This window comes from Equus asinus, chromosome 19, assembly GCF_041296235.1.
Source record: "Equus asinus isolate D_3611 breed Donkey chromosome 19, EquAss-T2T_v2, whole genome shotgun sequence".
Taxonomy (NCBI): domain Eukaryota; kingdom Metazoa; phylum Chordata; class Mammalia; order Perissodactyla; family Equidae; genus Equus; species Equus asinus.
This window is the reverse complement of record NC_091808.1, coordinates 15,464,639-15,516,506: the sequence shown is the minus strand read 5'-3', so window position 1 is coordinate 15,516,506 and position 51,868 is coordinate 15,464,639. Positions and strand designations below refer to the sequence as shown.

The 51,868-nt window shown below is 42.6% G+C and overlaps 1 protein-coding gene across 1 annotated transcript; it reads right to left on the bottom strand.

Annotated features, from left to right (window-relative positions):
- Nucleotides 1-2,720: 2,720 nt before the first annotated feature.
- Nucleotides 2,721-51,359, bottom strand: WDFY1 (WD repeat and FYVE domain containing 1). Its single transcript, XM_044751258.2, has 12 exons — nt 51,097-51,359; nt 34,315-34,382; nt 28,938-29,011; nt 22,372-22,426; nt 20,752-20,902; nt 18,782-18,894; nt 16,817-16,943; nt 15,612-15,717; nt 10,232-10,333; nt 8,012-8,142; nt 6,881-6,989; nt 2,721-6,071 (listed from the first exon to the last, which is right to left on the bottom strand). The coding sequence occupies exons 1-12, from the start codon at nt 51,231-51,233 to the stop codon at nt 6,012-6,014; spliced, it is 1,233 nt and encodes a 410-aa protein (XP_044607193.1). The 5' UTR covers nt 51,234-51,359; the 3' UTR covers nt 2,721-6,011.
- Between the last annotated feature and the right edge of the window lie 509 nt (nt 51,360-51,868).

Genomic DNA, 51,868 nt, shown 5'->3' with positions numbered 1-51,868 from the left:
CTAGGGTGTGGGAAAATATGCCATACTGCCCTTGCTAATGGAGTAAAAAAATGTCTATTAAATTATCTTTATCCAGAATGTCAAATTCAGCATCTAAAATTTCTTCAAATACGAAAGAGCCAGATGGGGTACAAGAGAAAGGAGCACGGGCTTTGAGATGTCAGAAGGACCAGAGCGTCAATCTTCCGTTTTCCACTTGGGTTTGACAGGGAAGTTCTCTCTCAGGCTCTATTTCTATAATACAAATGACGAGACTCAAGTCAAGAATGTGTTACTCAACTTTCATGAGCCCCTCTACACGTCACTATGAATAAGCTTCCTAAAGGATGGTTTGTCCATGTAGCGAAAAGATTTAGAGAGAGAGCTAAGTATAGTCAAGGAGCCTCAGGGACTGAAGAGTGATGGATGGGAAAGGAAATTGTAACTCAAGTATAGTCATGTGCTGCTTTACAACGGGACGTGTTCTGAGAAATGCTTCACTAGCTGATTTCGTTGTTGTGTGAACATCATAGAGTCCACTTATACACAAATCTAGATGGTATAGCCTACTACACACCTAGGCTACATGGTACTAATCTTATGGGACCACTGTCATATATGCGATCTGTAGTTGACCAAAATGTCATTATGTGGCGCATGGCTGCACTTCATCACCCACCTGAGAGTGTTTTCACAAATGGATAGTAAGCTAGGTGAAATCTAGAACTTGCTGGTGTGTTTTCACTTTCCAAGTGAGAAGAAACCAGCCCACTCACCAGCACCCTTGGTGATGAGCACATCAGGTCGTCGTGACGGCATCAAGGTCATCCCAGCCAACCTCTCTTCCTCTGCATCTTGTCTGCTAAGCAGCCTTCCAGTGACGACTTGGGTTCTATCTAGACCGTCCTACAGAAACCCAGATCTGCATGGCAGACAGAATTCTCAGTGTAAATTAATCAAGTGGAGCTTCATAAATTAAGACACTGACATAGGCCTTTTTATTGCCTATTCAAAGGAATAAATTCAAGCATTGGCAATAGTGTGAGGATATTAGCAGTAAGAATAAAAAACTGACACTATGCCCTATTCTTTGACCTAGCAATCCCCACTTCTAAGAATTTATCCTAAGAAAATAACTGGAAAAGTGGGCAAAGATGAACATGTGAGCATGCTGAATTTAGTATTTTTAAATATTTAGTGTTTCAATTAAAATTGTAAATATTCTAAAAATGTATAATCTAACTTCAACATGGGTTTGGTGAAAGAAATGAAGGCTTAGCCACATAATGGAACAATGGAACACTGCTGTCCAGGCTAGGTTATGCTGCAGTTAAAATACACACACACACACACACACACACACACACTCACACACAACCTCAGTGGACTGAAACAACCAAGATTTACTTTTCCCTCATTCAAGTCCACTGCAGGTCCAGGGCAGTTGGCTGGACCAGCACCATCAGCTGGCTCAGCACCATACTTCTCTATCAACTGTATTTCCACGACCACTGTGGAAGAAACTGTCATGGTTGGGCCTCTTACCTGCAATTAGATGCTTCTGTGCACACTTCACTTGCTAAAGCGAGTCATGCAGCCTCACCTAACTGCAAAGTGTTGGATCCTGGCAAGCCCAGCGCACGCTCCGACAGCACCAAGCTAGTGTCTCCTGCAACTATGCCGCAACTAAAAACGCTGATATGAAGCTCTACTTTTAGACATGGGCCAGCCATTCATAATGTATCAAGTGGGAATAAAAGTATGGCCCCATGAAAAACATATTTGTAAGTGTGCGTTATATATGTGCATTTATAAACATACTGGAGAGATATACAGCAAAGGGTGAACAGTGTTTTCTTCTGGGTGATAGGACTAGAGGGTTTTCACGAAAAAATCTTCTTAATACTTTTTGGTATTATCTATTCTCCTTTTTATTATAATGAACACTATTTTGATGATGAGAGGAAATAAAGCTAGATCTCTTTTAAAAGACACACTAAACGGCCATCCTGGTTTCTAAATCAACCTCTTATCGGTTAAGCCGAGGAATCGGTTCTCCTGGGTCTGAACCACTCTGTGTGTACTCACAAGGCTGAGCTGCTGAGGTGGAGAACCAGGGAGAGAGTAACGGTGTCTCCACGTAGCTCGGTGCACTCTGAGAGCTGGTTATCCTGAGCAATCTGACTTCAGGGTTTCACAAACTTTTCAAGAGAGATAATACCTACTTTCTGTACATAAAACGCTCATTATGCACTAGCGCCTTAAGGCAAGTGGTATGGAGAAGGTATGTGCTTTCAAGCCAGACAGACAGGATCTTCTTGGTTTTCTCATCTGTGAAATGGGAAAAATAATGCCTCGCAGAGGTTTTACCAGGACTGAATAAATAGAATGTAGGTAGAGCACGTGGTACAGAGAGGATGCTAAACACATAGGCGCTACTGTTATGCCCTATGTCTAGATCAAACAACAAAATCTAAATTAAGGTGCTGGCCCGGTGGTGCAGCAGTTAAGTTCGCACGTTCCGTTTCGGCGGCCCGGGGTTCGCTGGTTCGGATCCCGGGTGCAGACAGGCACCACTTGGCACGCCATGCTGCGGTAGGCGTCCCACATATAAAGTAGAGGAAGATGGGCACGGATGTTAGCTCAGGGTCAGTCTTCCTCAGCGAAAAGAGGAGGACTGGCAGCAGTTAGTTTAGGGCTAATCTTCCTCAAAAAAAAAAACCCTAAATTAAGCAACACAGTAACAAGCAAGGAACATTTTATTGTATGCATATTCTCAAAAAAAACACAAAAACAGAACCCACAAATAAGAGCAAAGAACAAAGTTTTCTAATTCAGGGTATCATATCTTATAGAAACATAGCTAGTACAAGACAAAATGTACTAATCAACATTGCCCTTTGCTTCCCCAGTCAAAAAAGGTTATAGAGAAAAACACTTTACATTGTATTCTAATATAAATTTGTTGCACAATTAAACTTCAACTTACTCAAAGGAGTTACTGTACAGTAAACTGCCAAAAATAGAGTAGGCATTCAATAATCTGCTCACAATTAACAATTAAGCAATAGATACTTGAATTAATATAGCATGTATTACTTATTTGTTAAACATCACATTTATAATGAGCAGATGGTTTGTCACTAACAGTAACTGGTTTCTTACATTTTAGGAGACACCAGATCCAGTAACGAAAGTAGAAAGTAATTTAATGAAAACTGATTTTAGAAAATATCTCCTTGGGTCTGAGCCACGGCAGGATTTATAACATACTTAGGTCAGTTTCAACAGTTTAAAAATATAGGTGCTAACAAACTGAATTCTTTAGGGGGAGAACAAAGTGATACATTCAGGAGCAACATTTTGTTTATATCCTCTAGGCAGCAGGACAGAACTAGGACATAGTAGCAGAGAGTTACAATGTAATGAATAATGTTTCCACCTAATGCTATAGGGGTGCTTCTACCACTTGCACTAATAAAGGCCCATTTTAAAACATGTTTACAATGAAGAATTGGCATTTCCTTATCACAGACATCCTAGATATAAACATCAGGATCTTCTCTAACATCCTGTACTTCCTAATCCCCATTTGTACAAATTAGCGTGAGTACTTAGGAATGGAAAAACCAGTAAACCATTACTTGAAGAAGGATTTTAAATGACCCGTTTAAGAGTAACACGGTCAAAATAAGGCAATAACTAGAAGTCTAGCTGTACTTTCCTTATGTGCCCAGTCAGTAAAATTGAGAAAATAATTTTTGCCCACCTCTATAAAAAATATTACCCCATTTGCTACCTAGCGTTTGCTAGAGACAAGACTGTCATGTGTTTTAAAAAATAAAAATGAAAATAGGCTCTGGAGGACAGAAAACGATACTGAAACATTCTCCTGTCCTTTTCTGGATACCCCACTCTAATTCTTCCTTATATATTCCTTTCTTCCTTGATTTATGTTAGTTTCATCCCTTAGGTGGCGCTAAAACCACCTTATATTCTCTATGGAACACTGAGTTTTTCACTAAGAATTTTTTAAAACAAAACAAGCTTGAAAGCTACGGCTATTCTTGGCAGCTGTGATTTCTGCTCAGTCTACCACAGACATTATAAAATCACATTTTACAGAAGTTAAAGGAAAACAAAACCACGGTTCAGCACTCTTCGACACAGCAAGGACTAGATTATATTCTGTTTTCCCTTCAGGACTTCAGAAAATCCCCAGGATAGCACCTTTGTACGAGCTGAACCATGAACTGAACTAAAGCTAACATTCAACATTGCCATTTAAAAGTTACCATCACTCGATTTTTCTTCCAGACTGTGTTAGTGACACACATTTTGCAAAGAGCCTAGGAAAAGTTTTTATGGGAAACATCTTTTTCAGATGATATAACACAAAAATTATAAGAGCAACAAAACCCTCAGTCTTATTTCTGAAGGCAAGTCCACTTTTAATGCAGATCATTCCAGAACATGATGTGCCTGACCTCCTCCTCCTTCCTTATTATTTGTGTCTCTTGGCCATTAACACATCTTAGTTTAGTTGCCCGTCCTGAACATTATAGTCCTTCTGACCTGCTGTTAAAAAACAGATTTAGTCCCTTAGCTGAATCATACAGAATGACCACGTTGTCTCGATATGATCCCAGCACAGTGACAAGCTGTGAGCTTTTATCAAAATCCACTAGTAAGACTAACAAAAATACTGTTGCTATCTATTTTTAAATTTATCCTTAAAAAAAGTAGGCCTCTCTCCACTCACTTCCATAGCCCTGAAGTAACAGATACACTTACTATTGGTAAAAACAATCAAATAAATATTTGAACATTAATAGACAGGCTGCCCATCCCCCACCTCTTCTCTATCCTGCCACTAAGCGGCCAAAAGCTTTTCAAACACCATTTGATACAACAGATTTTGCTAGTTGTTAGGAAAGCAATTTACAAGTTAGAATTACTGTGCAGGACCTGGGTGACAATTACTGCTCTGGGTTACCAATTCCCTTCTATGAAATATTAATGATATTAGTTATGACTAAAAGTCAATGTGGTTTAAGAAGCTTTGGAGTTCTTTTCTGAGGTGTATACTAAATTGCCACACTATCACAGGGGCTCATCTTGGAGCTACAAAACGACAAATAGCATATGTCTTTTAGGAGGACGGGGCTGTTCCATGGAACAGACTGATCATTTCCCATCACGATCATGCTGGTAGCTGGGTTTTCCATTCGTCGTTACTAATCGCGATGAGAAAAAGTCAGCTGGCTTGTGTGGCTCCCATGTTAACAGCACCATAAAAATGCTTTGTCCTCAGAAGCACATGTCGGGGAAAGGGAAGAATGTGGACAGCCTTGGTTAATGTAGAAATTCTACCACTCACTTAATAACAGTCCGCCCATGGCATTTTGGCTGGAAGGGAAACAACTGAAGCAGGCCAAACACTACGGGCATTACCTGAAGAGAACAGGTATCTTTAAGAAGTCTGTCAATAATAAGTGTAGAGACTATTCACACACGGCCAGGAAAGAAGGAGAGATCTCTGGGTTCTCAAGTTCCTACTGTGCCCCTCAAGAAAGAGAGAACGAGTCCTCCTTCCCCCTAATTCCTGCTCCAACACCAGAGCCGCAGGAGCCCTCGGAGGGCCAGCCAGTCTGAGAGGAAGTGTGCGTGTACTGGGAACTGCTTCGAGAAAGTTCTAAGCATTAACTTTTTTGTTCGGTATTTTTCCTCTAAGACTCTCATTTGCTAAATTGTTCTTTCAGCACACATCAGCTCTTTGTTCACGAGGAAGCCTCGCTGAAGTAATTCCAGTCCTCAGGGAACCACTACAGATGAACCTTGTCCATCTCGTCCCCAGAGGTAGTTCCACAAATGCCCAAAAACACACCTTTACATGTTTTGTTTTTAAAAAATGTTGATTTGTTTTTTAGTGGCTACTGTCCATCACGTGACAGGGACCGTGGCGCTACAGGGAAGGACTGCATTTGGTGAAGGTCGCGTTGGGAGGGTGCAGACCTCGCCCAGCTCCTGGATCAGTGTGGAGAAAAGCCAGTTGCCAGACTGCAGCCCACGACAGGCGTCATGTCCCATATCTGCAAGAGAAACAAGGCAGCGGGAGAAGGCAGGCCTCACCACGTGGTCTAAAAGCAAGCACGGACCCTGAAAACAAACAGCTGTGACACTTGAAGAGGGGTCAAAATCACGCATTCTCTCATCCCCTTCTTTCACGACAAAATATCGTAGTTATAAAATAACATAGTTCACTAACACGTGAAAAACATATCTCGACACCTGAAAATTACATCATCATAATGTTTTGGTACAAATTTAATTTTATTTTTAATAAAAAGCCCACTGGGAAAAAGCCCATATTTAAATTATGCAATAAAATATGTCATAGTTTCACGACTCAAAAGTGGTACTAAGTATGAAACACTGACTTTCAGTTGCTGTCTTAGTGACCCAGGGATTTAATGGAAACATGTGGTTACTTCTTACAACTAAGAAGCCTTCTGCCCAGGATGAAAGGAACATTACCAAGGGAAGGAATGACCAGAGAAAGGGGGCAGCTAAGGGCCAGGCCGGCTGGGGGGAGAGAAACTCTGGACACTAGCTGAGCACAGACAGCGACAGAGGGTGTCCGGCCCTCCCCAGCTCACTCTGAAGACTGAGGCAGCAAAGGGCAACACCACCAGAAAGAGCTGCCACCAAGGGTGTGGAAACTCACAATCATGGACTATGTTCCTCAGGGTTTTCAACTGACTGTAGGTTGCTTGTAAAAAGGGAAGGCAAGCTTGCCAGTCAGAAACGAGACTGGACTGGAAATGTCTTACGCCCATTCACAGCAAGACGATGGAGCAATCTACACTGAGATGCTCATCGGGACAATGAAGCAGGTTACCTTTACAACGCGATCGGTCCCACAGGTCACCATCAGTCCCCTGGCCACGTCCATGGACATGTGGGAAATGTTATGTTTTCCTTCATGAAAGGTTGCTAGAGAAGTCCGACTGACAAAGAGAAAAGAGACCATTTAAAACCCACCTGTTCCTAGGGCTAAGGGGTAAGTGCTCTTAGCAACATAAAGGAAATGCATAAAATACTAGTGTTAAAATTTGCTCCTAAAATGCGGCTACAGTTTGGAAAACAAACTTTACAATTAACGGATGACAGAAAGCACGATAAGCTGCTAGACTGTTTTATAAAACGTTATATCAAACTCTCAAAATAATTGATTTTTACTTTTTCAGTGGAAAGGCTGACATATTCCTAGACATAAAAACAAAAGCCTTTAATACAGAAGAGGAACTATGGTGCATGAGACCACAGAGCGTGAGCAAAACGCTCACCGGGAGGCGGCAGGCCCCGCAGCCTCTGCCGTCCACGGAGCGGCACTCTCCCACAGCTGGCTCTCACTCCGCCCCAGCCTCCACCACGAGCTCTTTGGCCAATACCGATGGTGCCTCATGAGCTTTCCAACTCGGGGCTCTGCCAAGGTTTGCCCGTCTACTACTTTCAAAGCTGACTCAAAGGGAAGGGGAAAGAATGGTGGTTCTGCCCTAATGGATCCGCTTGAGTCAGGACAGAATGGGGAACAGACAGATTTGTCTCACACAGAAATAGTTATTTAGGAACAGATTGCTAGGTCAAATTTGTGAGGAAGAAAGAACACTGGTCTCTAGATTTTTCCTACTAATTAAATTTCTGCGCACTGTGGGCACTGGATGCTTCCGTGGAGAGCCAGCTCAGCCACTGCATCAGTGTGCATGTGGCCTTGACCCCGCACAGCCCCCTGAGTGGTGTGGGGGCTCAGGAAGGTCCCTTCGACGGCCGGACTGGTCTTAGCAACGTCATTCCTCTCAGTGTTGGGGAGAAATTTGTCTTAAGTCATAAAGTCAGGACAGAATCCTCTCTTTAGAAATTGTTTATGAAATCGGGAAGAGACCAACGAGTGGGTGGAAATACATCTGCGTCACTTCTTAGGCCTTTCCCATTGCAGACGCGCCCAAAGACAAAGAGATGCAACACTCACTCCTCGTCTTTGATGGAGTCGTAACAGGAATCACACACCCGGACCTGGAACTCGAATCCCATGACGGGGTAGCTTGAGCGTTTGCTGCTGCACTTGCCGCAGACGGCCTGCCCGCACTTCCTGCAGTGATGCTTCGGGATGACGGGGAGGAGGAGGAGGGGGGGGAAACTGCGTTAATGCACGTGGATTCCCTTCAGAGGACGGGGAGGGGTGGGGAAGATTCGCCTTCAACTGTAATCACCCCAATTCAACGGATCAACGAACACGCAAAAGGCAGACAATTTCAACACCTGTGAAGGATTTCCAATTATCCTTGCTTTTGGGTCAAATACTGCCTTTCACTCACTCATGTTATCTGTCTAGAGGTCAACAACCAAGATTATTAAAACCAAGTTCAAGTTCACTGAGGAGCCCAAAAGACTAGAGATTTCAGGAAGGAAAAATCTATTTTTATGTCAGAGAAAAGTCTGGAAATGAAGTTTTAAATGTAATATGCCCTCAATAACAAATATTCATAATCATATGTTTTACTATTTCTTTTAATCCTGCAAATTGTGATTCTGGAAATAAGTTTCAAGAACATTCCAAAATAGTCCAATTATTATTACTACTTTTGACATATAGTCGTTCCGCCTTATCTGTGAGGGATACATTCTAAGACCCCCAGGGGATGCCTGAAAGCCCAGATAGTAACAAATCTTATATATACTGTGTTTTTTCCTATACAACATACCTATGATAAAGTTTAATTTACAAATTAGGAACAGTAAGAGATTAACAACAGTAACTTTTCTGTGGCATATCTGAATTGCCAGCATCACTATTCTCATGCTTTGGGGCTGTTATTAGGTAAATAAGGGTGACTTGAACACAAGCACTTTGGTACCAATATCGCGACAGCGGATGTGATAACCCACAGCTACTAAGTGACTAGCGGGAGGGTAGCAGATGCAGTGTGGATCCACTGGACAAAGGGGTGACTCAGGTCCCAGGTGGGATGGTGTAGGAGGGCACAAGATTTCATCACACGACTCAGAACAGCACTCAATTTCAAACTTATGAATGGTTTATTTCTGGAATTTTCCATTTAATATTTTTGGACCAAGGTTAACCAAGTGTAATTGACACTGCAGAAAATGAAACCGCAGATAAGGGGGGGACCTACTGTATTCTTTGACCACTAAAAGTTTCGTGACCTGCACCTTTCCTCTCTCTGCTATAAGTTGTTAACTCATAAGATTAACTTCTTCACGTTTCCTTTAGAAGTAGGGCTGACTTCACCCATCAATGACAACGCACAAGTTACCACCAGGTATGCATTGTGATGACTAGGCTAATGATAGAATTCAGGTGCTATTTCAGAGCGTTAGAACGTTGTGAGGGCTAAACTAATTCCTGCACTGCCTGCCAGCTCACATGAGACCTTGCTGGAGAGCAGCTGGGAGCAAATAAAATCAAAGAAAGTTTAACAGACACAAACTTTAGGCCAATCCTTCACAGAGGTGCAACCACTTATAAAACAAATAAAATCGGCATTGTTTTTTACTTACCTGCACAAATTGATATTCAACCTGAGTGAGTGGCTACCTTCAAGGCTGCTGTAGAAATACGTTTTTTTGTAGAACTTTAGTATTGCACCAATACCTTGTTATAAGAGTCTCTTTGAAATCTACAGGTTATTTGGGGCATGTTTCTTTAATGAAAAAAAGTAAAAAACAGAACTTGAAACATGCTTCATAAAAACGCTCCAGGTACACTTACGTGGAACAATTTATGAAGAATCTAAAATTCTTAGTGCCAGAGTCTTCCAGTGAGGGCTAAATTGTGACTATTTATCTGCCTGTGAAAGCATAAGGCCTATAATCTTATGCCTTAATTCATTCTATAATTTTGTGCTTCGCTGGTTAGAAAAACTGACTTTAACAAGTAACAGTCCTAAACTGAAAGATCTTCTTATCTATTTACAAATAGGCTTTCAGGGTTTTCTGTGCATCCTGGCTTTCCCAAGACAGAGCAAGTAATGGACTAACTAGGTAACAGTCTCGCTGGCCCCAGGAAAGGTCCTACTCACTGATAGTCACACAATGATAGTGATATCAAAAATGTAGGAATTCACAGTATTTACAAGGAAAAGGGTGATTCCACACAAAATGACAGACTAATTACACAAACGTCAAAATACATGATGAACCCAGCGATGATTCAGCGCTGGCCACTCACCTGTCTCAAGCCCAGCGTCTTTGTGTCCCACATCTGCTTTATATTCCAGAAAAAGGGCTGCTCGCATTTCTGACAAGAATCACTTTCTAACCACTGAGGAGCCTGGCAGAGAAGTCAAAGCAACATGAGTGAATCTGCATGTTTGCAATGATTTTTTTTTAGAAATTAACACAACAGTTCCAGACATTGTTGGGGTTAGCGTTTTTAAAAATTCCTCAATATATCATAGCTGTTTCCATACGCAATATTATGTTTGTGTTGTGGGTAATCTTTATAATTTCAGCAATGCTTAAAGGATTGTTCTATTTTTAATCTATAGATAGGAGGGAGGAATTCAATTTTCACTGTGAATTCTTTAAGGGTTGTCTTTATATGTTTCTTTTTTATGCCAAAGTTGTTTGACTTCTACATCCATTTGAGTAAAAACCCATTTCCTGGAGAGTCTGGTGAACGACCACTTGGGCAGGCTTATGGGGTCACAGGGGACTGACGGGAGAGTTCCTCTAGGGGGGCATCATGGCAGACAGATCTGCCCCCTCTCCTTTCCCAGCTCTCACGAGGGGTCCCTCTCTCCTGGGCGTCCTCACAGCTGGCCCGCAGACTCCATTCCAGGAGTGAGCTCTCTGAACTGCAATTCTTTCCATACAGTTCTGCCCTCCCCCTAACCTAAGAGTTATTCATGGGTCTCATCCATCTCTATATACGGACAGCCTGTCACAGAGTAGACTCTCAATGAATTTCTGTTGAAACAGACTACTGAAAGTCTCCAAAGTACTTTCTTGAGAACTTGGAAACTATTTCTCTAAATAAAACATTATACATTGTACTCAGTTACAAGATGAACCTGTTAAAAGCCTATTTAATCTCAGTCATTTATGATCATATACGTGCAATAGAAAATACTAACTTCTATAAAGTAAACCAAAGATTATGAAGTAAAAAATAATCTTTCCTTGATCTTGAAAGTTTACATTCAAGAAAAATATATAAGAGGAACCAATGATGGGAGAATCACAGAAACCGAATTACACTGATCCTTATAAAATAGGCAGTGAAGATGGAGACGTTTATAGAGATTCAAAAGGGGACTTCTGGCGGCTTAAAAAGGATTGCCCCTGGCTCTTTATTTTGTTTCCCATTGCATCAAAACTTCCGGCCTCCCTATTTCTTATTTTAGATCTGTCACAGGAAGGTTTCTACATGCACAGCCATTAGAAAGGTCTTTCTTTCGGCGTGGGAGGGAAGGCGCTCACAAACAGAATGAAGTGGGCTGACATGGAAGGGAGGTTTCTTTAAATAACTGGGGAAATGTTGGCAATGAGAAGGGAGGACGGAAAGAGTGGTGAAGAGATGCATATCTAGGTGAGGAAGATTACCGTCTTGTTGTAGAATTATTTCTTTGTTTCTGTGATCACTGGAAGAGAGAAGGTGGTTTGGGAATGCAGCCAGAGAACAATGTCCCTGAGGGAGGAAGATGGTAATATGGATGACATGGCAAATTGTGCTGTCAACATCATGGGGACGTCTAATTGCAGGGGGAAGGAAAGCCTCCAAGGCTTACGTTTGCGACACACGCCCGTGTAACTCCTGCAATACCATACATATGTGGAACAGTCACGTGGAACAAAGTGCAAAACTGTATTCATGACAGCAATGTTCAAGTACGAGTATACACCTCATGAGGCTGGGAGGACGAAATGAGTTAACATTTGTGAAGTGTTTTTCATAGTGCCTGGCTCACAGCAAGTGGCACGTAAGTCCAGGCAGTAGGCCAAGTGTTTCATATGCCTTGATTTCACTTGATTTTCAACACAACCCTAGGAGATACACAGCTCCACTATCCCCATTTTATAGGCAAAGGACTGTGGCTCAGAGATTGAAGCAACTGTCCACTGTCAGTTAGTGGGTGGAGACGCTGGGGGATCCAGGAGTCCAGCCAAATCCCCACACTTGTCCCCTGTGCTCAATACTGAAAGGAGTCCTATTCATTTCAACAGGTGAGGGTCTCCCAACACAGTCCTGGGGCATGAAAACCAACAGAACTTGCCCTCAGGAAGCATAATTCTGTCTAGGGTTTAGGAAACAATATTACTTTGCTGCGCCGGAAGGTGGAGGGACACAAAGGTAGAAAAATATGCTTAAATAGTTTTCGTGACATAACAAACTAAAAAACAAAATCAGAAATAACTAGGCTTTTTGGAACATATTTTGATATAAGAAATACCATAATTTGTTTCTTTTAATAGCATGAAGTGTTACACTGGAAGCCATCAGGAACCATCCTGTTAGATGCTTATTCTCTAAGCAGAAGGAGTTTTGTTTTGTGCTGACAAGGGCAAAAGAGAACATTAATCAGTATCCTGACTGTTTCACTCTTTTCTACATCTTGCTCCATCTGCCTCATTTGAACCATCCCACCGTACTGTTTCTAACCAATTACCGCACTAATCTACTTTGCGCTAATGGATAAAGCATTTTACATTCTGTGACCTACTCATTTAAAATCAAGTTCTCTTTTCAAGAGGATTCATTCTAATTATTGTTATTTGCTCATTTAGATCTGATGCTACTTCCCCAAACGAGTCCCTCTAATTATGATCTGGCAGGGAGGCCGGTTTGTCTCTCCCCTGCTGGGGTGGCGGCTGACAGCCACGGGGGGCTGCAAAAGCTCCAATCAGTATTTCCAGGTGACTCGGAAAGAAATTCCAGGCGAGAACTGCGGGCCTGGAGAATGTGAGATTAATCCTGTGTGCCCTTGCCTAAGGAAGTCCTACAAACTACACAAAACTCAGGGTCAGAATCTTATAGATCATAGGCTGCTTACTTCTGCACTAATATTTACTCAGCTCGTTAAAAAAAAAAAAAAAACCCTACTAAAAATGATGCATCTTTTTGACACAATTTGCTTTTCCACCAACACTGTCAACCACCGAGACAGATAAGCTAGTAAAGCAAAATACGTTGCCAGCCAGTATGCACTTGATTTGGGGTAATCTTGCATAAACGACTAAAAGGAAGAGAACTGCCCACAAAGGAAGCACCTTGAATGATGGGACTGTCCTCTTTGCCTAGATGTACAAATAAACTCCACAATTGTGTAACCTTGAAGGTAAGAACCCTACTTCTACTTCCTAACTATTTTCCCTAAAATAACTTACTCAGGGTAAGAATAGTGGATTGAAATCAGAGTTGTTGAACCCTCAGAAGACCCACTGGTAGCACTGAGCCCCAGTGGTCTCCTTCATGATCCAGGGAACATGCCCTCTGAGTTTTCTGCTTTCTCAGGATAAGACTGAAAAATAGGCTAAGACTCCAGGAAACAGAACAGTAAACCAGCTGTTTTTGATGTGCACGACCAGCAGTTGATACATATAAAACAGTTCAAATAACTCTTTGCAAAGAAACTACTACACATTCTATAATATTAAGCCAATGTCATATATGTTTAATAACAAGTTACTCTAAGCTTTACCAAAAGATTTGTAGAAAATTCAGAAAGAGAAATTAGCCAGTAACCATGTAATCAAGATTTCCTCTATTTGACTTGTCTTACAAGGTCACTAAAAAAACTAGCAATCAGTACTTCTCCATATTGTGGACTGCATTTCATTATTTATAGGGTAGTCTATTTCCTTCACTAGATTACGAGCTTCCTACAGGCAAGAATCTTTGTATGTAGAACATGGTAGCCAAAGTCTGGAAATAAGTAATGTCACTATTTTTTTTAAGACACTAAACCCCCCTTGATTACATCTGCTATGATATGCTGAAGATGCAGACTCAGACACAAATAATCAGAGGCCACACAAAGCAGACATGCAGGATTGGTGCAGATGCTGCATTCACACCTGGCAACCACTGCAGTGGTGCACCGCACACTGGCCTATACACTCTACAAAGGACAGCACCCTGAACAAATCGTGTGATGTCACACAACACGTATGTCTGCAATGGACTATCAATGAGCCATTTATGACACATATTCATCTAAGTTTCCAGACTTTATGGTCACCATGTAGGTACTCAATAAATGTTTCTGAAGTTAAACGCTAAGTCCCTAACATCCCCCATATTCTAAAAATCTTCTCGGGCATCAACTCTTTCGCTATCTCCATCACAGGCTGCAGATGCCATTTGGAAAAGACAGATTGTACCCATGCTGGCAGAGGTGAAAATGGAGATCCTGCCTGGAAAACATCTGACAACATCTATAAAAAGCCTTAAGAATGTATATATCCTTGGCCCAGAAGGTCTGTCTTCAGAACTTTGTCTGAAATAAACAATTGAGCAATCACACAACAAGGTCAAGAATGTTCATTGCAGCATTACTTAAAATGGAAAAAAAAGACAGAGGTTGCTCATAGATACAGAGAACAGGTTGGTGGTTGCCAGAGGCTGGGGGTGGGTGTGGGCAAAATGGGTGAAGAGAGTCAAAAGGTACAAATTTCCAGTTATAAAATAAGGAAGTCGTGGGGGTGTAACTTACAGCATGGTGACTATAGTTAATAATAGTATATTGTATATTCGTAAGTTGCTAAGAGAGAAGATCTTAAAAGCTTTCATCACAAGAAAAAAATCTTGTAACTATGTATGATGATGGGTATTAACTAGAGTTATTGTGGTGATTATTTCACAACATATGCAAATACTGAATCATTATGTTGTACACCTGAAACTAATATAATGTTATATATCAATTATATCTCAAGTTTTAAAAAAAGAGATTGTTTAGACAATTAGAGTGTCTGTCTAAAGACCTGGAAGAGACCTCAGAAGTCATCTCATTCAACTATTGCACTTTATGGAAGAGGGAACGGACACTCAGGGAAATTAAGACACTTATCTAAAAAGGTTTCACAGCTAGTTAGTGGCCCAAATAAGTTAGAATTCAGGTCCCCTGAAAAGGACACTACCTCAACATGGACTCAGTGGAGAGAACTCAGTGGAAAATAAAAGAAGAGAACAGAGATGGACTTTCCCAGAAACCTGTCAGGCTCCTAGCTGTGTCCCCAGTACTCATCCTTGGTGCGCCCCTTGGGGTTTCCATAACAGAAGTTCTGGGGGCCCAAAGTGCTGCAGAGGGACTCCATGCACTCCAGTCTCTGCATCTGTTGGAGACTGTCTCCAGTGTCCTCCCAGCGTACTTCTTAAGGCTGAAAATCAGCCTAAATGTTCAGTCTGTGTGCACTGCTTGCCACTGCAGAGACTCTCAAATGAGTAGAGGATGCAGTGAAAACTGACACGTGGGACTTGTCAGATCACAACCAAAAAGCACAAGAGTATGGAGCTCGGTGGGCACTAAGAACCGGCAGGGTGGCCAACCGCAAGGCCAGGTTCTCGGGGCTGTCTGCTGATCAGGCTTGCCTGGCTCTTCCCTCACCTCCTCTCTGCTCACGTCCATGTTCCACACTGCAATGCCACCATCCGAGGAACAGGAGACGAGCTGCCTGGTGAGCTGAAGGTAACACAGCGACTGCACTCTGTCACTGCAAACAACACACACGACAGTCACTTGTCACTTGTGGGAAAACACAGAAATTGTCTTTATTGAGGCTCAAGTCTCTCCCTTAGTCAGAATCAGCAACGGGCATTTTATCACTGTTTGATATGGTAATATGGATTCCTGTATAAACTTTACTCTGCATTCTATAATATATAGGATAACAGTTTCAATGAAATAAACACTACTTTCAAATCACTCATTAAGACTGCGGATCAGAGATGAGAGGATGACTATGGTTTTCTGGACCAATTACCATGATTTCCTTTTCAGGCACACAAGATTTACCTACCTGTTCAGAAACAAAGAACAAAAAGGGGTAACCCCCTTACTGGAACACAAACCATAAGAACAAGTAACGCAACACTATGGAGATTACTGTACACATGCAGACACGTACACCCGCGCACACACTGACGGGGTGAAGGAATCTGCACGCTTGTCACACTCCTCCCCTGGAGGCCCTGGGAAACCGTCTCCTGACCTGTAGACTTGGGTGGGGAATCTTTCCATGGCTACTTTTCAACCTGATTCTGCTTACAGTAAACAGCGACAGCCCAACCAACAGCAAGGAGGAAAGGAAGAGCCAGTGTTCCTTTCCCTTTCAAGACCAGACGGCAAGAGCATGATAGTACAGCATCACAGCATAGGTGAATATGACTGCGTCAAACCATCCTTCTTAACGAAATACATTCAAGAATTTTAAAAAACAAGTTAGGCATCCAGTTCGAGAATGGCTTAGCATCACATTACACGCAGTCTTCCATGGTCAAAGTCCTCACCTACAGTCCCTAACCCGCAGGTGCCTTATTAAGAAGATATTTCGACTGTCAACGAGGGGACTCCTTGGGGGAGAAAAGTGGAACAGCTCTTTGGATCATGAAGGAAGGGAACGCTGTGCTTTTTTTTTTGCGACAGAACACCAGACACTAGGACTAACAGAAAAGTAGTTAAAAGTGGATTGAACGAGCCCTATCAAATGGCCATCTTAAAAGATGGGGTTTGGAGAAAGCAGCATCAGAACACCAATGCTTCCCCTGCCTCCCCCAAACTCAGCTTCTTTCCCCGCCCCCACAGTCACGCACTGATGGCCCTGGAGCAAGAGCGTGCGGCCCTTCCTTCCTCCGATGTCCCACATGATGATGCTGTTGTCGGAGGCTCCCGAGAAGAGTAACCGCTGAATAGGGTCCCACCAGAGGCAGGCGATGCTACCTGGGGGTGAGAGAGAGGGGGGGAGGCGTTAGACGTAACTCCACACTAGGACATACACATTTGACAGCTGAAGACTGAACTACGATCAGCTGAATCTTTAAGTAAAAATGTATCTTTGTTGTACAAAGGGCCATTCAATACTTTATCATGAGTCATAGAGAACACACAGTACATCCATCATTCAGAGTTGTAAGATAAGGGTTTTCGGTTGTGCATCAAACTACTTTGACCACAAAGATGTTTAAAGAAATTTTTCCTTGTTCTGTACCAAAAAATTATAAAATAGTTGCATACAAAATATTAGTTCAGAAAAAGCTTTTGAAGAAAAAAACAATAGCTGCTAATATTTAATGAGAAAAGGCAGTGAAGTTTACTGTGGTTATCGTAGGCAAGATAAAAATCTAGATTGATTCCAGGTCTCTAGGACCTTGCAGGCATTTTACCCCAAGACACCTATGTTTAAGAAAATTAAATTAAGTGTCTCAGAAAAAAAAGCTCTGTAGGGATACCACAAAACTATACCAGAGAATTTAAGTAAGAAATCCAAACCTCACATTTCATACTCTCTATTGGCTAAACTTAACAAATTTGATACCCTTACAGAAATCTTTCTTTCTACAAATTTCTCTTTCAACAGATATCTTCATTGTCCCATTGAATGTTGCTTGACTAGAAAAATATTATTAATAATCCTAATAAAATTGAACCAGTCACACAAGCTAAATAATATTTTTGGTGGGTATATAGAAAACTGATGAAGCCATATGCAAAAGCAACAACAGAAACTAGTTTCTCACAGAAACTTAACAAAAGTGAAAAAAGCAGCATTCTGCTAAACTGGCTTTGGGGTTCAATTTTGCATAAATCCTGACCCTGTTTGATCCTATGCCCCGTACACTTCAGCTAGAGGCCCAGCAGCAGATAAATATGGTCTTTCTACGTGAACACTGAGTGGTTACCAGAACCCATTCCGTCCTTAGCAACCCAGAGAACACATAAGAGCCTGAGGGTCATGAATTAGTCACAAAGGGAAAGCGGTTTCTTCACGGGCTGTGCTTTCCTGCCCAAATCTATCCTAAATTACTGTTCTTTGCCCTCCCTCTTGCTCTACAAAGTCCCTGATCTGAGACTCGATTTTGCCTAAAGAGATTAGCTAAAAAGCAGAGAGTATGTTTAACTCGTTATACTTAAAAACTCTATTTTCATAAATAAGTCCATCATTTATTCTTTCAACAAATCCCTCATTCTTCAATCTAAACCAAATGGCCTCAAAACTTCTAATTTGTTACCCAATGTAGCCAACTGAGTTTCAAAAACCCCTCCACAGAGCCTCGCCAACCCACGGCATTGCAGAAATAACGAAATTCCACCCAGCAATTCTAGTCCCTCAGGCCCTGCACAACGGATGTTTCCCAAGTCGAGGCAACCAGCCCATACGTTTCTTCTCATTCCATTGGTCTACCAGGTCTTGTTCAGTGTCCCAGAAACTGACAAATTAAAAATATTAATAATAACAGTCTTCCAAAGGTCTTACCATTTACAAGATATTTTAAATGGTCTTCTGATAATAATTTAATTTAAAAAGGGAATGAAATAGAAAGTATAATCCACACAAGCAAGCCAGAAGGGATTCTGACCATATGAAATTCAACCCAAGACCCTACCTTCACTTGGTTTTCACTCTTTGAGACCTCCTGAGATCTAAATCCCACATTTGGCCAATCAAATTGAAATCTGACAAAGCCTAAGAAGTTGATCGTTCATGAAACCACAAAACTGAGAACTAAATTTGGATGCCCAAATGAGGTGAAGAACCCACGGGTGATGACACAGCCTACCTTCATGTCCTTTGAGGGTTGTAATAACTGAACAAGTGTTCTGTTCAAGCTTCAGCAGGGTGATCTGTCCAGAATAATCACCAACAAAAGCATACTGAGTATCAAAATCATATCTGTGGAGAAGTTGTCAAGGATATATAACATAATCCATATCAAAATCCTCCTGTAAAAGAGATACCAGCATTAGTCAAAGTTATATGACAGGAAACATGCATGTTAAAGAGAATAAGCACAAAGTTAAAACCATAACAAAAAAGGAAATGCCCAACTGAAAATCACGCAATATGCAAATATTAAAGGAAAAAGTTAAAACTGCTAGAATTGAGAAAATTAATAACCATTTACTCAACAAGACTTCACTGAGTACCTGGTACTATACCAAACAATATCCTAGGCACTGGCAATAAAAAAGACAAGAGCCGATAGAGAAGACAGACATGAAAACAAGTAGTTATCATGAATCAGAATAAAGTGAGAAAAAGTAAAATACTCAATGATGAAAACTGCCAGAAAGAACTAGAACAAAATGGCTATTTATGAAATATCTCTGGAAATAATGTAAAACTGACAGCACACACAGGACGGGAAGCCATCTTTCTTTTGGCTGAGATGATTCACCCTTAAGTGAAGAGGATGGTTTACTTTAAATTGCTGTGGAGAGTTTAATCATCTGGAAGGCAGTTATTTGGGGTAGCAGTAAATCTAAATTTTAAAAATATATTAACTATTGGTGACAACTCATGACCTCCTCAGTACTTTTTGTTTTTCTCAGGAAGAGTGGCCCTGAGCTAACATCTGTGCCCATCTTCCTCTAGTTTGTATGTGGGTCGCCGCCATAGCATGCCTTGACGAGTGGTGCAGGTCCACACCTGGGATCGCAACTGGCAAACCCTGGGCTGCGGAAGTGGAGCACATGGAACTTAACCACTACACCACCCGGCTGGGCCCCTTCCTCAGTCACTTTTTAGCCACAGAAATTTTTGGCAAGTCAGTAGTTTACACTCAATAGGATAACTATTATTTTAACTCGAAAACAGGTCCACAGGAGTACAGTAGGCTGGGCCAGGACCACGTGACTGTGTCATTTTCCATCGATCCATAAGAAAAGCCTAACCCCTAACAGAAACACTTATTTAGCATGTGATATATCTGAGTATTTTTCCCATGTTTGATTCTAACGTGTGGTACTATTTCACATGCATATTTTAAATTTCACATGCTGTGCATTCATTTGTAGCAAACATTTTCTACAAAGGCTTTCGATGGAAAAAAAAGAATTTTACTACACTAGATGTCCAACTCTGAAAGAGAAACTACCGCAGGGTATTTGCCTGTTGTTGCTAGCCTTGATCTTGCCGTCACTGAGATCCATGGCTACCAGAGGCAGCCTGAAGCAGGGGCGAGCTCTATGTGAAACAAATTCCATACTGTAGTAGGAAATTCTTAAAGCAGCAACTTCTTAACATTTTGGGGATCCTAGGGAACCTTTGAGAGTATCATAAGGATTATGAACCTTCTCCACACACACACAAAAACTATGAAACTCCTTGTAGCCCGTTTATGAACTCCAGGGTCACAAATCCTTATTATAGTCTCTGAGGGGCTGCAAATAATCAATTAGTAAAAGATCAATTCCCTTTTTCCTTTCTTTATACAACAAAACACCTTTTCTTTCACTTTGAAATGCAAAGGAGTGAGGGGAGGGGTTTGTATTAATGAGGTTTATGTTTTCCAAGATTTTGTATTAAAAATGTATAACAATTTCCAGCAGACAACAGCCATTCATTTACTTATTTTTAACAAACCAATTTTATGCCAAACAAAAGTAGAATCAGAAATTCTTGGATTCTACGTGAAATATGAGGAATCATTCAGTCTTTGGATTTCAACGAACAATTTATGATCAGACTCAAAACTAAGTGTGGGGACAAGGAGGCTGGGGCGGGAGGGCGCGGTCCCAGGAAGGATACTGCAAACATGAAGCCCAGGACGTGAAGAAGTGCCGGCCAAGCATGTTCCCGCTCCGCGTGCACATCCAGCTGACACACTTGTCGTGGCCGGTGCTGACCACCCACTCTGCCGTCAAGCTGAAGATAATCGCGGACACCCGGTTCTGATGAGCTGCGGGAACAGAAAGGGAGAGTCTGCACTTTTCAGGAAGAAAGTGACCTTCAGAATCAAGTCTCAGGGGGGTGAGAAGTGGGGCTCACCTCCTCAGCCTGGCAGCCCTGCAGACTCACGGCCCTAAACAGCCCTGGCATGGAAGTACCTGCGCTCTGTGAACAGGTTTCTGGTAATCTGCCCTTTCCCACTCACTACCACAGGCTTTCCACGGCCCCCTCCACCTCCATACATGGAAGACACTTAGAAGCTACAAATCACTAAAGAGTAATGCTCCAGAGGGATTCGAATAACAGATTAGAGAACAGATTTTTCTGGTTTTTTTTTTTTTTTTTGCTGTACTCAACAGAATATTTTCACTCTGCTCTAAAAAAATCTTAACTATCAGTGAGTTCCATATGGAAAGCAGTAGTCTTTTCTCAAAAGAGCAAAGTCTTGGGGCCAGCCCTGTGGCCAAGTGGTTAAGTTTGCATGCTCCGCTTCAGCAGCCCAGGGTGTTGCTGGTTCGGATCCTGGGTGCAGACATGGTACCTCTCATCAGGCCACGTTGAGGTGGCGTCCCACCTACCACAACTAGAAGGACCCGCAACTAAAATATACAACTATATACTGGGGGGATTTGGGGAGAAAAAAGCAGAAAAAAAAAAAAAAAAGATGGGCAATGGTTGTTAGCTCAGGTGCCAATCTTTGAAAAAAAAAAGCAAAGTTTTTTTAATTGTCTATAATTTTACTGTTTTGACCCTTTAGAAAGTATTGGCTTCATAAACAAGAGCACCTGCAGTTTTCTGAAATTAAAAAATTGTGTAAGCATTTTGCTTCTGGAATAATTTCTGTTGGTGTGTAACTTTTTATTATTTATGAAGACAAACAATCTGTAAAGTTCTGTCTTGCAAAATAATAGCCGGGAATGAGAAAGGTGTTCTATGACCTAACTTCTAGAATATACGTATTTCCAGGCCGATAGGAGCCATCCTAGGGTAGTGACCTGTCTACTTCATCTGGCACAGGTGCATGCAGCAGGTGTTCAATAAACGTCCAGTCTGACAAACGAAGTCAGGTAGACAGAGAAACCTCTGACCTCAGCTGTACAGGTTGCTTCAGAAGAACTAAGGGACTCTTTCTTATAAATTGAATAGAAAACACTAAAACTCACTACTATGTGCTCACAGATGCATATATACACACATACCTATGTATCATATATGTGAGTGTGTGTTATCAAAAAATGGAAGCAGTACACCTGTTCAAAAATAGAAGGATGGTTAAATTAAATCTGATATATGCAGCCAATTTTAAATGTTATGAACAGGAAAAGGACGGTAAATAACCCTGAAGAGCTAATTTGATTAGGGTAACAAAACTAAAAAGTTAATGCGAAAGCCTGACTTTGATCCTAAGAGACAGTCTTATGGTTGTGTGTGTGTATCTACACGTATATTTGTGTAAGTACGTGTGTGTATTATAATTACCTGGGTAGGTCTTGATAAAGTTCATTTTATTAAAATCTTCAGACACATGAAATTCCTAAAAGTAAACACATGGAATAAGAAAACAGTTATGGTTTTAAAAACATCGTGAACTTAACTTTCAAAATGAAGAAAAATCCAAAAATAGCTATCACCAGACTTGGGACTCAAGATCAGCCATATAAGAATAATATGGAATTGCTTCTTTCATCAGACCCGTCCTCAGGCCACTATTTCTTTCGGGGACCAGACCAAAAGACGAAAGTGCCACTGACCAGCACAGCATTTTTGTCCAGTTCTTCCTCCACAAACGAGAGCATTGCGTTCCCTCTCCGTCTAACTGCAAAGGAGGCATCCTGTTAATTCTGCTCTCTCAGCTACACTGGAAATCCCTCCAGATGACATAGAGACAGCAGAACTGCAAAGACCCATTACTAACAGAGCTCTCAGCTACAGCGAAAATAAGGCAGAGGGTATCTCAGCATGGAAGGGCGAAATTATACATACTTAATATGAAAAAAAGGAAATTCAGAGATTGTGGGCGGTTCTCTTCTTTTTTTCATGCTTCTGTATTTTCCAAATTTTTTATAGACTATGTAATACTTTATAAGTAGGAAAAAAATTGAAAGAATATACTTATTTAACAACATGTTACTGAACAACTAATGGATCATTAAGAAATTAAAGGAGAAATCAAAAATATCTGGATAAAAAGGAAAATCAAAATACACCATACCAACTCATATGGGATGCAGCAAAAGTGGTCCAAAGAGGGAAATTCATAACAATACAGGCCCACCTTAACAAACAAGAAAAATCTCAAATAAGCAATCTTAAACTACACCTAACAGAACTAGAAAAAGAAGAATAAACAAAGCCCAAAGTCAGCAGAAGGAGGGAAATAATAAAAATTAGAGCAGAAGTAAACGAAACTGAAACCAAAAAAACAGTAGAAAGGATCAATGAAACTGACAGCTGGTTCTTTGAGAGGATAAACAAAACTGACAAACCTTAGCCAGACTCACTAAGAAAAAAAGAAAGAAAAAAAAGAGAGAAGGCTCAAATAAATAAAATTAGAAATGAAAGAGGAGAAATTACAACAGATGTCAGAGAAATACAAAGTATTATGAAAGAATACTACGAAAAACTGTATGCCAACAAATTGGACAATTGAGAAGAAATGGACAAATTCTTAGACTCATACAACCTCCCAAAAGTGAGTCAAAAAGAAATAGAGAATCTGAATAGACCAATCACAAGTAAAGAGATTAAAACAGTAATCAAAAATTCCCAAAAAATAAAAGTCTAGGACCAGATGGCTTCTCTGGAGAATTCTACCAAACATTCAAAGATTTAATACCCATCCTTCTCAAACTATTCCAAAAATTGAAGAAGATGGAACACTTCCTAACTCATTCCATGACGCCAACATTACCCTGATACCAAAACCAGACAAGGACTAGACAAAGAAGGAAAATCACAGGCTAGTATCACTGATGAACATAGATGCAAAAATCCTCAACAAGTGGCCAGCCTGGTTGCATAGTGGTTAAGCTCATGTGCTCTGCTTCAGTGGCCCAGGTTTCAGAGGTTTGATCTCAGGTCTGGACCTATACACCACTCATCAAGCCATGCTGTGGTAGCATCCCACATACAAAACAGAGGAACACTGGCACAGATTTTAGCTCAGTGAAAATCTTCCTCAAGCAAAAAGAGGAAGATTGGCAACAGATGTTAGCTCAGGGCCAATCTTCCTCACCAAAAAAAGAAGAAAAAATCCTCAACAAAATATTGTCAAATCAAATACAGCAATATATAAAAGGATTATACACCATGATCAAGTGGGATTTATACCAGGGACGCAGGGATGGTTCAACATCCACAAATCAATCAATGTGAAACACCACATCAACAAAATGAGGAATAAAAACCACATGATCATCTCAACAGACACAGAGAAAGCATTTGACAAGATCCAGCATCCATTTATGACAAAAACTCCCAGTAAAATGGGTATACAAGGAAAGTACCTCAACATAATAAAGGCCACATATGACAAAACCACAGCCAACATCATACTCAACAGGGAAAAACTGAAAGCCATCCCTCTGAGAACAGTAACAAGACAAGGGTGCCCACTCTCACCATTCTTACTCAACATAGTACTGGAGATTTTGGCCAGAGCAATTAAGCAAGAAAAAGAAATGAAAGGTATCCAAATTGGCAAGGAAGAAGTGAAACTTGCTGTTTGCAGATGACATGATTTTACATACAGAAAATCCTATTATGTTAAGCGAAATAAGCCAGACAGAGAAAGACAAACACCGTATGATTTCACTCATATGTGGACGATAAACAGACACATGGACAAAGAAAACAGATTAGTGGTTACCAGAGGGGGAGGAGAGTGGGGGGGGGCATAAGGGGTAAAAGGGCACATTTATATGGTGACTGATAAATAATAATGTACAACTGAAATTTCAGTTATAAACTATTATGACAATAAAATTAAAATAAAAATATTTATGTTTATAAAAGTATATACTTCTTAATGAAAAAAATGAGCCCCAGCATAAAACAGAGAAGATAAAACTCTCAAGAAAAAGCACTAATTAAGAATTCTATGGATCAATGCTAACTGATAATTTCTTAAGGCTCTAAGTAACACGGACATTATGAATTGTTAACTGATCGGACTTAAAAAAAAAAAAGGAACACTGACTCCTTTTTCTCCATCTTGGTTTTGCAGAATACAAAAATTGTATCAGCATTGTATGTACACTAATCTGTATTGGGTGGAAGATCAATCGATCAATTACTAACTAGTGATAAACTGGATTTACACTGCCCCTTCCCACTCAAGAGTGATGAGAGCTTTTATATGCTGTCCTATAACCGCAGAGTCGACCCTTGAACCAGGAGCCACAAGAAGGGTCCCTAGAGAAATACACACAACCACCACCACCAGTGGAGAAACCACGTGAGGCCAGCACTTCCCAGCTTCTTGTTATACACGTGTACTCCCCTCACCGTGATACGCCTACAGTGTTTTCAGAAGGAGAAAACCGAGGACGCTGGCATTACTACTAGATAACGCACTTACAGCTCATCCCCCCCCAACCCCGCAGCCCCGGCCACCTGCCTACTGCTGGGTGGACTCCTTGGGCAGAGGGCCTGAACCTTCTGCACGCTCTTCCTTCTTGGTGCTGAAACACACTCAAGGCTTCTTCTCCTTTAATTTAAAAAACAAAACAAACAAAACCCAATGAAACTCTTTTAACAATACTAAAACTTTCTTCATCTTCTTCTCAGCCAAAAACTTCTCTGAAGATCAGCCTACACCCGCCACTTCTGGCTCTCTGATTCCTCACCCCGGTCACTCTCTGATCCACTGCACTCCACCGCACCACCGCCACGGCACGGAAAGGGCGCTCCCTGCCGCCACTTGCTGCCACCTGGCTGCCACTCCCAAGGTCACTTTCCAGTCCTGATCTCATCCTCTCTCTGCTGCACCTGACACCATGACTCAGGCCCACCTGAAACCCACTGACCCTCTGGCTTCCATGACCAGACTGTCCTGGCTGCTCCTCCTCCCACTTTGACCCTCCTGCCTCTGTCTTCCTTGTGGGTCCCCAGTCCTCTGACTTTCTCTTAAATATTGAGATTTCCCAGGGAATGTGACCTTGGCCCTCTGCTCTTCTCAACCTACCTGCTACCCCTAGTTGAAGACAGGCCCAGGCCTGAGTCCGGAGTAACTTCAAGATTTAGGAGTGGGGTGATGGGGAAGCCAGCCAGGGGAAGAAGGGGAAATGATGATCCCCGAGTGTGTGTTAGGAGCTCAGACTACATCCTATGAGCCGAGTTTCCCAAACTTGCGTAGCCATACAAATCATTTAGGGAACTTATTGAAGACAAGTTCCCTGGCTGCAGGCCAGACCCACAGCTTCAGCATCACTACGGAGAGGCCTGGGAACCAGCATTTCAGCACGTCCTCCAGGTGAACCTCAGGATCAAGTGCATGAGGGAATCACTGCACAACGGGGAGCCAGTGAAGAGCAGTAAGTGGGAGGATGGAGCAGTCAGCTTTCTCTGTTGGCTGGCTTAGTGTCCAGTAAGTGGAAGATGCGTTTGGGGAGGCAAGGCTGAAAGTGGCAACGCCAGTTAGGAGGCTGTTCAGGATCCCAAAATGAGACTGTGGAACACAGGTAGTGATGGAGAAGAGGTGACGGCTTCAGAACTGTCTGCACTGTGGGGTTCGATGTTAGATTAGATGTGGGCATTTAACGGACAACAGTGTTAAGATAGCGTCCAGATTTCTAGCCAGGATGGTGGCGCATGGTTAGCTGCCCTCTAAGACAGAAACAATGCTGACATAGAGGGGAAAGGTGACGAGTTCAGTTTTGACAGTTGGGTACGTGGGCCTGAACCTCAAGGGTTTGGTCTGAGCTGGGGGGTTGGGAGTCCTCTGAATTTAGGTCTCAGTGGACACTACAACACTGGCTCAAATAGTGGTCTGCAGACCTGGTGCTGATGAGAGAAGGAGAGAAATAGGGAGTGAGTGTTCAGAAACCCTGACAGCAAATATTTTTATGGCATCCAAGTATGAAATTAGTGGATTATCACATTCAACAATGTAATTATCAAAAACATCAATCTAGCAAACTAAACCCAAGGCAAACAGAACAAGGAAAATAATAAAGATTAGAGTTGAAATAAATAAGCAGAGAATAGGAAAAACAAGATAGAAAATTAATGAAACCAAAACTAGTTCTTTGAAAAGATCAACAAAATGGACAAACATTTAGCTAGAGCGATGAAGGAAAAAAGGGAGAAAACACAAACTACTAAATTCAGGAATGAAGGGGGATGGGACATTACCATCAACCTTACAGAAGGAAAAAGGATTATAAAGGGCTACTGTGAACATCTGTGTGCCAACAAATTAGATAAGCTAGACGAAATGGATAAATTCCCAGAAAGACACAAACAACAAACACTGAAGAAGAAACAGAAAATCTCTAACAAGTAAAGAGATTAAATTAGTACTCAAAAAACTTTCTGCAATGAAAAACCCAGGACCAGATGGTTTCCCTGGTGAATTCTTCCAGGCTGCAAGTACTAGTTTCTTACAACTCAACAATTTAAAAAAGATAATTAAAAATGGGCAAAGGACTTGAATAAATATTTCTTCAAAGAAGAAATACAAATGACCAACAAGCACATGAGAAGATGCTTCAATGTTATCAAAACCATATCAAACCATATCAAAACCATAAAAAGATACACTTCACACCCACCAGGATGGCCATAATAAAAACAAAATAATAAAACAGAAAATAACAGGTGTTGGCAATAATGTAGAGAAACTGGAATCCTCATACATTGCTGGTGGGAATGTCAAATGGTACAGCCCCTTTGGAAAACAGTTTGGCAGTTCCTCACTAAGTTAAATAGAGTTACCATATGACCCAGCAATTCCATTCCTGGGTAGATACCCGAGAGAGCTGGAAAGGTAGCTCCACACACAAGCTTGTATACAAATGTTCATAGCAGCATTATTCATAACAGCCAGAAAGCGGAAACAACCCAAATGTCTATGACTAATGAATGGATAAACAAAGTGTGGTATATCTATATAACGGAATATTACCTACCACAAAAAGGAATGAAGTATTAATTCAAGCTACAACATAGATGAACCTTGAAAACATTATGCTAAGTGAAAGAAGCCAGACATAAAAGGCCACACATATCATATGATTTTTCTAAATAAAATGTTTAGAACAGACAAATCTCTGGACTCAGATAGTAGAGTAGTGATTGCCAGGAGCTGAGGGGAGGGGGAATGAGGATGACTACGGATGGGTATGGGGTTTCCCTGGGGAGGCAGGGTGATGAAAATGTTCTGGAACTAGAGAGTGTTGATGGGTGCACAACCTTGTGAATATAGTACAAAACCACTGAAGTGCACACTTCAAAATGGTGAATTTTATGGTGTATGATTTATATCTCAATTAAAATACATATATATACACACACACAGGCACACAATTAGACCCACAAAAATAGCAATCTATAATAAATCGAAATTTTAAATATCTAGTTTTTCATGATAGTTTGAGAAGCACTTCCTTAAAGAGTTATACAAGTTGTTGGCTGACTGAGTAATCCCTAACCTGCTTCTCCTTGCACCTCCAGTTACACACACATGTGCGTGCACACACACGCATGCACACACACAGGCTCTCCACCACGCTCTCCTGCCCCGGCCCCCTTCATGGTTCAGGGATGGCAGCTGCTACAGGTCTCACATTCACTGTATGGAGGCTGTACCCTGTGGGCTAGCCTGAGCACCGAACCATCAATCGTGACAGCTCTGTGACACCCGTTTAAAATTAAGCACCAATTAACAGATTAAAATTAATCCATTTTTAGGCCTAATATCTATCCTGAAATAAACATTTTTTATGTGAAACCATCAGGCATCCATTGTTAACTTCGTATAAACTGCTCAACAGAAGTGAACACGGGGAGGTCAGTATAATGAAGACATCCTGGAAGCTACCTACCATTACGGCTCCGTTATCCTGGCCCACAAATATCCGTCTGCTATCGTGATGGTACGCCATAGCAGAGCAGGGAGCTGCCAGAAACACAAAGAGCACATTACGAGCAAAGCCAAGCACTTTAAGTCATTGTTCAAAGCAACTGTTAAAAAGAGCTATACGATTTAGGTTAAAAAAGGAAGGCAAAGACGTTTTGTAAAAATTAATGATGTAAATTGAAAATGTTACTAAAGTTCTGTCGTTTTAGTTTAAAATTCTTATTTTAAAAGTTTTCTATGTTATTTTTATAACTCTGGGTAGAGCGAGCCAGCATAAAGTTTCATCTGATTGAAACTTCTACCAGTTTCTGGAAAGATCTGGGGACTGGAGCTACAGGGTATGATCTGCTACCCAAACTCAGCCGGTCATCCTGCCCCCCAGCCCCATTTCCCCATCACAGGTGAGAGAGCATCTGGGATCTGTAGAAAGAGGGGTTCCCAGGACCAGAATTCCCATTCCATGGCATATGTGAGCAAGTTGGGAAAGCCACTTTGGAATTACATTTTTTTTTTCCAATGGTCAAAAAATGTTCCCTTTTTTTTTGTAGTAACTGGAGATGTGAGGTATAGACATGTTTCTTTGTCCACAGCAGTGTTATGTGACTGGGAGAGCTCCTGCTGCTTCTCAGGTACATACCCCCTTCCAGGTTCTACCTATCCTTCCAGAAAGCGTGGGCCAGAGAATGAGTTTTAGGAAGGAAAAACTCTAAATCGTCTCCTTCTGCTAAAAATCAGAACTAAAGTGATTTAGAAAATGGAAATTTGGAACAAGGACTACTTCGGTTCATTTCAGCCTAAAGAATTTTAATTGACCATGCAAGAACCACAACGAGGAAACGCATGCCAGAAAAAACAAACACACAAACTTGAGTTTACTTTGAAGTAAAACTTCTCATAAAAAAGCAAAAGAAAAGAATCTTATACATGAAGTCACCATTTGAAAATAACTTAAAGTTATCTCTTTACAGTGGGCTGACATTCTCCACCAAGGAAGAAAGCAAGCTATAATACTGGATTGTAACCAACAGGAAAAATGTAGCTAGCTGCATGATCAGACTATAGAAACTGTTTCAGTTGCATTCAAAGAACTATGTAATTGAAAGGTAGGTACTGCAACTGTCTGTATACAGAACAACCACAACTGACTACAAGCCTGTCCACCCTTATCCACCATACTGATGTTTCAGACTACAGTCATGCCCCACATAACAATGTTTCGGTCAACGATGGACCACATACATGATGGTGGTCCCATAAGATTAGTAGCATACAGCCAAGGTGTGCAGGAGGCTATCCCATCTAGGTTTGTGTAAATACACTCCACGCTGTTCGCACAATGACAAAATTGCCCAGCGACGCATTTCTCAGAAAGTATCCCCATCATCAAGCAACGCATGACTCTATAAAGAACAATCATGTTTAAGAACTATGACCACAAAGATATACGTATCTTCATAAAAAGTGCTCTATAATAACCACACATAAAATTATCTTTGAGAAATCAAATCATGCTTTGATGATTTCAAAGATACACTGTCACCATTTTTGCTTGCTTTTCACATGGTACTAAATCTTAATGGCTTAGTTTTAAGCTTCTTTTCAATTCTTTTATGCTCAATCCTAAAACAAACTATACATAAACACACAAAATCTCTCTTTGTGTAAAAATTATAAAGCGTTGAGTAATTTTATGAGGTTAGAGAATTCCTACATTTAAAAAAAACAGAGGGGGCCGGCCTGGTGGTGTAGTGGTTAAGTTTGCGAGCTCTGCTTTGGCAGCCTGGGGTTGCGGGTTTGGATCCCGGGCACGTACCTACACACCATTCAACAAGCCATGCTGTGGCAGCATCCCACATGCAAGTGGAGGAAGACTGGCACGGATGTTAGCTCGGTGACAATCTTCCTTAAGCAAAAATAGGAAGATTGGCAACAGTTGTTAGCTCAGGGTCAATTTTTCTCACCAAAAAGAAAAAGGCTTCCCTAGTTTATTTGTTTTGTATATAAAGATGTCCTGGCTTTTTTCCTAGAAGAGAAGCTTCTAGTGAGATGAGCAATATAATTTAAAAAAATAAAAAAAGGTTTGGACATTCACATAGTTTTATAAACTAGCAAAGCACAAATCACTTTTCAAAAAGGTAGCCTTTTTAAAAGGCATCAGTGCAGTGCAAAATCCTATGCTTACCTCTATGCCAACTCTAGTTTTGTAAATAAAGGGTTTTTTTTTTTTTGTTTTTTTGGAACACGGCCAGGCTCTCTCATTTATACATTGTTATGTTGCTTTCAGGCAACAAGGCCAGAGGTGAATTGTTGCCACGGAGATTGTTTGGTCCACAAAGTTTAAAAATATTTACTGTCCAGCTCTTTGCAGAACAAGCTTGTGGACTGGGGTGGGCAGCACAGTTTAGGAGTCAGACAGGCAAGGACTGTTACTCCATCCACAAGCAATCGACCCCACCCCTCAGGCCTGTTTCCTCATCTACTAAACGGTGAAAATATCATCTTCCTTGCAGAGCTGTTGTGATGATTTCATAAAATGATATTTCAAAAAAAAGGACATGAGGCACATGGTTGATACAGAAACTAAGAGTTATCATTTTCCTTCAGCTAAAGCAGAGTCTGAAAGTTACTTTTGTTACGTGACGTAATGTTATGAAACATATCGGGCCACCTAGAACAACATACTAAGGTTTGGCTTATTGAGCACTCTGTTAGATGACAGGAAAAAGTTAAATTCATGGATGACCACGAAAATGTCCTAAATTGGGATAGTTTTTCTTTTTTTTTCTTTTAATTTTTATGAGGAAGATTGGTCCTGAACTAACATCTGTTGGCAATCTTCCTCCTTTTCGTTTGAGGAAGACTGTCACCTAGCTAACATCTGTGCCAACCTTCCTCTATTTTATGTGGGATGCCACCACAGCAGGGCTTGACGGGCAGTGCTAGGTCCACACCCAGGATCCGAATCTGTGAACCCCAGGCTGCCAAAGCAGAGCGTGTGAACTTAACCATTATGCCACTGGGCCAGCCCCTCTGGGACAGTTTTTAGATAGTTTGTTTTTAGATACCAACATGGCACTTGTTTTTCAGACAGTTTTTAGAACCAACATGGCACTTTTCCTATCATATTTTAAATTTAATTTTAAAATAAAAGTCATCCTAACACAGACAAGCATTTACTTCTCATAATTCATTCATTCCATTTTCTTCTGGCAGTGTTCTTGCAGTCTTATCAGTAGAGACAATAAAGAAGTATCTGGAAGCAACAAGCTGAATATGTGTGGGTGCAGACGCGCAGATGCCACCCCACAGCGGGCGCTGTGCTGGTTCTTTCCAGTTTCCACTGGCTTTTCCAGCCACAGCCCTCTGGGAGCCTCTTCCGGAGGGTACAGTTAAGCCAAATTAGCAAGGGATGGCGACAGAGAGCGCCAAGCCACGTGCCCAAGACCTAAAAGCTAAGGAAGAGTGAGCATATCTACTGCCAGTTTCTGGTGCCCTGGGAGAGAAATTAACTACAAAGCTGTACTAAACACGTGGAAGAAACACAAGCCGAGGAGAAACTGAACTAAACACAGGATGAAATCCATCTCAGTCTCTATTCTATTGAGCATGAACTCCAAGGCCGAGGACTCAAGGAGATTAAGCTCCGGTCAGAATATGAGGTGTGGGGGAGGGGAGGGGGTGACGATTCATGGCAACAGCATTAATGAGACTGTCCACAAAGATGACACACGTTCCCCAGCACTGGCAGGAGTTCCTCAGGCTCTTGCTGTTTCCAGCTATCAGATCCATCACAGGGCCGCTGGAAGGGAGGAATCATCAGTGTAAGAGAAGCCCTTTTTTGGGGTTGGGTAAAAGGCGGACTCAGAGGCCCAGGGTGTCCCACCCTCCTCTGCCCCGACTCTAAAAAATCCCAAAGTCAACTTTTCAAACGGGCTCTCTGAGCACATTTACTAAGATGTCGGTCACTTCATATTTCAGACTGAGTAACGACAATACAAGTAGACATGGGTACCAGGAGATTCTACGGCTTGGCACAATAAATTCTGATTAGGTTTTCTGGTTGTCTTCTAACGTGCTACATGTCGTTACGTTTTATGGTTCCGTTTATAATAGTTATCTTTATACCAGTATTCCAAAAAGTCTACTGCATTGTCATCAAATGATTATCAAGACAGAGAAGCTGACCAGCCTGCCCAAGCTGTCAGTGGAGGCTAGAATGCATGAAAGCCGTGACAAACTACTAGTTTTCTGTGGAAGTGATTACAGGATCCGAATATTGCACGTATGCTGGAATATATGTGCAAATGAGAAAGTGAGAGCCGAGAAAAGAGGCGCTCGGAAGGATGACTTAAACTCATTATACGGAATTTGCTGACTAATTGGCTGCTCTGTATTTCTAACAAACCCCACAGCCTCCGGAATAACTCTTAAGAAAGCTGTGAGCAGTGTCAACAGTGTCTGGAACCACTGGCAAGAGCTCTTCTTTAGAGAACTTTATAAGGGCTTCAGAAGTAACACACCTTTAAGCACGCCCAAAAGCCTTGTTTCTTTTCCTAGGGGGTCCTCTGAGTACTGAAACCCTGACCTGAGGAAAGTCCCTCACTGAGGACCAAAACCACTAGGAAATGAGCAGCCACGGATGCCTTCCGTGTGGCCATTTGGAACAGCAGGATTCAGTCCTTGTCTGGACCTGGATGACATCCAAACTTTCTTTCCAAGAAAGGATGAAGAAAAGTGGTGGGAGAGAAGGATGGCAAAGCTGCTTAGATTTGCATGAAGGGCTAGAATTTAAATGTAATTTTATGTCACTACATCTCAGGGCTGTTTTAAAATCTCAATGCAAAAGCTTTATCTTCTGGATTTATTTTCAGAATGTACTTGACTACTGAGAAAATCGTCTATTTAAAATGTGTTGAACCTTGGGCAAATCTCTCATAGCACCCAGAGTTTGTGACGAGGGTGGCCAAAAGAATGGCCCTGAAGGCATGGGAGGGACAGAGCCCTGTTTGAGTGTCAATATCAGCTACTACTAAGTACAAAGGTACCACTAATATAAATTGGCAAAATAAAAACAAAGGAAAATGGAGGCGGGGGGCCGCGGGCTTTTCCTCTTTTTTTCCTTCTTCTTCCAGCTTTGCTCAAGTCTGCTTCAGTTAAACCAGTAGACCCAACTTCCTGTGCAAAAAAAGTTTTCCTGCTGTTTAGCACAGCCTGTCGAGGTATTAGGCAACTAAGAAATTTATTTTGAAATCGAGTAGTGCTTTTTAATCAGTCATTTTGAAATTTAAACCATCAAAGACACTACAGACATTTTCCTCCAGTAGAATAGTTCAGCTACTTACAGGCCATCGTGTGGTAGATGCTGGGCCAGTACTGACCGCTGTCTCTTTTTAGCCATACTCGGATGGTTCTGCAAAGAGAAGAAAAAAGAGTAGTCTTTAGTTATTTTATCTTCTTTAGTCATTTTATCTTCTTTTGTGCTCCAGGAAAACTTAACTGTTCATTTTATTTTCAAAACTATTTCCCAACTGATCTTAGGAACTTAATCAATTGGGCAAATAAGTATACACACACAGAATACAGAGTATGTTATATATAGCATATATACTATATATACACATATTATATACAGTTACATATAGTATGACCATATATGGTAAGTTATGTAGTAGCTAGGAGACAGGATTTCAATAATTTTAAAAATATGGAAAATGCTCATTATATAATGATATAGAAAGGAAAATGACAACTATTAACTTCATTTATCGGTAAAAAAAAAAAAACCCCTGCAAACTTGTTCACTTGACTGTCTGAGCCAAATGAGAAGAGTAGTAGATACAAACAGAAAGAAAATGCTTCTGGAGAACTCAGACAGTGGTGCCTACAAAGCAGGGCCACCCCACTGCTCATTCGCCAATAATTCCCAGTCTTCATACCCTGGGAGGAAATCATTCCACACGAGGCCTCTGGGCTCTCTTTCATCAGAACACACACAGGGAGATGAGGAAATCCTGTACACTGGCAGGAAAATGACAAATGGCCAAAATAGCCAAAGTCTAATATTCTGGCTTATCGCCTCAGAAGAACAATAAGGAAGGCTGTGACCGTCGCGCCTGCAATCACAGAACCTCCTGGAAGCTTTGGGCCTCTTGCTCCTCAGAATCCCTAGGACACTCGCCTCTTCCTGTGAAGCCGTACTCTGCCTCTGCAACAACTCCTAACTGTCTTATTGTCAGCTCTATCACAGTCATTCTTATATTTCTAACAGCAGCACAGATTCCGGCACACAGCACAGAATAAATGTCTATTCACCTTAAGCTAAAATACATTAAGACTAAATATTGACACTAAATGTTTCCATTTCACTTGAAGTTCAAGACAAGACTGCTCTATGAGGATAAAAATCAGACTAGTGGTTGCTTCTCGGGGAGGAGAGTAGAATCCAAAAGAATGAGGGAACCTTCTAGGGTAACGGCAAGGCTGTGGGGAGCTGTTCCTTGGGTATACGCACTCATCAGAACTTGTCCAACTAGACTTAAGATCTCCACAGATTACTGTATGTGATTAGACCTCAATAAAAGAAAATAAAAACTAGATGTTGCCCTTCATTGATCCAAACAGATAAATAAGATGACTTGGCAGCCCAGATGGCATAATGCTACGGTGCATGTGAACTGGACACAGGGCTGAGGGTAGGAGCAGTCATGTGTACAACATGCCCCGTCTGCTGGACACTGCTGAGTGGGCACAATGGAACCTGTGCCACGCTGAATCTCTCACATCTTTCTCTGCATCCCACCCCTGATCACAACTGGCTAGACCAGAAATGGGCATCTGACCCTAGCCGGGTCAATCGGTTCCTTCCCCGGGGAATTGGAAACCAGGAGAGAGAGAAACAGATCAGTATGTCTCCAGTAGTTGAAATGGCTGCTTCTGATCTTATGTTTTGCAATTTGGACTCTTATCTGTCAAAAAAAATGAAAAGACTGAAGACAATCCATGGAGAGAAGCACAAATGAGCTGAAGAAAGTCAGGGGAAGTCCCTGCTGGCAGCTGCTCTTGAGGCCGACCGACTGCCCTGGACTTCAGCTCTGGGAGGCAGACACTCCAGCATCCTGACCATAAATGCCCTTAGAGGCTTACGCCAGCCTGAGTTATCTGTCTTGTCTACAGTCAAGCAGGTACTAACATACTACATCCGCGTGAGATGAAAGAAGAATCCCGAACAAACACGGTCTCCTCATTCAAGCATCATTAAACAAGCTCCTACGAGACAAGGCTCACAAGACAAGATAATCAAGCAGACTTTCAGGAGGCACCCATATCGTGACAGTAAGTTCTAGAAAGTCCAAGTTCACATCCAAAATTAAAAGAGAGAGGGAGATCAGACTACAGCATGTACAAACAGACCTATTAACTTTACACTTTGTAATTCAACATCTTAAATCAAAATTTAACACTCTGTGAGGTAATGTTTAAACCACTCTGTTATTATTTGTGGGTTCTTGGTTACTGTTCATGATTACTTAACAAACCTCAGAGGTTAAAACTTTTTCACGATATGGATCTTTCTAGTTTGTAAACCTTTAAATCAAGTTATGAAAAATATTTAACTGCATGGGAAGATGTTCATGATATCATGTTAAGTGAAAGCCCTATAGAAAACTGATAAACACAGCATGATACCAATTTTAATTTAAAATACAATCTGATCAAACCTCTAGATCCAACTACCAATTTATAAGAAACGCAGAGGACAGAGGAAGGTAAGAAACACCACCACAGGGGTGCATTCAGCAAAATCAAGATCGCGGGGAAGTCTACAGGCGAATGACCCAGTTTCTTCTACAAATAATTTGCCAGAGGAAAAAAAGAGATGGAGCACCAGCTTGTGATTGAAGAGGAGTAAGTGACATATCAAGCAACCACAACGTGTAGGCTTATCTGGATCCTGATTCAAACAAATTGCAAAATATACGTACATCATTATGAAACAACGAGAAATAGGAATACTGACTAGATATTTAATGATATTAAACAATATTGTTCATTTCTTTAGGTGTGATCATGGTGTTGCAGGTTTTCGCTTGTTTGCTTTTTAAGAAGTAAGTGGTAATTCCTAAACAAGATGCTGGCCCTTGTCTCTGTTCCCAGCATGCCCGCCATGTCCGGCCCTCCTCACTCACACAGACGTGCAGCCTCCTCTCAGGTTTTGGTGGGCTCTTCCCTCTGGTCTACCTTGGGCATGAGACCACCAGTTACATCTCCCAGGAGCCACACATCCCACTGCACCTGTGCTCAGAGCACAGCAGTGGTTGTCTGAAATCAGGGGTTCAACTGACACAATTAGTGCCTATGGCCCCCTGACCCAGACCCTACACCCCAGTGAACTGTCATCCTCAAGTCTCCAAATACACTGAGCTCAGTCACGCCCTAAGCCCTCCTCCGTCATCACCCTCCCAAGGACTCCTCTCCAGGCGGTCGTTTATCTGGGCGCACCGCAGGGTGGGTACCATTGCAGCATAACTCCCTCATCTAAAATAATCCAGAGAAGCTTATAATGATGATCCTTGGGCCTGAACTACTAACACAATGTTGACTATATTCTATGTTACTTAATACGCAATGCTTATGGATACACTGCATTACTTACATTCAACACAGGGGATGAAGCCAAAGGAACTGTAACTAGTCAAAGGCAATAAAGTGAAGTCACGCAGGGCCGTGTCAAGCTCACTGGCCTCCGTTCACACAGGCATCACAAAGGTGCTGAACCTGCCAGCTATCTGTCAGGCTTTTTTTTAAGGGTCTAAAGAAGAACAGAATGCTGACACATTCTAAAACATTTCAAATCAACCCCAAGCATTGTGGGTCATGAATGCACAGGTAGCTCAATAGAGGACCCTGTGTCCTCCTGAAAGAAGAGAAATACAGTCAGGTGTCACTTAACGACAGGGATCTGTTCCGAGAAATGCATCGTTCGGCGACTCTGCAGTCATGCGAATGCCACAGAGTGCACTTACACAAACTAGATGGTACAGCCTATACACACCCAGGCTCTGTGGTACTGCTCTTACGGGACCACCGTCGTATATGCGGTCTGTCCCTGACTGAAACGTATTATGCGGTGCATGACTGTACTCAGAGAGCAGGGAAGTCCATTGAGTGGAAACCTTAAAGCTCACCTCTTCCAACCAAGCACCTAAAAAGTCAAATTTTAGTTTCACGTAGTTTCAGAATGGTATTTCAAGTAGCCCAAGGTCAAAGCGGAACCTACCCAGCCTCCAGCATTTTTGAAACACAGCATTATCTCCTTTGGAGGACGGACATCAGCACTACGACGTGGTCTGGACCCCGCTGACACACTGGAAAACTGGCAGGACTTAAATGATCTCTTGGGGTGTTTCATCTGAAAATTGTTTATCACATCCAGGCTAAGAGAAGACCATCCTTGATTGGAAGCCGGCTTGCAAATTAGGCTCTTGACCTTGATAGTCATCTCTACCTCAGTATTCACGCCTTCTCTCTGCAATTTCCTTCCTTCTCTTTTTCACAGGAAGAACTCTTTCCCTTCCTGGCATTAAAACCTCCCACTTTCAAGATTAAATCAAAGCCATGTTAAGTTTAACCTCTAACACTCCAGCACTCCCAAGAACCTATGTGCTAAAGAAAGTTGCGTCATTTCTACTAAGTAACATAGGAATTCGTTTTGTATAGTGTTCAGAATATGTCTCATTGGTTTAACAGCTTAATGGTTGTGAAAACAGGCTTAAGTTGGGCTGCTTATTAAAAAATCAACAAATTCCACGGACTAAAAAAATTTTCTGTTTAGTAAATTGGAAATAAAATCTACTATTCAATAAGTTGAAAGCAACACAATATATTTTAGTAACATTTTACAGAAGCAAACTATTAAAAACATCTAGGATGATATTAATAAACCATATAAGCACTAAAGTGTTAAGATCAGATGGTTTTATTTTTATGAAAAGCACAATATTTTCTGCCTAGATGAATATCAGAGCTGTTCTCTTCACTAAGATAAAACAGCTTAACTTTTCCTTTCATTATTTTGACAACTTGCCACCCACACACCTAAACTCTTTTTCTTGCCGCTTACTCTAAGTGTTTTTCTAGTGGATGGATTATCTCTGATATTCTAAGACCATGTCAATCCGAAGAAAAAGTCTTCCCTTAAAACCAAAACCTTAGAAACAGGTTCATTCCTTGCCAAGCTCTGTTTTTAAGTTATTTTAAAACAATAGTCTGATATTTTTCCAAAAGGTGCTTAGAAAGGAAATGTGTCATTTCTTTTAGAGCTTACAGAAATGTTGTTCAAACTTCCCCAAGCTACCACAATTCCTGTGGAGGGCTGTGCCATCAATTCCCCTGGCCTCCTGGTTAGAGACACACAGACTCACATACGGCTGCAGTATTTCCAAGGACAGACGGGGAAAGGTGTCTGCGGAAGACTGCAGTGTTATATACACACAGAGACGCTGTACACACAACGCCACCGCCACTTTACTCTCCACGGTCGTTCAGCATAGTGGGTGATCCGCGTGGCTTCTAGATAAATGCAATGTCAGAGTTGGCTTGTATTTATTGTAAATATTCCAGACTGAAATGTTTTTAAGATGTATCACTGTGCAGGGACAAGCAAAGGAACAGCTGAAAATAATAAGAAAGTGCCATTTCTAGGGCTCTCATAATTTTTGTCAGCACCATAAATTAGAACTCAGTCTTCGGCAAGAATTTTGCTCCATATAGTGAGAAACACATTTCCTGCCTAATAAGAATAATGATAATAGTAATAGAAATAACAAGGATAAATTGACTTAGGAATTCCAGGTTTGCCAATTGATTCTGAAGAAAGTATTTAAAAGGAAAAAAAAAAAAAAGGAACTACACATAAAAAAAAATTCTTAACACCATCATTCAAAGGAGTGAAAACTGGGGGAAAAATGTTAAATAATGAAATGGGTTAATGACATGTTAATTCAATAGCTTATACAGTCATTAAAAATAGTTATGAAGATGATGGAGCTGTGAGAAAATGTTTATGAAATGTTATTTTTTTTAAAAAAAGCCTAATATAAAGTGATAGAGCTAAATTCTATAAGTACTCTAAGTCAGGCCAGGCAGGGCAGTGAGGAGGCTGCTTAGGGAGAAGGAGGGATGGGGACACCCCTGAGAGGCTCTGACTCTGGGTCCTCATGAGGGGTCCCTGGAGGAAGGACATGGAATGGCCGAGAAGCGGGAACACAGGGTCGCACCTCCGCTCAGTAAGCACTAAGAACAAGCCAGCCATGAAATACCTCCTCGTGAGCACTTGAGGACTTACCGTCTGATTTTCAAGCGCATCTATCTAAAATTCTAAATACAAAAACTGGCCACGGTCTAAGAGTGTGTCTGCTAAATCGTCACCACTGAGGGCAACGAGGCTGAGGATTAACAGCAGTCAGCTGTAGGCAGGGTGCAGCCACTTTTCTTTCCTCAGTTTGGCAGATCCTAAGAGGCTCTGGGGACCCTCCCTGAGGATTCCCCCTTTGAGATCTGTGCTGCCCTCCACATGAACTCACGCCATGGGGCAGGCCTGCAAGTCTGGAGACCGTCCTGCCTCCAGGGGTCTATAGGGGCTTCAGTGCCTCCCTGGGGCAGTGCAGAGAGTGAGGAAGCCCAGCGCCATCAGGAGACACGGACCTGGACACACATCACTCCCGAGGAGCAGTATGCAGGGGCAGAGCGAGCAGAGCCAGGCAAAGAAATCAGATGGAGAAAGGCAGGCAGCCACCAGAGACACCCAAAGGCACAGGGCTCAGGGGCCTCAACGATGCAAGCAGGCAGCAAACCGTGCCTCTTCATAAACGTGTCCCTGCTCCTCTTCTTACAAGTTCACAGCGGAGAACCGTCGTGGCACAGACAATGCTGCTTCCTGCCTTCCACACGCAATCAAGAGTGAAGAAAGAGTTGTGATCCTCTGAGAACGTGAGGCCACATCCTTGCGGGAAAGACGACAGCTAAGACCTCCGTTTTAGTACTCAGAGAGGCAGAAGCAAGGAGGGAGAAAGTCGCAAAATCAAACCAACCAACGCCAGCGCTGGATTAATTTTATGACTCCATCTACTGGTTCCGTCCAATTTTATTGCTCTCTTCTCAGAAGACAATGACAATTCACATCTCAAAACATTACAAAGGTAATTCATTCAAAGCAAAGCGGCATTATATGGTAAATAATAAGTAAAACCATTTTTTTTAAAAAAAGGCTATTCAGAAAATTCCACATTTTATCCTTCAAAGCACTAATTCCTAAACAATAAGAAAACATGAAGCATTAAATTACTTTTTTCTCCAAATAAATCCAGAGTGTAGAAAAGCATAGATCTAACTTCAAAGCTCTCATTTAGTTCAAAGAAATCCTGAGTTTTATGCTAAATAGGAACAGTGAGTCTAAGAAAATCTCTCCCAACCTCAAGGTCTAGATGTGGCTGAGCCCAACTAGAGTATGCAAGATAATACATAAGTGCTTGCAGGAGATAGCTGCAAAATTGTGCCCAATCCTCTACCCCTCCCTGGACACACGCCTCTGCAATGTGACTCTGCAGCTCTTCCCATCAAGAGGTGAGATCTCTTTCTCTGACCCTTGAATATGGGCTGGCTTGTGACTTGCTTCGGCCAACAGAATGTGGCTACAGAGATGGAGGGCCAGGGCTGGGTAAAGAGGCACTTTCTTGGAAGCCTGCCACAGTTACATGAACAAGAGGGGCCAGCCCGCTGGAGGATGAGAGATCGTACGGAAGGGAGCCCAGCCGTCCGAGCTGAAGCCATCCTCCACCAGCCTGCAGCCAGCTAAACCCAGACATGGGACAGAGATCAGCTAAGTTCAGAGGAGCTGATCCACACCCAGAGCTGACCACAGATGTGGGAGTGAGCCTGGCTGTGACCAGAAGGCCTGTCCAGGTGACCCACAAGTTCATGAGCAATGATAATGCTTGCTGTCTTAAGCCACTGAATTTTAAGGTGGTTTGTTACATAGCAATAGCTAACTGCTATGATGCTATCTGTTCCAAAAATAGTATACCTTTAAGAATACTTAGGAATCTGACCTTAAAAGTAAAAATTAAAAATAGGGGCCGGCCCAGCAGCACAGCATAGCAGTTAAGTTCACGTGCTCCGCTTTGGTGGCCTGGGGTTTGCCAGTTCAGATCCCAGCTGTGGACCTACACACCGCTTATCAAGCCATGCTGTGGCAGGCATCCCGCATATAAAGTAGAGGAAGATGGGCATGAACATTAGCTCAGGGCCAGTCTTCCTCAGCAAAAAGAGGAGGATTGGTGGCAGATGTTAGCTCAGAGCTAATCTTTCTCAAAAGAATAAACAAATAAATAAATAAATAAATAAAAATAGCATGTGGCATCTACTGAGTGCCAAGGATTTCAAATGACTTAGCAAACAAATCACTCTGCTGTAACCTTTTTTTTTTTTTGGCAGGGAAGGATTTGCCCTGAGCTAATATGTTGCCAATCTTCCCTTTTTTTTTTCTTCTCTCCAAAGCCCCCCAGTGCATGGTTCTATATCTTAGTTGTAAGTTGTTCTAGTTCTTCTATGTGAGCCACCGCCACAGCATGGCTACTGACAGATGAGGGGTGTGGGTCCATTTGGACTTGGAAATGAACCTGGGCCACCGAGGCAGAGAGCACTGAACTGTACTCACCAGACCATCAGGGCCGGCTCTGTAACTTTTCACTGAAATACACGATCCTCACTTTGCACAAGATGCTACTGTGAATCCCAAGAAACTGAAGAAGTTACCGTAAAAGCACAAATGGAGTTATTACTCTTAAATATTGTTCCACATTTTTCAGCCTGTCTACAAAGAATAATAATTCTGTATATTCTTTTATCCTATTACAGTAGATACATGAAAAGCAGACTAAAAACCACAGTTCTGCTCGAGAATAAAGTCTTTATTCCCGGGAGATTAATCTTTGATCTGCTCAAAGATCTGCCTGGTGAGCAGGGTAGGTAGAGAGGCTCCTTTTTATTTCTTCCAGTCCCTTTAACTCTCTCAAAGAGCTGATTAAAAGGAAGTTAAAAATACATTTTAGGGAATTGCCAAGTCCATAAAGTCGCATCTACTTAAGCCACCACACAACAGGAGCAAAGACAGATTCAAAGCATGATTTTTCTTCTGAAAGACAAAGGCTCTTGAACCAGGGGGCTCCTTGAGGGGTCGTGGGTTGTATCATTTTTAAACCTGTAACTCCATGAGAACATACATTTGGGTTCGGCACATAGTATTTTCCAGTCTGACTGCCTTGAAAATCAAGCCCACACTCGGATAAATAGATTCAAATGGCACAAAAGTGTTTATGTAAAATCACAAGGTCAAGTTCTACCTCACCTGCCACATCAGCGCTTTTAAAATGAGGTCTTCTCTAAGATTGCTCAAAAAACACCCTAATCATCCCCAAACAGCTAAATTAAAGCAATTTAACCATCTTTAAGTTGTCAAATGATATACAGGGAGTCTTCAATTAATCAATTAAGCAAACACAGAGTACAGCATATGTTACAAATTAAGCCCAAGGCCTGATTTCTTTTAAACTCTGAACAAATAATAAGTTTGAGGAAATGTGATTTTCTAGTCACTCCTTGGGTTGCTCATACGATTTCATATTTGGTAAATCTCCAAACATTTCTGTTACCTACAGCAAGGAATACTTTTTCCTAGTCTGACAGTACCTCCAGGGGCTACAGACAAAAAGGTGTAATTCTGGAAGCCTGAGTGGTTTCCATAACATTAAGATGTTAGTCCGAAAGGGCGAGGAAAGGATTGGTTGTCAGGGCCATGTCCTGTTATCACATAAAGAGCTTCCTTGCAGCCCAGGCTCCTGAACTCTGCCCCCTTCGCTCCTGCTGCAGAAAGAAGGCTTTCTCCTTTGGTAAGTAACAAAGAGGGAGCACAGGAGATTTTTACTGAACTGATTATCTAAACTGAAAGGCAGAGAAACCAGCTTCTTTTTACAGAGAATTAGATGGGCTAACAAATAATTAGATGGAAAAATAAAAATTTCCATCCTCTTCTACCATCGAGGGAAGGAATCTTGGACAGTTTCAAGGGTCCGTGACAAGGATGACTTTCAGACTGCTGATTTCGTCACAGGCAGATTTTTATCCCGGGAGGAAGGCCACTGCATGGCCTCTGCACCAGCCCCTAAATGAGCAATGTCTCTCCAGAAGCCAGATGGCTGGTTTCTACTTGCAGATGTTTTCTGTTTTACTCAAGGCACCACTAGTGCTGTTATCTTTTCACTGTGAGCATCAAAATTATTTTTGTGATCTCTGTGCCACCAAGAAGGCTAAAACCTATCAACCTCTGAAGAGCAGGAGTAATCGAGACTGGATGGAGTCAATGTGGGGTCTGTGGAACACTATTTCTTAACTTAGCAAAAAAAACGAAAAACACTCAAACGTTACGCATAGCCTAGAAGTCCTGAAACACAAGGTTAACTAACCCCAAAGAAGCACATTTCGGGGCAGAAAGGAAGAGTAGGCTATTTTTAATTCTGTTCCATGCTTCTTCATTCCTAACAGTGAATTGTTTATCGATTCACTCAAACTAACATTTGGGAGACCCCTGAACACCTGCGTTCTTTCTGGGAGTCTGGAATTTTGGCACATGCTAGGCAGAGGGCGCCGATGTGACCAGCCCCTAATAAAACCCTGGGTACTGGGTCTCTCATCAGCTTCCTGGGAGACACTATTTCACACACGTGGTCATAACTCAGTGCTGGAGGAACGACACTCCCACGTGACTCCACGGGGCGAGGACTCTGGGAAGCTTCTGCCTGCTTCCCTCTGGACTTCACTCCATACCTTTCCTTTTGCCAATTTTGTTTCGTGTCTTTTCTCTGTAATAAATCATGGTCATGAGGACAAACATGGTGGCAGTCCTCCTGGGGAATCAACAAACCTGGGTTTGGTCTTGTGGACCCCTAACACAGCAGGGCAAAGATTTTATAAGGGAAAACTAACGACTGACAAGACTTGTAAGTAATCAAAGAGGAAAATGAAGAAGAGGCCACTCTCAAAGACAGATCTGTCAGTGACCCACAAACGGTACTGTCCTATTCAGACAGGAAAGTTTTTATTTTATTTACACACACACACTAAGTAGGGACACCTTTAGGTTTTGATGAGATTAAAGTAATCAAATGGAAAATAAACAGGAATGACAATAACAGCCAACACCTATATATTGCCTTCTCTACGCCGGGTGCTGTTCAGTGTGCCTTGTGTATATCGAGTCATCTAATTCTCACAAAGACCTGTGAGGTAGGTACTATTATATCTCCATTTCGAAGATGAGAAAACTACGATGTTGAGATAAGAAGTCACTTGGCCCAAGGTCACGTGGCTGGGATTCTAACTCAGGCATTCTGAATCCGGAATCTGTTCTCAACCATGCTGTAAAAAGAAAATGATCATAACAAGGAAGGGCCACCCTAACAACCAAGGAATAAACGCATTCCCACGGGAGGCGGCCTGCCTCCTCACTTCTTCACTTCATTGTGTAACACAAAATAAAGAGTCTACTGTTAGGCACTGCATGACAACACGAATACAACACTTAACACCCTGGTTTTCTGTGTAAACTCCCAACTTGCAGCTACGCCAGGTTAAAAAACAAGCTATTTAAGATTGTTTCCACACACAGTACAGTTAGTAAATATACAACTTATCCTTCAAACCATCTTGATATGCTTAGAAATGTCTAAGAGGAAACGAATGTACTCAAGTAAACAGCTGGTATCACAACGAAAAGAGGGAAGATGCCATCAAACATTTTTTAAAGTTGGTTTTCTGTAATTTTTATCATTTACCAGCCTCAGTGCAACCTCCTAAAATATTTTAAAACACAGGAGATCTGTCTTTTTTGACTTAGGCCAGACAAAACTGAGTTTCTTGCAGAAACCAGTGTTGGCCTTCAGGCTCCTGAAGCCCTAGCATGCAAGCACGCTCCACTCCAAACTCAAAAATGAAGACAGCAGGCCCACAGCCTTATTGACAAGGCTTTATAATAATGTTTTTACCTTTTAAAAATTCTATCCTTCAACCGATGGTCTAAATTTTGGACGCCGTCCACAGCAAAGAAGTTCAAAAAGCTAAAGTGTCTAGGGAATTAGTTCCTGCTGCCTCACCTCACCACGTTTCAGTTCTATTTTGAAAGCCACATCTCGCTTCTGTTTCCCCGTTAGAAAAACGACTGCTGTCGTTCAAATTCTTAAACTTACTACCAAGATTATTTTGTTTTTACAGCTTCCTCACTAGAGACGCAGTCACGCTTCATTGATTCGAGAATTTTTTTTTAAGGTTTACAAATTTATCACTCGCCTACTTTGCAGGCTCAAATACTCTAGTTACAGAGTGCAGGCAACTTAAAGCTAAGGTTAAAAACACTAATTTAGGTTTAGCGGATGAAGGAAGTTTAAACAAAAGAGCTTAGGGTATTTATTACTCCAACAAAATATGAATGAATGCATCAAAAGAGTAACACCATTCTTGGTTAAGCCCTCACAGCACAGTCATTGCCGAAGGTTTCTGACCAGACCCCTAAGTTCACTGCCCCAATCACCACCAATGACTCCAGGTGTGATGGAATTAAGCCTTGCTATTCCACATTGGTTAAATACTCTTTGGAGGGATAATTTCTACTTAGCTCTGTCATATACAGTTTGGTTTTATTGGGAAATAGGTGAGTACATGTGAATGACTCCAAGCAAATATATCCCAGAAACTGACAAAAAAGGAGGACAAAGCGTAAACAGTATTCTCTCCCAGTAGGTCTACACACGCAAGCACAGCGACGAGGGTCTCCTTTCTTGTCTAGCAGTGGTTCTCAAAGCATGGTTCCTGGACCAGTGGCATCAGCACCAACATTACTGGGAACTCGGCAGAAACGTCAACTCTCAGACCCCACCCTAGACTGACTGAAACAGAATCTCTGGGTGGGACCCGCCCAACTGGGTTTTAACAAGGCCTGCATGCGATTGCGATGCCTGCTCAAGTTGGAGAACCACTGTCTAGAGAGACCAGGTAAACAAGTACATTAAGCCTACCAGGGTTTCTCAACCTTGACACTATCGACATTTGGGGCCAGATAATCCTTTATGTGAGGGACTGTCCTGTGCGTTATAGGAGGTTAAGCAGCATCCATGGCCTCTACCCGCTAGGTACCAATAGCACCCTCCTCCAGTCGTGACAAGCAAAATGTCTCCAGATCCTGCCAAATGTCCCTTGGGAGGGGCAAAATCACTCCTGGCTGAGAACCACTGCTCTAGAGTTTAGAAAAACGGACACTAAACTCAGGACAACCCTCACATCTTCCATTTTTCCTCTCAAAATGCTCTCAGCTTTTTCTCACTGCTTTTGGCTTTTATAAATGAATTAACTTCAGCTGGACCCTACTTTGTTAAAAGTTACTTTTCTGAGCGTTAGAGCAGAAGTTGTACAGAAAAGGTGCAAGCCGATTTTTTTTAAACCCTGAAAACTAGCAGAAAGGAAGGAAAGATGATTGAATCACAGCAAAAGGAAGAATTCTAGCCTTTTACACTTGCTGCCGGAGTAGTCAATCATTAACTCGTACGGTGTGGACTCCATTTCTCCAAAGGTGTAGAAAAACTGGGTGCACGGCAGAAAGAATTAAAGCCTCAGTGTCAGACCTGGGTTCAAATCTCAGTCCTATCATCTACTGCAGCGTCTTCTGAGCCTCAGTCTTCTAAGCTGTCAATGGCCATTGCAATAGGATGTTCCCTAACACGCCCAGCGGGGCTGGGGACAGCACCGCCAATTCAATGCATTGCTAATTCTGCAGTAAATAAACGAATATTCACACCACATGGGAGAAATAAAGATCACAGCCTCATCTGTTCAGTTTTAACACCAAATGAGTTTTCAGGCCCAACTTACATTAAAAAACCACTTTTTACTTTTAGAATGCATTGAATTTTGGAAATGTTGATAAGGGAAGGTGAAAGCGTGCACCCGGTGGGGAGGTGTGAGGACTGGATGTGGCAGCATACATACGGTCCAATTCTGTACCGACACAGAGAAGGGACTTTTAAAAGGTTAGCTCCTGTCATTTCTAAAGTACAAATTCTGTCATCTGCTTGCTCTGAACTCTCCAATGGTTCCTTGGCACCTGCAAAATGAAACCCAAATTCCTAAGAGTGGTACACAAGGAAGGTCCCTCCAAAACCGGACACCGGGCTTCCCAGCTCTCAGTAGTCTCTCCTGCCACGGCCACCTACACCCCTTTTGCTCCTGTCACCTAGAAGTAACTGTGGTTCTTTACCCTTCGCTATTCCCTCCTGTCCTTTCCTCTGCCTGGAACAGGGATGTGTACCCCTCCTTCCCTCACACGGACCACTCCTTTATCCAGTGACATCTTCCCTCAGAGGTTTTCCTGGAATGCTGGCTCTCGCCCAAGGACACTCGTTCCTCTGTGTCTCCCCAGCACCCTGGAGGTTGAGAGCACAAGGCCATCTCTTCACCACACCATCTCAGCCTTTTGGAAATAGGGATTTTGGTGTCAGCTGTCTTTCTATTCTGCAGGTCTAGCACAGGCCAGGCACACAGTAAGCATCCAATAAATGCTTATTTGATGAGTAAGGGTGGTCAGTGTTCTGTTTCTTCAACATGCTGGTTCCATCAGGTCCGGCGCCATAAAAATCAATGAATCAGAAGTTACATGAGGCCAGGTATTGTGGCTGTGGGTCCCTGTTGTAACCCGAAGGCCTGGCGCTCCATAAGTACAGTATTTCTAAATACATGAATGAATGAATGATTGACTGATTGATTGAAGAGTATGACACCCACTTCTGACAATATTAAAACAAACCACCACGACCAATAACCCAAAAAACCCCACAGCTATGTACTTTCATCAAATCTCATCAAGTGTGGAATCTGCTAAAAAGATTGTCCTGCCTTCAAGGAAGTCCCATGGGCCTGAAACACAAACTAGAAACCCAAGGTGCCAACTCCCACCTGGTCCAGCCACTTGCCAGGGCCCTGCCGTGCCCAAGTGAAAATATGAGCTGATCGCAGGCGCCCCCACAACACTGCAGACCCAGAGCAGCTAAGTAATCACTTTCCATAAAACATTTATCAGCACTGCTCTCAGCCAGTAATCTCAAATATTCAGCAATTTACCCAATACGCATGAGTCATAAATAAAATATTTTACAAAATAAAGACAGCGAACTTTCATAAAGTGTCTGCATCTATGTTGATATCATGCAAATATCGTTATTCTGCCCTTTGCCTTTTCTTCACACTCCCATCTTCTCCCATGGCTCATGCCCCCCTCACTCTCCCACTCCCTTCCTGCTTACACACACCCACACCCAGCTACTACCAACCACTCCTCACCTTGTTTAAGGTCAGCTACATGTAAACTGGCAGGGAGAGGCCACTGCCTGCCCACAATAAACTCACTCCATAGCAAAATACAAAGGTCAAGTAGGCACTGGGGGCTTCAGGTTTTCTCTTCCCATTCAGGACAGGCCCCCAATGTTCCTTACTTCAAAAGATATGATTACAAAAAGCTGGAGTGTGCCTTCAGCTTTAAGAGAACAGCAGTCCCTCCCATGTTCCAGAAAGCCTTTTGACTTCTGGAATATCCCCATTCAAGACCACTCATTGTATCACGGAAACAAAGTTTCACTCAATAAACATCAGTCATTTCCTCCAAATTCCCACAGGAAAGCTACTAACCTTTTAAACTTTTAGGGTTTTGAAAACGCTGAAGTTTTAAAACAAATAATCTCTCTGCAATGCAATCATACAGCCCTGGGAAGACCAGAGAGCTGGAGTGGCCAGGGGAGGAGTAGGGGGCAGCCCGCAGGGGCCTCTCCAACTTCACCCATATCTCTGTGACTGTGACTCTCCATGGGCCTCAGTTTCCCCTTGGGTAAAATAAAAAATCCGATCAGACCAGTGTCTCCCAAAGTGTAGTGGGTATTTAATGCAAGACCTTAGTACAAGAAAAAGGCGACTTTCGGCGCAGACTTTCGGCTAAACATAGCTTAACATGTTTAGCTATGACTTAAATTTTTTATGGCAAGCAATATTGATTTTTCATTAATGGTAGAAATATAAAATTTTCCTTAAAGTAAAATCATCTAAGTCTCTGTAAAAATAAGTCTCTTTTAGAAAACAAACTATTTAGTAATTAAGAGTTGAGGTGGTCCTAGCAGCTGTGGAAAAATAACTGTTCTAGGAACCTGGGGATGTGTGAAACAGAGCTGTAAACTCAAAGTAAGGCAGAAGGAAGAGCGGAAGCCCCGGAGATTCGTTCCAAGAAGGGAATCCCGGGCACCTGGACCGGTAACCGGCCGCCAGTCCTCCTGGCTCCCAGAAAGGGCGGCGTGGAAGTGACCGCGGAGGGCCAAGAAACCCCCCCGAGGTCGGGAAGCCTCCGAGAGCCGGGCAAAACCCCACAAAGGAGAAGCCAAGGCGGGGGGTCCCCAGCAGAAGACGGGCGGTGGGACGGAGGCTGGAAAAAGCGAGGGTCCCAGACTAGAGGGGCACGTGGGGATCCCTGGTTGGAGGGGCGCGGAGGGGACGGGAGTCTCGGGTTGGAGGGGCGCACTGGGACGCGGATCCCTGGCTGGAGTGGCGCGGTGGGAAGGGGATCCCTGGCTGGAGGGGTGAGGTGGGACGGGGGTCCCTGGCTGGAGGGGCGCGGTGGGACGGGGGTCCCTGGCTGGAGGGGCGCGGTGGGAAGGGGTTCCTTGGCTGGAGAGGCACGCTGGAACGGAGGTAACAGGCTAGAGGATTACAGTGGGGGTCTCGGACTGGAGAAGCGAGGCAGGGGCGGGGTCCTGAACGGAGAAGCCCAACAGGGGTCGAGACTGGAGGACCCGCGGGTGGGAACCGGGGGTCCCAGCGGACAGAGGGGCGCGGCGGGGGCGTCGGGCTGCGCGTCCCGGGGCCCGAGGACGCCCCCACGCGGAGAGGGACCGGGCCGCGGACCCCACGCCCCTCCATCCCGTAGCTGGCCGGCGTACGGGCCGCCCGCGCCGCGCCTCGGCCCCGCGCGCGACCGCCCGCCCTACCGGTCCTCGCTGGCCGTGATCACGCCGTCCTCCTTGGGGATGAGCAGCGCGGCCGTGACGGCGTCCTGGTGGCCCTCGATCTTGCTCAGCAGCACCGGGCGGCTGCTCTGCGGCCTGGAGTGGATCTCGGCCGCCATGATCGCGCGGCGGCGGCGGCGGCCTCCCCGGCGGGCGGCCCATCAGCTGACGGCCGGGCGGGCGGGGACGCGCCGGTTTCGCTTCGGCTCCCGGGCCTTGGGCGCCGCGCCGCCGTAAGCTCCCGAGCGCTGCCGCCGCGGGCCGTATTGCCTGGCGAAGCCGCGCGAGTAAAATTACGTGGCCGGAAGAGGGCCACAGGGGGCGCCTGCCGAGAAGGGAGGAAAGTTACAAAGATTGAAAAGTAAAGTCAGTCACCCAGGAATGACTGGGCAGTTGGCGGGGAAGAGAGTAGTCCCCCCAAACCAGAGCCGCCGCAAAATAATAATACTACATTGTATCCATTTTAAGAAGCCATTGTTTGGAAGACATGCCCATTGCAGAGATGTTGAAGTGTGAAAAAGTAGGGTGCAATTTAGAATCTTTGAAAGACAGTGACACTCATTGATGGTGACTATGTACCAGGCACTATTCTAATTTCTTTACATGGATTATCTCCTTTAATAGTGATAACCTTAAGAGATGGAGAGAGAAGTGCTCTTGTATTATTCTCATTTTAGAGATGAGAAAATTAAACTATGAAGAAGTTAAATTACTTGCTTAAGGTCACATAGATATGAAAAAGAGAAAAGCAGCC

What these genes read in the sequence shown, in the direction of transcription:
- WDFY1 (XM_044751258.2), bottom strand. Translation starts at nt 51,233, where the DNA reads ATGGCGGCCGAGATCCACTCCAGGCCGCAGAGCAGCCGCCCGGTGCTG. An exon ending in TGGACGTGAGCAGAGAGGAG is followed by an intron (nt 10,334 to 15,611) that starts GTGAGGGAAGAG and finishes CTTCTCTGCCAG; the next exon opens with GCTCCTCAGTGGTTAGAAAG. An exon ending in GACTCCATCAAAGACGAGGA is followed by an intron (nt 6,990 to 8,011) that starts GTGAGTGTTGCA and finishes TCTCTTTGTCAG; the next exon opens with TCGGACTTCTCTAGCAACCT.